This window comes from Calonectris borealis, chromosome 1 (genome assembly GCF_964195595.1).
Source record: "Calonectris borealis chromosome 1, bCalBor7.hap1.2, whole genome shotgun sequence".
In the NCBI taxonomy this organism is placed as follows: Eukaryota; Metazoa; Chordata; class Aves; order Procellariiformes; family Procellariidae; genus Calonectris; species Calonectris borealis.
The window spans coordinates 149,373,986-149,446,074 of NC_134312.1; the positions used below are offsets into that span (position 1 = coordinate 149,373,986).

General features: G+C 40.9%; 1 protein-coding gene across 1 annotated transcript; it reads left to right on the top strand.

Moving 5' to 3' along the window:
- The first annotated feature begins 683 nt into the window (after positions 1–683).
- Positions 684–25,510, top strand: TMEM182 (transmembrane protein 182). The gene is made up of 5 exons (XM_075137790.1): positions 684–1,006; positions 1,400–1,499; positions 2,900–2,998; positions 11,660–11,797; positions 23,992–25,510. Exons 1-5 carry the CDS (start codon positions 866–868, stop codon positions 24,213–24,215), a joined length of 702 nt encoding a protein of 233 aa, XP_074993891.1. The 5' UTR covers positions 684–865; the 3' UTR covers positions 24,216–25,510.
- The last annotated feature ends 46,579 nt before the right edge of the window (positions 25,511–72,089 follow it).

Below are 72,089 nucleotides of genomic sequence, written 5' to 3' on the forward strand. Positions count from 1 at the left end.
TTCCAAAATGGCCAAAGCACACATATGGAAAAGTGTCGTCTTTTTTAAAAAGATTGAAGTTTCTTTATCAGGTGCTGGGAGGAATTTCTAATTGCATGCATTTGTGATATACGCAAATAAGATGCATCTGAATAAATAAAGCAGCTAAATGCTTAGTTTAGTGTCATTAAAGCTATTACTTCAAGGGTAAGATGTAGATTTTTAAAGCTAACTGGATTTGTAACAAAAGTTAGGATTTTTCAAAGGCATCTCTGCAATGTGGCTACCGTGTTTTCAAAGTTCCATAAAAAAATCTCAGCCTTCATTTACTAACATGACTTACAGTAACTTCCAAAGTATTGCATGTGTTTCCTTCCCCGCTAGCAGCCAAGGAAACATTCACCACCAAGACTGAACTTTGGAAGTCCTTGCTACTACTACGTGCCCTGTAACGCAGTTCACGTGGATGGACAGAGCCATTGCATCTCCATCGCCATCTCCACTGATGTTGATGCACCAGCTGCAATAATATTTCAAGTCAATCCCTGATTAGTTAGGGGAAGGTCAGCTATTTCTGACTGGCCTCGCCCAGACGGAGAAACAGAATGAAGCTTGCCATCAGTGTCCTAAAATAGAAGGCCCTTTTCATCTGTCAGGCTTGAGTCAGTTACATGGAACACAAATTAGGACACACAAATCAACTCACAGGGCATTGGGAAACACAGGCAGAAAGTCAAGTGAAGAGAAACTTCTTCAGATATGAGCTATATTCTCCAAACAGCTTTTTAGTCATTTTCCCAAAAATTTTATCTATTTTACTGCTTCTTCTTAAAAAAAAAAAATCCCTTTATTTTTTTTTCTCTCCTTTGTGAAGATAACTTCGATAATGAAACTGAGTGTAGGGATATTTTTTGGAGGCTTCTTTGCGGCTCTGGGGGTTTTGCTTTTTTTGGTGGCATTTGGAACTGATTATTGGCTTCTTGCTACAGAAACAGGAAGGTGCTCAAAAGCACCTGAAGATGCTGGGGTTAGTATGGACATTTTTATTTATAATGAGAGTTATATATGTACGTTTCTTGGATGTGTTTATTTTGTAAGAATTTACTTCTGTATGAACTTTTAAATATGCTCATTTTGACCTTCTGGAGGCTTACAAGCCTGCTTCAAAACCTCTTGTAACCAGTTGTAATCAACTCTAAAATGAATTTGTTTTTGTGATACTACTTTTGCAATATGACATTCTTTCAAAGGAAGTATAACTGTTTAGATATGCTATAGCTAACCTATATTCACACAGGCTGTGTTTCATTATAATGGTGGTGTTTTTTACCTCAACATCTAATTTCGGTTGAACTTGATTCTTTCAGCCATTTAAAAATTGTGTGATAATGGCTTCTTTCTTTTTTTTTCCCCCCGGTAGGGAGAAAAGGCCACTTTCCATCATGAAGGTTTCTTCTGGAGGTGCTGGTTTAGTGGAAATGTAGGAGAGAATAATGCCAGCATGTGGAATTTCTGGTATAGTAAGTAACTTTTTCCTTTTACATTATCTACAGTAGTTTTACATTATCTACAGTAGTTTGTCCTCAAAATTTTTGTGTTTTTTTTTTTCCATCACTGGATTTCATATGGCTTCTTTGGTGATCAGGTTCTTCAGCTACCCTAAAATAAATTCTTGACAAACATTTTTGTAATCTGTACTAAAGGAAACCCCAGAACAAAATCATACGTGTTTAACTATCAGCTTATGCTGTGAGTGTTATGGCTGTCCTGTTAACCTGAGTCCATTCTTATCAGGACAGTCTCTTGACACTTATTGTTAAACAGACTGTTTATTTCTGTAACCTAGGGAAAAAGAGCTTAGTGATTAAGATGTTCCATGAATTTTTGCTTGGAGAGTTTCTCCAAATAGTTTTACGAGTGGGTTAAGGAGGGCATGGGCAATTCCATTGTGAAAGTTGTGTAGGACACATCATCTCCAGAAATCCCTCTACTAATTTCACAGATGACCCTTTGCTTTCTTTCACTACATGCCAGGATTCTGGAAGATCAGAGAGTATTTTACAACCAAAATGTCCCATGAAGAAGAGGTCAAGCAAAACTTCTTTTCCTGTCTTTGTCCCTACCTCTGAGGTACAGACCTCCCTCTCCTTATTGCAAGATTTCCACAGTCCTTGTGAAAAGCAGATGCCATCATACAAATTTGACTTCAATAACCCATATTGTGCTAAATATGTTGCTTGGTCTTAGGTGGCAAATGTAATATTCACTGTAGTTAATTTCCCCTTGTTATTTATCTGGAGAATTCTGTGGTCAGGAATCTGAAATTTAAATGTGGTTTAAGCTATCGTCAGCCTTTATCTTTCACAAGGAAGAAGGTGATGTTTTTATAAGCATTTAATATAAAGACTGAAATAACCCTTCTCTGGGGATATTGATTCCATACACTAAACTTGTATTTGTTGAGACAGTAAACTTTCTGAAGATGCTTGATATTTTTTGTTGTTCTTTCACAAGAGAAAAAGTAATTTCCTGTTTTTTTTTCTTTTTTTTTTTGGGGGGGGGCATGGGACATACAATAATGAGACAGATGTAATTAACTCTCACAACAGAAAGGTACATATGCATATAAAAGCATACTTATGCATTGCATATAAATTTCAGTGTGCCACATCCTTGCCTTCGGCAAGGCTGCTTTACTGTTCCCATAGTACAAATCTGTGTTGCCCTTTAAGGAATATCCTTGGCTGGATAACAAGGCTGGTATCTCTTACCAAAGCAAAATCCATTGTAAAGCAATTGCCTGGGAAAGGACCTGGAATCTTGACCTACAAAACTCAGTTTGCCCATTTGAAGAACAGGCTTAAAATATTTTCTTGTTAAGGCAGTGAAATATTAATCTTTAGCTTTCTTTCACTTTTAGCTAACCAGTCACCTTCTAAGAATTGTACACATGCTTACCTGTCTCCATTTCCTCTTATCCGAGATGAACAGAATTCAACCTCTTATGACTCTGCAATCAGTAAGTATTTTTTTGGCTGCAAATGGATACAATGCCTATAGTTTCAAGAAAACAATTTGGATGCTTCAGTATAAAACAGCCTTATCGCTCCACACAGTTTAATTAATAGAGTTTTGCTGTTTCATACTTCTCATAATTTTACAACATGAATATTTAAGCCACTGTTTAGCAAAGCACTTAAATGAATGCCTTAGCTTTAAGTGTGATGGCAGAATGGAAATAATTTCTAAAAAAAGAGACGTTTCCTTTTTCAGTGCTTTTTTATCCAACATAAAAAGTATCTTCCTTGGGCTGAATGCATTAAACAAGTACTTTTTCTCATGTACTCCAATAAAACTGTTTTTTTGTTAAATGAATAACCACATATGGAAATATATTGCATTTTTACTTTATGAGGAAGGAGGAGAGGGGCCTTGATACTGTCTAAGTTTATTCAACAAACTCAGATATAGTGCACCGACCGCTGGATGTGTCAACTTCTCTCCATTGATATTATAGGGAGCTAAGGCACTGAAATTACTCTGAACAGTGTGTGCCATACATGAATAATGTAGCCTAAGATTGTAGCAATGGGCAGTTTTGTTTTGTAAACTAAGCTCTTTTAAAATATATGTTCTCTATAATAGTTCAAAATACTTACTATGTTAAACTGAGATATTAACACCAAGAAACTCTAGTGCAGTAAGAGAGGTATGTATATATATGGAAGATACACAGTAATTGAAAAACTTATGTTTGAATAATGCCTGGAAAGCTGTTTTTACAACTCCACTTAAAAATATTGGTCACATTTCATCAGATCAAGGGCTTTATGCAAGCGTATTTGAAGTAAATCACTTCTGTTACCTATTTCATATGACATTTTAAATAACCTGTTATGTGTTGATGCTGCACGTCTCTGAGCCCGCTGACTCTGTGACTTAAGTGGTCCTTTCCTGTCCTGAAGCTGTAATTATGCCTTTGCTAACTTTGAAGTGTCTTCAGAATCCAATTTTTATGCTGCAGACATGAAAAAAAAAGTTGGACTGATAATGGTTCTGTTAATCTTTAGAAATTATGAACTGTTTGTCCAGGCAGAATTCAGACCTCACCATTCAGAGCTCTAATCTGTAACTTCACAGCACATCTAGAACAGTTTACCTTTCCATTTGAAAGCGACAGAGTCATCAGCTCCTAATAATCTAGACAGAGTTTGTATTCCACCATTCACTCATACGTTCACAAAGGATCCTCAAATTATATTGCATGATTACACAGAAGTGGACAAACAAAGAATAAGGAAAGGAGAAGGAATATCATCAAAAGTTTAATTAATTTTAGTTAATGTTTGCCAAAAGAACCACTGCTCAAATATAATTTTCCTATCTATATTTCATATTAGGAGATTAAAAATAGACAGAACTGTGCTATAGATGCTGTCCCAGGTAGAGTATATTCAGAGCCATTTCTGCTATATAAATAGATACAGTTGGATTGCTTTTGAGCTCATTAAAACTGAAGAGGGTTTTTTTTTATGCCTCCCGTTCACTTTCAGCATCCAAGCTGAGTTATTTACTAGAGCAGGTATGCTTGTTCAAGAATCTTTCACAACTTTTTATGAAGAAGGTTATGTCATCATCTCTTCTGTTAGTTCAAAACTTGTTTCTCCTTTAGTCTAGTTTGACAGTCCTGCCCAAGATATTTGGCAAACAAGTTTTTAAAACCTCGCTGCAGCTGCAGTTACTAAATTAAGAAATACTAGAAGGTTATCCTCTTCTTCTTGATTCACAGTAGAGGAAATGCTTCTCTGTAAAAGCCAGTGGCAAAAGCCCCCGATTTGATTTCATGAAGAACAAGATTTCATCAACTTTTGTACATCCAGTTGGCTGCATATAATACCTTACACCAACTAAACATAGAACAAAAGGGCACTACCAAAAGATTGAGGTTATTGTCCCCTTTTTTTGGTTCTGCTACTGTTTCTTGATACAATATTACCATTTTCATGGCTCATAGCTTTCTCACGATATTCACTTTTGGGGATAAAAAAAAGAAATCTTCCACACAGGTTTATGACTGTGTTTCTAGTGAGTCCCTCAAGTCCTATTTTAATTAAGAATGGATAAGAAGAAATATTCTGTCATCTGAAAAATACTTACTTTGCTCTTTCATAGAAAAATAAACAGCTGAAGAAAAAGCTTTAAACTTTATTAGAAAAATCAAACATGTATGTACAACACATTTTTCTAAAAATCTCTAACTTTCTGTTAACAGAACTGCTAGTTTCTGAGGAAGCAAAGGCACATGACTTCTTGTACAGACTGTTTGGCTTAAGAGACTTTGGGACCTTATCAGAGGAATAACTGCAGCCCCTAGTGGAAACACAAGCATGGTTTGTTGGTGGAGTGCCATGTTGCCATCCAGATAGAAGGGCTCAGGCAAAGATAGGTTTCCTGAGGAACATAAAATCTCTGATGATTTTTGAGTGCAGTGACTGGACCAATTTCTCTGTTGACATAACTCCTTTGGCTTTAGTATCAGTAGGAATTTGGCTCAGAGGTTTTCCAGGCCAGGATTCAAAAGAGGCTCAATCTATCCCCTCTTAGCTTATTTACATCTTTTTGTGTGTTGGTTTTACGGTGTTTGTGTGATAGTTCCCAAAAGACACAAACACTGAAGACCTTCAAGTTTAGCGTTTTAGTACACTTTACAAAGCTTTAGACCAAAGGCTTGGTTCATCCTGCTGTGCAAACCTAGACTGTGAGCTCTTGCTGTCAGGAATTATAGCCTTAGATGGAAATGCAAAGACAGAAGAGCCTACAGTGATGCTTATCTTGGGGATTTGAATGCATGTTTTAATGTCTCAGGTTTCTTTTCATCATTACTGTCAGATGCCTGATCAGCTTCGGAGGGTTAGATAGCACTGCTTTGAAATTGCAGCTTTCTGTATTTTTTAATCGCAGTTATAATGGTTTTGTTCATCCACTGGTTTTGTTAAATATCTTGGCGGAACTGCTAGGAGTTCACCTACCTGCAGTGTAAGGTGCGAACCACACCTGTGCTAACCATCATTTATGGTGGTTAACCATCATTATGGTGGCTAACCATCATTTACGCCTAAAGAAATTTGCAGGCCATGTCATTTATCTTAACCTGAAACAGGCATCTAAATGAACTCAGGGGAAGCCTGACTCTAGTGACTTTCTGTGATGGTACAGTGGTTTATAGTGACAGCTATTATAGTGTGCAGCTATTAAGTAGACTTAGACAGCACCTCACGGTGTTGCCAGCACATTCATTTATATGATGATTCACAAACATATGTGCAACAAACTACAAGCTAGGAATAAAAAAAATGAAATTAGCCCATACAATAGAAGTGCCAGAGTAGTGACCTCTATATTCTAAAATGAACATACATTTGTATAATCATAATCAGATTGGTTATCCCATCAAGCTATTTTGAAAACATAATAGTATAGTACTTAAATAATAATTCACTGCTAGCTAGATTCATGCACGGTATCATGTCATTAGATTACTTAACACTGACATTCAAGGACTATCACTCTTCTATAAAACTCTTTTACTATAGGACAATGCTAGGCCTGTTTTTGGAAAACGTATGAAGTCCTTACTCGTACAAGGAGTCCCGTTGACTATAGTGAAATTATTCCTAAGAAAAAGAAGTGCAAGATCTAGCACTTAGTCAAGTCATTAATTTTATTTTTGAGGGTTTTTTTCCAACTTGATTTGGAAATAAACAATAGTTCCTTAACTGTTGTAAATTGCCCCAGCGCCTTCTGAAGCCAAATTGGAAGGCATTTAATGGGGCTGCGCTGACACATTAGTTGTTTAATACTCTGATTTGTAGTTGCTAGTACTTTTTCTTGACCATTAGTATTTTGTTTTGTCCAATGTACTGGGCACATTGCCAGCATTTGAAGTAGTGCCTAATTTAATGTAGAATACAGAATGTTTATAGGACTGAAGCAAAATTCTCGTTCAGCAACTATTACTTCTAAAATGGTGTGATCAAATTTATTGGCAGGTTTGTTACTAGGTTGAAAATAACCTAAAGTAATCTAGAAAGTATTAGCAATGAAATCTGAAAATAAAAATTGTACTGTGAAATGTTAGCAATAGCCTATTTCTAGGGCAAAAAAATGCTGTTATGTAATACAGTCACATAATTGCCCATGAGAGATTGTAATACAGTACATTTACTAAGGGGGAACTCCCCAGGCACCAAGCAGTGATAAAGCAAGGAGTATTTTAAAAAGCAATGTATTCGTACTGTGAATATTGTATTTGTTTTACTGTTAAGGTTATTAAAAAAAAAAGATTATTACTACTGAGGGATAGTAAAGGGTACTGAGTGAAACTCAGAAAAGTTTTGCAAGGTTTACTGTGTTGCCAGGTGTGTCTCCTGCGCTGCTGCTGAGATGTGTGATCTCATTTACAGCTGTTTATCTGCAGAGAAGAAACTCCTGATTTAGAGCAGTTCAGGCACTTCACCTTTCATTGTAGTTTATATTGTGGGTGGCATTTTGATACCTCTTGTCAAAAGCATTTTGATATCTCTTGCATTAAATAGAGAGGTAAAAAAGACATATTCTAAAACACAATCCACAGCCAAATCACAGGAAAGGTTCACTGTAGGATGTGAGCTTGTGGGTGAAAATTCAAGGCAACTTTTCCAAGTCATTTTGCCTATCCTTAGTAATGTTTATGCAGCACTGTACTCACACATGCTTCAAAAAGTTTTTCAGCTTTGTAGAGCTTAATAATTTGTGTTTGATACTAAATTCAATATTACGTGGCTGGGTATTTTTTGATAGGCCCTAGAAAATGTATGGGCCGATAGCTGAGATTTTAAAACACTTGAAGTCAGCAAGGCCAATAAAATGTGTGGTATGGTTGGTGTTAACGTCTCCGGTTGTCAATGGGTGTCGCATTGTGTCATTAGCTAACCTGTTCTTGAATAACCTATTACAGAGCTTCTGATGTGTGCATGGCTACTACACAAGTGTGCATTGCAGGTGACACAGCTGTGTAACTTTGTCAAATATATTATTGCTCCTCTTTCATATCATGCACCAGTAACATCTTAAAATATGAACCTGTGGCTTCAGTTTATAATCAATGCTGGGATCTACTATACTAGAAAAGGGAGCTTTTGATAATTTTCAGCCATTTCTCCAAAATTCAGTCCCTTTCTCAAAACCAGATGCTTCTTCCAGTTTTCAAATGATGCAGAAGTCTCCAGAGGAATCTAAATTAGGATCTTCAGGGAGAAAAACAAGTAACAATGGAAAATTACAGGTCATGCAATTTTGGAGGAATATACTGCAACTGTAATGTTCACATAGTATACAGGCTGAATGGTGCAGAGCTCAAAGACAAGCATACTGTGTACTCCTGTTTTCCTCTAAGTCCTATTTTATTTTTAGGCCTGCCTGTCACTGCCAAGCCAAATGTTGTACCCCAACGAAGGGGCAGCTTACCAAGACAAGTTACAGAACCTTCTATTTAGCACTCTCGCAACACAGAGCAATGGTATCTGAGATTAACACTGCAGATAAGTTTACCTCGGACTCTGCGGTAGTGCTTGTACCTTATTTCTTGTACTGTAGGAAACACTTGGAATAATGCATGTACTTGAGGTAGCTAACTTAAACATATCTGTGAAGTACCTTGCAGAGGCAAGGGTATTCCTTGTCACGTGGACCAGAACACAGGCTATCTTATGAACTGTCTCACTGAGACTTTAGATGGCGCAAACTTCTCTTAACGCCTTGTATAGGTACACTGAACCATTTGAAACAGGTTGCTTGGATCACAGTGTCATCCCTTTTCATGGAGTATAAAGGAGCACAATTCAAAGCAGCATCTTCTGTTGTATTTTTTCTGTCATGGTTCACCTCAATCTCAGAGCAGCAAAGTCTTTGACTTGAAGAGTAAGTTCATTCTTAGGTGGTTTTAATTCCAGCCAGCTCTTTTGTGTTCATCTATAGATGCCAGCTAAGCTAAATGACAGCAGTAGGGCTGCATTGTAATTTTGAACGATTAGCCCTGCAGGAACTGATCTTGCCCATCTAGGCAGAGAAGATGGGAAATGTGGTCTGAGCAAAAATGATCTGAGTATGAAATAAGTGAAGCCTTCTTTGCAGAAAATTGGTTGCTTTTTAACTCCCTTACTAAAGAAAAAGTCTAAATACTCTTAGGATGTTTCCTCAGACCTGTGCCACAAATGACCCTCTACTCTATTTTCTAATTGACATTTAATGACAGAGTTAGCTGGCTAAACAAGTATTAGGATCATCAGAATTTATCCATGATTCTCTAGAGTAAATAATTATTTCCAGAGAAATAGAATGGAAGCTTACTTCACATGCTAGCTAGGTCAAATCGGTATTTCACGTATAATGCATAAAATAATTATGCTGTTGGAGCAGAGAAACAGCTTTTCTCTTGTGTAGTTACAGAGAGGTTTCAACAAATTTTCATCAGTTACATTTGTACTCCTTTTGTGTTCGGTTTCCAGGAATATTTGAACAAATCATGCTTTTCTGGTAGAATTTCATTAAAAGCAGACTTCAAAGCTTCCTGTATGAGGAGTAGATAATGAAACTGTATACTAATTTTGTAATGCTGGAGAAGCTTGTGTCCTCATCCATTCAGAAAATAGAAACACTGCTGTATGACTTGGGTGACTGACCATAATGATATCGAAGAAAGCTTTTTCAAGGTCCATTTTGGCCAATGTGTCCTATTATGTAGCATGACTTTGAAGTACCTTGGGCCATCCATGTAAAAGAGTTGGGTGGTTATAGACTGATTTAGCGGTATTAGGTTTTAAATGAGGAAGTAATGTCCCATGGACTTGGGGACTGCGATGAAGCTTAGCAAAGTAGCCCCATGGGTAAAATAATATGAAATTGCTTCAGAGACCCAAGACTGAAGGACTTGAGAGATTTACCTTTCTAGGTCTCCATTCACTGCCCATTTGCATTAAGTGAATCATTTAACTATGTGTTTAACTTTAAACAGGTGCCTAAATCCCGTAAGAGGTAGAGTACTTAAAGCAGAACACACACTTAACTGCTTTGCTGAACCACAACCTTATTTCTTACTTACTGTTTCCATGTTTTTTTGTTTATGTGGCAAGAAGTCTTGTATTGGATATGAACCAAAACACAATTTTAACCCTTCTGCCAGCTACTTTCAGGCACATTTATCCTTCCTATGCCCAAATCTGCTGTCAGTGTGGTAGAAAATTATGTCTCTGAATGTCTGCCTGGATTAAAAAGGATGTTATTTAAAAAGTGTGGCTAATGTGATGTGGTGAACGTGATCTAGCTAATACATTTACAAGGCTGATAGAAGCAAGATGGTGTATACTTTAACATGAGTTAAGCTGGTCAAATTAAAAACTATCGATTTTTGGAACACATTAGTGGGAAGCACAAGCTGATAAAGTCTAGTGCACCTTCAGATTTCAGATGAGAGCAAACCCGAATTATTCCAGAATAGCTGGTTCTAACAAGCTGTATGAATTTGAAACTTTCAGGATATGAACCAGTACAATAGTTGCTTGGTTGTGTTTTGCCATAACAGTAAGTAGGTGCTGTCAAATGATAAGTGGCAGTTTCTTTTGTGACTCACTTTTCCTGACTTGCCAGCTGGCTTATACGCTTTCCCTCAGTTGGGTGGAAATGTTTTTCACTGACTGAATTGTCAGTGCTTCAAGATTTTCAGATCTGACGATGGAGATCTTTGCAACTCATAATTTTACTAATGGGTTGTGTTAATGTACCAATTTTTAAATTCATGGGAGAAATTTATGTCACTCTTGTAGCATTTATAAAATGATGACTTTGTTAAATGGATGTGCAATTAACCAGCTAAAAAATAATTGTTAGAAAGACTCTTTTGGCCAGAGAATGTCACAAAACTCTCGGCTCATTTATCACCAGCTGCATCCATTAATTCAGCACTGCTTGGCACTGTCTAACAAAGGCTTCTGAAACATCACATTTTAAATTTAATAAAATACAAAGAGCTTTGGAGCAGGAATAGGCTGGTTTAAAATACTTAACTGTTTTTCAGAAACCCAGGTTACATTTTTTTTAGTTTCTCCCCCCTCCTGCTTTAGATTTCCTTCTATTGAATACGACTGTAACTCAATAGGAGAGTTATCCAGTTGTAAATTGTAGAGAACTTACAGATTGCTATTGGTGATATGGTCTGCGCACTAAGAATGCCAAGATGTTACAGCTCTCTGCTTCTCCCAGACAATTTTGGTAAAACAATTGTATCCTGTCAATCCAATCATTTATCCTAAAAAATCGTTGCTACAGCTTTGATGTACCATTTTCTAAAGAGCATAAATTTGGTCAAGTTGCTATCCTACAAGTCACTGCTAAATATTAAGCAGACGGATTTCATTCATGGTAACTTACAACCTATTTTCCACGACCATCAGATGAGGATTGGCATTCAAACCTAATTTGGTCCACATGATATATAATGTATATGCACAATAGAATGAATGTTTCATTTGTTAATAAGGCAAGTGAAAAGAGAAGGGGAAAAGAAAAATCTTTGTTAGCAAAATATGTCAGTTGTTTAAGTTCTAAAAAGTGTTGTATTCTTTTTTTCCTTCTTCCCTTTCTCCAGTTTATCGAGGTTTCTGGACAGTTCTTATGCTCCTGGGAGTGCTCACTATTGTGATGGCTAGTTTTTTCATCATCTGTGCAGCTCCTTTTGCCAGCCACATTCTGTATAAAGCAGGAGGAGGCTTTTTCATCATTGCTGGTGGGTATACTGTTTGCTCAGTCAATTAAAGAATAGAAAGGATGAGGTATTTCTTCCATTTTCCTTGACCAAAAATTATATTAATCATGGTTAAAAGAAAGAAAAAGCATATGTTTCTATCCTTTGGCGTGGGGAGTGCCTGCCTTGGAGACAATTCTTTCCACAGTTATTTAGTCATGAAGCTATTCTAAAAGCTACTTTTAGGTTAAGATAAAAAAATCCAGGGCAAATCATGGAATGACACTGCAATTTCAATCTACTTTTTTAACAAGAAAAAGAATGCATATTTAGGGATGCTGACTTATAAGATTCTCAAGAGCTTTAGCTAAGGAGAGGGTTTTTTGAATCAGTGACACAAAAGATGATTACAGTGGGCTCTAAAGCAGTTGGAAGACACAGCACATTCACATGACCAATATAGGAGAAATGTTTTGGATATGATTGGATTACACGGAATAGTTGTCATATATGAGTAAGTGGGAGCTCTAAACCTCTGTGAATGAAAGATAACAAATAACTGAATTCCCTCCTTCCTCATAACCCACACGTGCTATGGAGGATACACCCTCCCAGAATTCAGCTGATACGGGCAGCTCTCTGGGACGCTGTTCTGTTAACCTTGAAAAGTCTGGGAAGGTGCCACACTGGCGTGTAGTATACAGTTGTGTAGGACGTAAATGATAGTATGTGCTCAATCACTGTTCTCCTTTGCGTAACGCCTGGCGAGGGGCAGTCCTGTGAGAGCAGGATTGTGTTACGGGGTAGAGCCACTCGTGTCGGGACCAAAAGGCCTGGGCTCTCTTTCTGCTTCTGCTACTGACCTGCCGACCTTCACCTCGCAGCTCTGCATACGCAGCTAGTGATCATTATTCCCTTTTAAAGGACCCTCAGTGAAGTGTGGGAAGTATTTTATAATATTTTTGCTGAAAAAACTCCTGCATACTTGCATTTGATCCCTTGAGAATTACTCGTCCACTCTTTTAAAAAACATACCAAAAATATTCATAGTCTGATGGAAATCCTAAGATACTTCAATGCGTTTTGTCACTAATTTGCAGGGTAAGAGCCCATGTGAGTCCTACTCTTTTCCTGCATTTGTAATCTGTAAAAAACCTCAGTTGTCACTAGAAAGTAGCAGAGGCTGTTGGAGGGGAAGGGGGCACTCGGAAGGCACCAGGAGCCGATGGGCAGAGGTCCGAAGCGAGGTGTGTGTTCTCCACTCTGGGTCAGTTCATCTGCCCTCATTTAAGCAGGGGAAAGTTAGATCTCCAAGTCTGTGCTAGTCTCCCTTGGCTTCCCTAGGAGGCCTGGCAGAAGGCAATAACATTCATTGGCAGTCAAAACAGTAGGTGTGTAAGAAGTTCCCTCAGCTGGGGATTCATTTCATCCTGAAAGAGGGGTCTAATACAGATCAGATGAATGTGTTGTAGAGGAACTCTATACCTCTCTTTCCTTTACTGAGGGGATCTAGAGAGACTATTTTTTTAGGTGTGTGAAGTTAAGTGAGCTTTATTATCCCTGTGTGTGACTTTGGGCCTGTCTCTTTGCCCCTCTCACCCTTTGTCCCTGTAGAGCAGATGTTCTTCAAGGGAAATCCTGACTTTTTATTCTCTACACACGTAGTATCTTTCAACTTCAGGACTGTACTCAATCAGGGCTTCAGAGAAGAGCTGTGTTATTTTTACTACTACCGTTGTTGTTGAAAAGCAAAGACATTTAGCAAAATCCTGCTATGATCTGCCAAAAGGTAGTGGTGGCAGCAGATATAGCACCCTGGAGCCGTTCAGCTTGCATAAGTCATTTTGGCTTGGGTAAGGGGACACAGTTCCTGACTAAGCTCTTCTGCATCTACTCCCAGTCACACCAGTAGGGCAGGGCTGCTTGGGGAAGGTACTTACTGTAAATATCATTCTCCTATCCAACACTTCAGATCACCCACAAAAACATATAAAAAAAGTTTGTTGCTCTCAGCTTTTCTCATAAGTCAGTATACTCCCATAGCCAAGGTGGGGGTTTAATTATATCATGAATTAAAATCATTCTGGAGGGAGTCACCATACTGACATAAGAAGAGCTTATAAATACTTTGCATTGTCAGTAGTTAAAGCTATGTCCTGTGGGATGTCTTGGACAACAACTCAGTTTCCTGTGGTGTTACTGATCAATGGCCCATCGTGTTAAATGGAGAATAGGAAGGATTCTCAAACCCAAAGGTATGACAGCATGAAATTGCTCTCTCTCTTTCTCTCCCAATAGGAATTCCTCACAATAGTTAATATCTTAAATCTGGGATAACGGGGGGCAGAGCAAGATAAGGTAGAACCTGATGCAGAAAAGGAGTGTTTTAGTCTGCCTTTAGAAGGCAGGGTGGTGTGCTCTACTGTGTTCCCTGCTGCCCTGACCCCTTCCTCTATCCATCTCCTTCAGGCCTAGAGAGCCTGTTCGTTTACTGCCTCCTAAAGGAAAACAGGGCATGGAAGGGGAGAGTGATGAGAAGTGGTGCATATTTACCACTCATACCAACGTATGATCCGATTGCAGCCAGGGTGTGCATCTATTTACGCACAGACCAAATGGGAAAATGAAAAGATGTAATGTGACCTGGATCATAGGTGAAGTTAGAGTTCTTGTAAGACAGAAACCAGCATATTGATTTGAAGAAAAAAAGGAATTATATACATTGTTTTGAAAGGGCCTGGATGCTGTATTACCACAAAGTTCAAGTAGCTGTTATACTGGAGAGAATAGTAAACTTCTGAGAAAGAAGTTAGGCAAGGTGGTTGTTCTGTGGAAGTTTGGAAGAAGATAGGAAGATCAGTCATTTTCCTACTTACATATATCTTTAAAAAAATATTCAATGAAGCGGTTTTAATACCTGTTATTGGACTGAAGTATCTGTATCCTTTTGCAACCTTAACTGACAAATTACGCTCTGCCTCAACTGAAGAGAACAGCTTATGCCATCTTAGGGTTCGGAAAGCAGCTGAAGAAATTGTTGGGAATGGGATTCATGCCAGCTATTTACCATCCAAAAGCTAAGTGTTTTGTATGAACCAACTGCTTAAATTTCTAGTGTCAATAGTAAGAAACACACTGTCAGAGGGACAATTCACCTTTTCAGTGCTAAGACAGATAGAGTTGCCTTCTGGAGGGACCTATAGAAGGAGTCTAAACAGAGATCCTGAGTGACATAGATTAAGTTTAGGTTGGAAAGGACCTCTTGTGGCAATCAAGTCTGACCTCCCTTTCAAAGCAGGGCTGGCTTCAAAGTTAGATCAGGCAGCTCAGAGCCTTATCCAGTCAAGTTTTAAAAATCTCCAATAATTGATATTCCACAGCATATTTGGGCACTTGTCCCAGTTTGACAAACTTTATTGTGAAAATTTTTTTTTTTAACTTATATCCATCTGAAATTGTCCTTGCTGCAGCTTGTGACCACTGTGTCTCATTCTTCCAGTGAGGATGTCTCTGAAGAGTCTATCCCTATCTTCTCTGTAACTCCATTTAGAAAGATGAAGACTGTTTTCTTCTCCAGACTAAAACTCCCCAGCTCACTCAGCCTCTTCTTGTCCTCCCATCCCCCTAACCATCTTGGTGGTCATCACCTCAGTTTATCGGTATCTCTCTTTCACCAGGGAGCCTCAAACTGGACACGGTATTCCAGATATGATGTCACAAGTGCTGAGTAAAGGGAAATAATATTATTTTCAAAACTGCTGACTGTGTTCTTGCTGATGCAGCTCTTCATGAAGTTAATTTTCATTTCTGCAGACCTGCTTGAATTCTTGCACACATTCTTGTGCTTTAAGGAAGTGGCCTGTGAGGAACAAACAGTTCTTCTGGGCCCCTTTGCCCTTCAAGGCATCCTTTGTCCTTTAGGACAGCCTTTGCCCTTCAAGGCAGCCTTGCTTGGGATCCTGCCTACCATTTCTCTGAACAGGCTGAAGTCTGTTCTCCTGAACTTCTGTGTCTTTAGTCTCCTACTCACCTTCCATATTCTTCCTAGGATTCTAAACTATAAAGTATAGTAAACTATATTTCGTGCCCATTATAACCACAACTAACACATCTATCATATTCCTGACCAGTTTTTCTTTATTTGTGAGTAGCAGGTCCAGCAAAGCACTTCCATTAGTTGGTCTGTTTCACACCTGTTTCAGAAAGTTATCCTTGATGCAGTCCAGCTACCTACCTCCTGAATTGCTTGCTCTCTGCAATGTTGCCCTTCTAGAAGATATTGGAATGGCTGAGTCCCTCATGAGAACCAGAAATCATAACTATTTTTCCAGTCCACTTCCTCTTCTTGATTGGGCCTGTAACAGATGCCCACCATGATCACACTCTTTTTGTCCACCTTGTTGATCTTAACCCATAAGCTCCTGTTACTTAGAAAATCTCTGCCCGTTCAAGATATTTCTTTGTGCAGACTGCAGCCATCCCACTGCATCTTAACTGCCTGTTCTTAAAGAGTCTGAATCCATCCAGCAAAGCATTCCAATCAAGCAAGCTGTCTCACCATGTCTGCAGCTGCAGTGGCATCATCCATCATCCAGTGACTGCATGAACTTGAATTCCTCCTGTGTTATTCCAACACTGAGTTCATTTATGTACATGCATTTGAGATGGGCTTTCAGTTGTGCTGCTTTCTTGTGCTGTGCAAGCCTCCCTCATTGCTCTGTCCCATGCATATGCTCTCCATTCCCTTCCCCCTGCTTATCTGGAGGCTTTGATGTCCATTGCTTGCATCTCTTCTCACAAGGTTTCTGAGCTTGTTGCTCTTTCCCCACCTTGTGTGATGGATCTCACCTCTCCCCAGCAGTTCTCATATCTCAAAGAGGGTCCTGTTGTAACAGAAGCCAAAGCCCTGCTTGTGACACTAGCTACAAAGCTAGGAGCTGATGCACAGTGTATGCCAACTTTTGTACAGCTTTTATCCTTTGGGCAGCAGGTTTGAGACCATCATCACCTGGGCCCCCATGCCCTTATCTCTCACCCTCAGAGCCCTGTAATTACCCACTCAAGGACTCAAGGTCTCTCTGCCAGCACCACTGGTGCCCATGTGGATGAACTCCAAAGGGTCTCCAAGGGCCAAAAGAGCCTCAGAAGCCTCTCTCAGAAGCCCAACATAGCAGCAAACCTACCTACAGAGCAATTCTGATGTGTGATCTGTGGCAGAGTCACACACCTGCCTTTTCTTCATCCTGGTCTTAAGAAAGGCTGCCTACTTCTCTTATGGAGTGGTGCAGCTGAACTACCACTAACTAACAGGCTGGATCGATGGGCCGAGGCCAACTGTATGAGATTCAACAAGGCCAAGTGCCGGGTCCTGCACTTCGGCCACAATAACCCCAGGCAACGCTACAGGCTTGGGGAAGAGTGGCTGGAAAGCTGCCCAGAGGAAAAGGACCTGGGGGTGCTGGTTGACAGCCGGCTGAACATGAGCCGGCAGTGTGCTCAGGTGGCCAAGAAGGCCAATGGCATCCTGGCCTGTATCAGAAATAGTGTGGCCAGCAGGAGCAGGGAGGTGATCGTGCCCCTGTACTCAGCACTAGTGAGGCCGCACCTCGAATATTGTGTTCAGTTTTGGGCCCCTCACTACAAGAAGGACATGGAGGTGCTGGAGCGTGTCCAGGGGAGGGCAACGAAGCTGGTGAAGGGCCTGGAGCACAAGTCTTATGAGGAGCGGCTGAGGGAACTGGGGTTGTTTAGCCTGGAGAAGAGGAGGCTGAGGGGAGACCTCATCGCGCTCTACAACTACCTGAAAGGAGGTTGTAGCGAGGTGGGTGTTGGTCTCTTCTGCCAAGTAACTAGCGATAGGACAAGAGGAAATGGCCTCAAGTTGCACCAAGGGAGGTTTAGATTGAACATTAGGAGAAATTTCTTTACTGAAAGAGTGGTCAGGCCTTGGAACAGGCTGCCCAGGGAAGTGGTGGAGTCACCATCCCTGGAGGTATTTAAAAGACGTGTAGATGAGGCCCTTAGGGACATGGTGTAGTGGGCATGGTGGTGTTGGGTTGACGGTTGGACACGATGATCTTAGAGGTCTTTTCCAACCTGTATGATTCTATGATTCTATGATTCTACCACAAATGAAGAGGCATACCCAATTATTAGTATTGGTGGCAGCTTATTGACTAGCAGCTTTCCCTATTAGCTTTGTAACCACATTAACTATCTGAGGCTGCAGGTGAAACTACGGATGTTACACCTGTGGAGAAAAAGTGTGTATCAGTTCAACGATACCACAGTCAGTGACTTGAGTGCTGTCTTTGCAGCCTCATGTCCATGTCTACAATATCAGAGGATGCACCAAGAGCAGCTACAGTAGTGCAAACTGTAAGAAGCCTTCTAGTTGCTTCAAAGGGCATAGGAAAATAAGGAAGGGAAAACTGCTAGAAAATAATCACTTAGAGCAGCCTTCAATAAAGTCCATAATTACCTTGGTCCTGTTTCTGCCTGGGTGGTGGTGAAAACTGTCCTCTTGTACTGATGTCAAACAACCAAGCCTCCAGGGTGTGCACAGAGCATTACAGAATCACACGCTTGTGAAGAACCCAAGATCTGAAGTACAAGTATGACCTCTGCTTCCTGCCAAAGGAGTGAAAAAAGCTGATATTTTAATTCTAGCTCCTAGATGAGGACAAAAATCTGTCTTCAGAGCTATGTGCCAACTCCCATAACTCTTAAGTGGCATCCTCTGCACATATTTCAAATTGGAATGTCAACCATACTTTTAAAATAAAGGTCACAAGAGGCCAAGGTAGGTGGTAGAATCTGTAATAAGGACAAGGATAGAAAAATGCGATTGGGAAAAAAAAAACATATACACACACATACAAGTTTTCCACAAGTGAGATAAAGAGTTCTAAACTTCTAGGCACAAGTAAAAAGCTCCTATCATTCTTTCCAGCACCTGTTGTCTTCGTGTCTGCATAGTAAAAGATTCATGCCATAAACAGCCATTCACCATTGACAAGTGAAAGGCACTTCTACGTGGGAAGAATAAGTACTAAAGGCCAGCAAACTGCTTCTTGAATTCATAGACATTTCTAAAGGTTCTGTATTCTTTCTCCTCTGCAATATGCACAAGTATTTGTTTGAAAGTCATTCAAAAGAATAAATGCAAAAGACAGAAAAGAGTGACCTCAGAGAAGTCCACATCTTATCACACTGCACAGGGCTGTGTATCAAACATGTGTGTTCTTAAAAAAATGCAAAATGGAAAAAAAAGAAAGAAAAAGGAGGGGGAGGGAAGCATTTATTTGTCTTAATCTCTCTCAGACATATTTCATGTTCTAGGAATAATTTCCCCCGTCATTCCTGATTCATGCAACTGCTGTTTTATTTTATATTCACTAAAAGGCAAGGGCAAATGGACACTCACACACTATGCAAAAGGTCTAAATGCCGAAAATGTAGAAATACATCATAGCACACATTGTTCCTAAAAATATTTGCTTCATGAAATTGTGGAGGTTTTTTTCAGTCTCAGTAATTTTGCCTTGGAGCTTGGTTATAAGAGTTCATGACATTCACAATAGATAGTCAGTGAAAGACTGCAGGAACAGATTTCCCAGAATAAATATATATTATTCGGTTTAGTATATTCTCTTCCATAATGAACAGGCATTCCTATTACACTTGTAAGGAATGCTTTCTCAACTCTTACTGGCATGACTAATATTCTGAAGGAAAGAGACAAGCTAGTGAGGCAAACTTGTGGATACAGAAGTAGGATGGAATAGCAGTAGTGTAGTTATATAAATAGAGAAATTCTCCCCATTATCTTCCGCAAGCAGCATAAAATTTATCTAAGAAAATACTCTGCAGCCATTAAAGACTCTAATTCTGACCTCTCTTCAGTTTTGCACGGGCTCTGCCGATGGTTCTGAGTTACTAGTATTCCAGTGACTGTACTAGATTCTTCAAGTCTAGAATCAAGTCAAAATCTTGTGATTGGGGGTGATGTAAAGAAACAGGCTAATTTTAAGCTTTTTGCAATATATTATTTTTCTTCAAAAATACTGTATTCCCTACATATAAATTGAGGCAGTGAGATTTTGCAGTGATGGGAGCTAGTTTAAAACACTTAAGCAGACCAAGATAGACAATTGCTTAGTAAGATTTTGTATTGCCTTCTGTCCAATGCCTTTCCTTTTGTTTAAGCACACTCCAGTGAATGGTACTTCACTGGCTGGTATAAATAACCAAAACAGAATGTTGCAAAAATAGCGTAGATGTATGCACAAAGTAGAAGGATGGAGAGGCAGAAAACATTTATTTATTAGCAACTCTGTTATGGTATGTGTTATGTGTAAAGCAAATCTGCCTTGGCTTTGAGGAGCAAAACTTCTTTGAAAGCCAGAGTCAAGAGCAAAGCTTGAATACTTAGAACCTCTGGTTATAAGTTTAGTTGTTTCTGTTCTTTCTACAAAATGGAGATAACCCCAGCTTTTGATCTATATTTTTCTAAACACCATATAAAGTGCTGGCTGTTTTTTGACATGACTATTACAGTTCATAATGCATAGACCAAATTGATATCCTGTGGCCTCTAAAAAATACTTCACACATTTATGTCATCTGAATTTTTACCTGCGACTTAGACCGCTGAACAAATTGTACTCTGTTCTTGATACTGCTTTTTCTTCAAACCTTTCTTGAACCTTTAACATTCCTCCAATTTGTTAAAATAAGACAATGCAAACAGACATGAAATCCTATCATCTGAAAAGAAACAGTATTCTTTTGGAATCTAACAACCAGATAAATATTTAAGCGCTAGTAACAATTCATTAGGCTCATAACTTGCCTTTGAATCAGGTATTTTGATGCAATCAGTGTGGATGCCAGGAGGAAAAACCCTTTAAGTCAAAGAGACTTGCACATGTGCTTAAATTTAAGCGCAACCTGAAATGCTTAATGCATAGGAAGGAACTAATGCCTCTGGCCCTAAACATCAAACATTTTAAGTAGATGCATTAGTGATAATAGAAGTACAAGATCTGCTTCCCTGCTCTCACCACTGCTTCTAATGTACTCTAACATCTTAGGAAACAAGACCAAATGGACAAAACAGAGGGTCTGCCTGTTAAGAAATGCTTCTGTTTTCCTTTTTCTCTGTCACCGTTTGTAACATACAGGAGCCTCTGTAAACTCCTGTGAAAGTCCTTAACTCCCATGAAATCATAACTCTGAAAATTAGACAAAAGGAGCACTAATGAATGAAATGCCGTTGGAGGCAACAGGATATGGTCCATTTTTACTTAGCCTGATTCTCCTGTTCAAGACATTTCTTGAACACACTAAGCAATATACCTACTAATTAGCCGCCATTAGCAGATAGTGAGAACCCTTAAATACTCCTCTAGTGCCTTAATTAAGAGGTTTTACATATTCTCCCTTTCTTTTTCTTTCTTTTAAAGAAGGACATTTATCTCTGCTTGACATACATTTCTTCAGCAAATTTCCATACCCAACAATTTGCCACACACAGGTATTAGCAGCTTGCTGTGAAATCACCGGATGGATTTCAGCTTCCTTGAAGTTGTTTTACCACTGGCAGCACTGGCTTCTATTTTGCACCTACATGGAGTCGGCTCTAGTTTAAGAGCACCTAGAAGGTGTTGCTTCAGACTGACTGAAGAGCAAGGGGTGCCCATTTCAAGATTAAAGCACCTCTGAATGAATTTTGTTTTAATGGCAGATGCTTCTGACTAACTGGGCTGTGTAGCTTTGTGTCAGCCCAGGGTGCCGGAGGTCAAAAGCATTCCAGATGTGCAAGGCCTGGTTACACTTACCTGCTGCTACAGTACTTTCTCTAATTATTATTGTTTTGGACTAAGTTTGCCCTGATGTAGAGAAGAAATAGAAGACTACAGACATTTGAAAATGCACAGGCACAGCCATCTGAAGAGGTAAATTCCAATGTTCGTATGGATTGTGCCATATTATCAATATATCTTTCCAAATCTTTGGGCTATAATTTTTTTTTGGTTGAATTTTTGAAACCTTGAACAAACTTCGTGTCTCTTATAACTCCATTTATGAATTTGCCCCTGAATCTTTTTACTTTTTACATCAAAAGTTACTGCCTCTGTTTGGTTCTAATTTTCCTGTGTTGCTACATTATCTGTTATGATTAGATGTTCTATTATAGGAATCTTCTGCTCAATTTGACTTACATTTGGAGAGTCTTCAATTTAATTTCTCATTCTTTACATCTGGCCCTAAGGTGATCCCTCTCTCTGATTGTTTCACCAGTTGTATGTTTTATACAATCACAGCACTAAATTCCATCAAAATTGAGTTTTACTTAGGTAAAGTACTTTCAAAATTGAATTTATGCCTTTTAGAGTTGAGTGTTGTTTTTTTTAAAAACTTTGTTAGTAATTTGAGCCCTAGCAAAAAATGTAATTCTGGAAGTATATTTCATAGACAGGAAATGTGTCTGCTTCCTTCTTTATTTAGTTTTTCTCCTTTCTTTCAGCCTCATAAAAATTGCAGATCCTTTGGGATTTTCAGTCACGTTTTGATTATGCCTCAGGTTAACTACTTCAGCTCATTTTTTGGTGGGCTTCAAAAGGTAGTGTTCACAAACATTGAGTTTTGAGCTCTCACCTGTCAGATGTTCAGGATGTCCAGAATGTAAAGGTATTACATTTTGACAATAAAGCACCGACAAGAGTGTCACCAGATCACTAATTTAAACTGCTGCAGCTAACCTGTCTGATTTTGCCTAAAGCAAATGAGGGAGTGATGACAGGAGTTGCTCCCTGGTAAGTGGGTAGGAAAGGCAGGCAAAGGAGGTGGTGAGGCAGCACCTCAGGGTGGGGATGGGGAAATGTAACCGTGAAAGGTTACCAGGACTGGTGGGCCTGGAAGCAAATGTCTGTCCGTGACCGCTTACAAAGTGCATTTGTAGGTTTTGCCACAAGTGTCACATTTGTCCAAGGTTGCATTGCAAGTATTTAGGAGGATGGGGAAGAGACCACAAATACCTTTGACTTACACTCTGCTGCTCTACAGCCTGTAGAGCAATAAGTGTTCCCAGGAGTATGCACTGGCTTGTGGTTTTGACGAGGCATCTAAACATCCTGGGATAAAACCATGATGGGGTGGTGTCCTCCAAATATTTTAATGTTGGAATAGATAGTCCTGCTGCTGTAACTGTGCTGTGACAGCTGGAGCCCCAGGAGCAAGTGGGTACAGGCTGGAGCACGGAAAAAATTCAGACTTGTGCCCTCAGTTTTCCAGCAGATCTGCTAGAGCATCTGTGCTGCAGGCTTGCATTTCTCAAGTGTCCACATTCCTCTCAAGTGAAATGAAATATTAGGCATGCAACTGATACTTTGGAAAACACTTTCTTCTTATATCTCCTTCTGGTGCAGAGTAACAAAGAGATTAACAAAGTTTGTAAGGACATGTGCTCCTATTACTATCATGTGTAAACAATCCAAAGGCCTTTCAGAGGAGTGGTTGGGAAAAGGCTGTGAATTATGTGGTGGATTAATTCCAGGAAACCATTGTACCCAATCTGAGGTTAATACTAATAGCCTGCTTCATAGCTATTATTTAATTATTGTTGAGTTTTGTTCCTATACCAGAAACTTCTTTTCTAAAGTGGAGGATTTTGAATGAAATACATCTGAATTTGTCTGCAAAATGTTTGAGTAGAATACTCTGAAGGTAGTATGTTCCAAACAAAGCCTTTTCATAGGAAAAAAGAAGCAAAATATAGAGAGGTGAAGATGATAGAAAGATTTCCCACCCCTTTCCCCTTTTCATATCTCATCCAAAACACTGTGATAGAAACAATGTCAGAGTTTGGGAAGCAAAAGTAGGTATTTTTTTCCAGGTCGTCCTGTCCCATCCCTCTCCTTCCCCTTCCCTCGGCTCCTGAATTCAAAACGGTAAATACCTGCCTGAATTTTGTCCCTAAACACACCTCTGTTTTGGTCTGCCCACCAAAACCAGCTACATCCTTTGTCATGGGAGTACGCCTTTCAGTGCAAATCAGAAGCAAGATGGAGATAGTGCATGTTAGAGGAAGCCAAAGGCAAAAAATATCCAGCGGTGGCTGACTGTGCCTTGCAGACGAGGTCTCAAGCATTGATGGGTTTCTAGGTATTACAGTAAACACACCTAGTGTTTGACTCACACTCTGTTGTTAAAACCTGGTGTTTCTTTTCCAGGTGTCTTGTTTTCGCTGGTAGTCGTGATGTATGTCATCTGGGTTCAGGCGGTGGCTGATCTGGAAAACTACACAAACGTGAAAAAAATGGATTGCCCAGACTTTGCTGTTTATGTACGCTATGGCTGGTCTTTTATGCTGGCTCCTATAGGAGTATTTTTCGCTTTATTAGCAGGAATGCTGTTCTTGTTGGTAGGACGTGCCATTTATTTACACTCAGACTAGTCATACACTGCTGAAGGGAATACAGGAATTCTAGTGAAACTTCATGACTGTTGTAAACATTTTATACATTATTACTATTACGGCAATCCTAAGTATGCAGGCAGACTTCTGGAAGTTCTTCTGTTACTTGTTTAAGGGTAAAGGACACAAAACTCAATACAGGAAGAAACCACCTTTAGTCTCAACTAGTTGGTTTTAATTCTTTAGAAAGTACCCACGTGGTTCTCCATATTGTACTATTAGCAGCATTTTTGCAGTTTTGCAAACAGAGGAAGGCAGAAGTTTTCTGCAACCAAAAGCCCAACATGAAGTGAGCCAAATAAACATTTTATACCTTTGTCTTTTAACATTTACTTTGTGCTTCTGCTTGTGGAGAATGGTACAAGGTGGAGGAGAAAACACACATTCAAACACAGCAATTCAATCTACCTCCTCTCCTGTTTTCCACTACTTGCCTTAGCTTTAATACAAGCAAACATGTCTGCACTTTATAAAAATAGGGTGCAGTTGTTCATGCAGCATCCATGGGAAGAGGCCGAGAGAGAAGACAATTACCGTGAACAGCGACCTGGTGCTACTCTGTACATGTAAAAGCTTAACTGCTTCCTTTACACGTTTCTCTTTTCTGTATGCATTTGAAAGCTGTATACTTCTGTATTCTGAAATCCATGTTTGTTGCATGATTCTATAAGCCCATATGCCATAGTTAAATCACTAGCTGAAGTTATGCCAAAATTGTACTTTGAATTATAGCATTAATATTTTAATCACGTTTTAAACCTTTTATTTTTGAATGGAATAATTGGCTCCTCCAACAAACATTTTCCTGGTTATGTAAAATGACTTTTTTATTTTAAAAGGTTTATTAAGAAGACAATATCGAGGACATGAAAATGTATGTTTTATATAGCCTTCATTTTCTCAAATATTAAAAATCGGCATTATAGACCAAATCCAACTTGCCTACTACCCATCCCAGGGAAAGCAATGAGACCAGCTAAGCCAGCAGGGGAGATGGATTTGGTTCTGTATTGTAGAAGTGACTGGTCTTCTGTGTATGTGTGTGTGTGTGTGTGTGTGTGCGCGCATGCACATATGTTTGGAAGATGGGTGAGGACGGGGCTGTATGCATGGTATGGAAAAGATGGGGTGGAGTTTTAACAATGGGGAAACTTTGTCTGGCATTGGGCCCAAGTTGAAATTAAATCCATCTGAAAGTGTGTTGGTTTTCACTTTGTAACTCAATGCAGAGTAGTTTGGGACTGCTGGGGAAAAATAAAGACTGCATGTTGGTTTCTTCTTGTTCATAATGCTTAATTCCACAGCTGTTATGAATACTGAAAGCATCACTAAAAGGCAGGAAAGGAGTGCCCACCTAGAAGATGTGGTGGGCCAGATTGGATGTTGCTTCCATTTCAGGAGCTTTTGTGACGGGAAGCTTTCCAGCCTTCCCTGCTACTTATTTATTTTTCCATCATCAAGATTAGCTCTATACATTATAGAACAGGAAGACAACAAGAGCGGGGGGTAGGGGAGCTGGGACTATGAGGTTTGGAATAATTACCAAATCACAAAAATATTTTTATTGGCAGCTAACATGGTGTTTTTAATTACTGTGTCAGAGAGTATGATGGGTGAATTTTAACCAAATATTCATAAGCATATATATGAACTCCATATAAATGATAGCCATCCGGAGAACATTAGCGTTACACCAATGCCCTTGGTTAGTCAGGAAATGCTGAAATTAACCCTGCCCCTTGTGCATATGGTATTATATTCCTGCCCTTAATTACACAATCACATACTGTTTCTCAAATAATACAATCTGTTGGTATTTACCCCCTTTACAGTCTAAGATACTCACTGGTAATTGTGGAGGTAAATTCAATAATCAAGAGTTATTTGACTAGGTACGCCTCTCAAAGCCTGTCTACTTCTCTGCAGGGGAGAGTCCTTCTTCACAAGAGCTTAGAGGGGGCAATATGCTTGAGCCACGTTCTTGCAACTTTTAGAAGCTGAAGGAATTGAGAGGTGCCTCAGAGCTGGACTTCTTCCAGCAAGCCTAACCATGTGTGCAGCAGCAACTAATAAACTCTGCAAGGAATGAGCCAAAGGCTCCCGTGGAGCCCTTAATTCAGCCCATGTGCATCTTCAGAACTCTCTCCATTATGCAGCTAAATTAGCTACACTCTTGTGTGCGAGGCGGCCTCTCTTGGAGGCAACCCTTCGGGTCAGACTGCGGGCATAATGGCCGTTGAAGATCCAAGGTGTTTCTGAGGGTTTCCTTAGAAACTTCAGGAAGCTCTTCTGGCGTCAGTAGAAATTGCTTGAGTACTCCTGAATTTTTCACTCAAACTCATGCTTTTGGCAATAGTCTGTAGCTCTATCCATTTGCTTTAATTGGATGGCAGAACTGAGAGTCAGGTTCCTTCTGAAACGGTGTGGACAGGTTGCTTGCTCCCTCCAAAACATGTTTGTAGCTGAGCGTATGATGTGTAATAACTAGCTGCTGCAGACAGGGAATGGTGTTGAGGATGGTGGGGAGGCATTTCTGTACAGATATTATCTAAAAGCACAGTCTAACTCTTGTTCTTCTGATTTCATTAGAGAACTATGGGTTCTTTAATGGGGGGGAATGGATCTGTAAGAACTCGGGGAAGACAGGCAGGCTAAGGAGACTCGCTCTGTGGCATTCTTCCAGATACGCTTTTGTCTAGAAAATCCTTGGCGGCAATGCAGGGATTTTCATGATTAGAGCTGAGTAAAAGATTGTAAAGGGGATTAAATACTGTAATCAAAATATTCGGTGAAATTGGTCAAAGAAAGAACTGTTCCTCACAAACCTATAGGGTTTTTTGGGGTTTTTATTTTTAATTGCCTGGCTTAATAGCCTATGGTCATATTGGAAGAAAAGAGATTTTTTTTTTTAAGTAATGTGTTTTGAAAAGTGGTGGTAAAAGGACAGGTAGATGAGAAGCATTTTCTGATTACTTTCAATCTGACAATCATCCGCTTGTCCAGTGTAAACATGGCAAGGACCGTGACAGCCCAGGCAGGAGGCAGTGAGAAAACGAGGGGATGGAGGTAAGGAAGGAGGGAGAGAAAGGAGGGTGAGCGTCCTTCTGCGATGCCCTCTGCCAGCCCGCTGTGCAGCTGTTGTGGATTCCTGAGGGACGCGCTGACACAACGTGGCAAAGGCAGCTGCGGACAAAAACAGTCAGAAAAGGATTTGCCCTGGGTTTATCCTTGTTACTCATTGGGGTGACTGCTGCAAGTTTCATTGGAGCTGACCTTCATGAAATATGTGGCTGTTTATTGACATTTATGTTAGTGAGGAAATACAAAATAAAGCCTGCTCTCTTTCTCTGCAGGGTGCCTACCTGCTGCAACGGAGTCTGTGCTCTATAGTGTGCTAGTAAACTGCTAGTAGGACGATTATAAGTAGTGTCGGTATTGCTGTGTCCCCATTCTTGCAAAAGCCTAACTGGCTGCAAGGTATGTTGTGCTTATTATCTTTTAGGAAGTCATATTTTACCTCTTAAATGATCTATTTACCTCCTGCTGCAGCAGCTGGGTTTCACTCTGGCTCTCCTGTTCCTATCTGTACTTCCGGCAATGTCATTTCCAGGCCGTGAAGACTAGATAAAGTATGTTCACATGAAATTCTGCTGTGTTAACTGGAGTAAATCTGGACTGATGCTGCTGAAGTCAGTGGAGATATTGAAATTGAAAACAGAAGTCGGTCATCTATAATCAAAAGTGACAGAAGGGATGAAGAATCACAAGTATTTACAGTGCCACTTTTCCCTCCATGTCTCTTACTCGCATTACCAGTTTAAATTGGTCGATCTTTCCAGTCCACAATGTGGCTCATCTACCCAGGAGACACACTGACAATAGGGATCAGGAGAGCCATTTGACATGAAGGTAGGAAGGAATGGAGGGCTGGCAGCATCTCCTATGTCAGACACCTCCGAACGCTGCACCTGCCTTTTCCCTACATCCCAAAGAGCCCAGAGGGGCCTCACGGAGTGCTGCAAGGCTCTACATTTTACTGTGAGGATAAGGGGAGGGCCTGGAGCAGAAGTCACCCCATGTTACTTGCCGTAGATCTGTTCCTTATCTGTTCCTAAAAACTGCCAAGGATGCATTTAGTAAAACTAGGGGGAGCCCCTACACGCGGAAGGTGACTTTCACACCGGGAGGCAGCCGCTCTCAACTGGGTTGCAGCGAGGGGATGGTCTCAGCGGTGGTACTTCACATTTGGCACACCGTTCCCCCCACCATGTGCCCCGGGTGCCCAAGGAAATGTTCTCTGAAATGACTGGCACGTGATTCAGGTTTTAAACAGTTTAAGAAAAAGATCTTAAATTAATGCATCTTTAAGATAGAAACACGTTTAAAACAGAAAGAAACCCAGAAAGATAATGAAAAACGTTCCCCCCTCCTTTTCTATACCACATCAGATTGACTTATCCTCTGTTATGTGGCTTTACTTTGAAACAGATCACTCTCATTGCAACACGTTTAATGCTGCCAGCCACCACATGGTTATTTGGCAGCTATTTAAAGCTCAGATCATATTACTCTGTCGCTGTGCTAGGCACCCGTGTTCCAACTGGTATACAACTGATCTAAAGAGAAATCAGCTTCAGGTTTTGTTCTCTGAAATTAAATGTGACGGCATGATCTCTATGATCCTTTTTTTTCCCCTTTTCTCCTTTTTTTTCTTTTTTTTTGTATGCATTATTACTTTTTGGAACAGCATTTTCTAGCACCACAAGGGAAATTCAGTTAGGTTGTCAGCCTGATGTAGTGTATTATCAGACACGTTAGCTTTTCCTACCTCTTACATTTGCTTAAGAGCTTATAAACCACAGAGAATAAAAAGTGCTAAATAGAATGAAATGACCTGTCAAAGGTAGATATAGTATTTGTGAATGACTTAAAAAAATTCCACCAGCTTCAAGCACTCCAGTCTCACTGTCTGCACTATCTTGAAATTTGGCCTCTTTCTTTTTTACCCCAAGTAAAGTGCTTTGATGGTCATTGATCTTTGATGATTGTTTCTTGAAAAGGACTAATTTTGTCTTCCCATATTCAGTCCAGGACAAGATTTTGCAGCAGGAGAGGATGCCATTATGAGATTCGAAATAGATTTGAATCCTGCTCTTAATATAACGACCCTAATCTTGAATTTTACAAAACATTGAACAATGTCAAGACAAGAGACTCCCAAGAAGAATTAACCAATAAATACTTTACACTGCAGGGAATTTAATTATTTTATTAATGGAGAATAAGAGAATTTTCCATAGGAAATAAAGTGACTGATCTCATACCTAGGTCATTGTTAACCCTGATAGATGTATTAAATTGAGGAGGTGGGGTGATCAGCTGGCATTTAACCTCTCTCAGGAAATACGGGATAGCGCTTACCCAGAAGCTCCAGTGGGTATTGATTAGGAAACTGAAGTTTCGTATGTAATCCTTCTTTCACTCCTTTTTTCTAAAGTCCTGTCCGTGTCATTCGTCATCGTCCCCCTACCCCCCCCCCGCCCCCAGCAATTACGTCAAAACCTTGTCAGGGTTTAAAGCTTTGCCCTGAACCTTAAATAGCAGCTTGCTAGTCAAAGCAATATGAACAGCATATTCCTATATGTTCCAGGACTAGTGCTAAGGTTATAATGTAACTTGTTTTTTTGGCATGTACATCACGTAATCTGGTACAAGAGCACAGCCTTCAGCCTTCCCCGAGGAGCAGGCTTTAGGGGGGGAAGTGCTAAGGCTCCCTGGGAGCACCGCATGCTTCGAGGCACTGGTGTGCCGCTGCCACGCACACAACGCTCTCGGCCACGTCTGGTGCTGAGACGAGCCTGCACAGCTACGTGAGCTGCTCCAGGACGCGCACCGGGGTCCGGACATAGGAGGATACAGCTTAAAACGCAGTCTCCAGAGATGTCTATTTAGCAACGTACCGTGGACGTACCACCTAGCTCCAAAAAGTTAGCTTGAGTACTGGACTCTGCCGGCTGATGGTGACTATGCTGTGGCGTGCAAGACAGAGTTGGTCAAAGAGAGAGGAGGAACTATAACCTGGACTGTGCTCTCTGCCTTACCCACAGAAAAAAGGCCCAGTGTGCCAGTACGGTGTTCCCATCGCTGTAGCTCCACCTTTGCCTATAGCAAATGCTTGGTTTGTTCTTGAAGTTGCACAACCCACACCATTAATTTGTGGGTTTTCCAAATGTGTCTGTTTTCAGCGGTGTCTGAGAAAATGAGCCTGGTGGGATTCAGAACAGAACGTGGTATGTGTAGGTTGTGACTCTTCAGCTGGATTGATACAGTATTGTATAGAAGCTGTGTGCATCTTCCTGTTTCCTTGCAAGACATTTCTGATAGACTACTAACTCTCTGTTTCTACAGAGAATGCAGTCCACAGGAGGTACTTGCTTCTAGTCGCTATCAGAAAAAAAAGGTCTAACCCGATAAAAAACCCCTCAACTCCTATCAGCTTAGTTTTTCCAGCCCAAATGAAAACCTAGTAGTACCTCATTGTATGAATAGTCCCATAGAAATCAGTGTCACAAGGCAATAACGTACATGCTCAAAGACAGGATGGTGGCAGCTGGTTCTACTACATGTGACCGTCTTATAAGTCTAACCTGTGATTCACCCAATAGGAAAATATTTGGATAACATTTCTGCAGTAAAAAGCATTACTTCGTAATGCAGACGTATGGGAATATTAAGTAATTATATTCCAATTATTAATTGCTATAAAAAGGCATGTCTGACATTTTTTCTCTGCAGAAAAAGAACCCCCAGAAAGACTATGCATATTTCGATGACTGTGAAATACCCTTCAGATTGCCCTCGGTAATCTGTGCCTGTAGTTCCGCTGCTCCAGTGAAATGAGCACATCCCTTGAAGACTCTGCATGAATCAGCTATGGGCTCTTTAATTTAATAAGGAGCTTCTGCACTCAGAGAGGGAGGAAATTCATCAACTAGAGAGACCAAAGTAGAAGCCCCAGTTAGAAGCTAATGTCCTACATCTTGGTATTTGAAACTCTTTGTTCAGTCGTACGCTTGGGTTATTTGCTCAGATCCAAACACGCTGCCTGTTCAGTTATCGCCTATATGTCTAGACATAGGGATACCTTTAGATGCAAGAGTGTTCAAAACCTACTTAATAATAGAAAAAGACAGTGAGAGAGCGATTTAACAAAAAGCATTTGGCCCATGCCAGCTTTTCAGTGCACCCGGGTTCCGCTAATGAAGAATGCCGAAGGCATGGCTTTAAGTGGGAACAGGACACGTGTACTACATGAGCTTCTGAACTACCTGTTCTTCCAGCGTAAGACAGACGGTTGGCAAAAACAAACTCTCCCCTCACAGGACAAGGATGCCCGCCAACTGCTTTCTCTGTGAAAGAAGAACTGCAACCTGCATTGTGTTGGTAGAGATTTGTATTTGCTGTTTAGCTTAAGAGGGAACACAGGTAAGATCCACGTCACCCCTGTGCAAGCCATGACCCATGTATTGTACGCAGGATGGAAATCCCGTCAGCTGATGCCTACATCTGTCAGCCCGCCGCTGTTTACTGTCACTCAGCGACTCATAAAAGCGGGCTGGAGGAAGATGACGACGATATTTTTTGGAGAGGGGGGTGCGTGGGCCAAGGGTGTGTTGCTGTGGCGAGGTCTGCCCCGCGCCAAGGGGCGGGCCGGGCTGCGGCAAAACCTCCAGCAGAGCCGTGGGGCAGCGGGGCCGAAGCGGAGGAGCCCGGGAGCGGGGCGGGAGCGGTGCGGTGCGGGAGCGGTGTGGGCTGCGGGCGGGCGGTCGGGGGCTGCAGGCGGGCGGTCGAGGGCTGCAAGGCGGCCGGTGGCCACCGGGGGGCTTCATTTCACCTCGAAAGGAGCTCGGGCGGGAGCTGCTTCCAGAGAAAGCGGCTTGTTAGCGCTAATGAGAGCCTGGCTTTCCTCCTCCCGTCGCGGAGCATTTGCTGTCAGCTCAGGTTTTATCCCTTTAAAGGTATCTCGGCCTCCCTGTTTATTTTGGGGGCTTCAAGTCTGTCGGCCTCCACGGAGTTGAGGCTAGTACACTTAAGCACGTTTTACCCTTCGCAGGAGTCCTGTGTTACCTTAATAACAACAAAGGCCGTTTCTGGGGCAGGACAGCCCCAAATGTTATGCTAAAAGCTTTTTACAGCCTACCAGACTCCTGTTCCCGCAGTGCTGCTCTATTTTTTGCTATAAACGGGTGCTTCAATAATTTCTTGCTTAAATAATTAGCCGTGAGAGTAATACATATTAATAACTATAATACATGGGTTTTTTTTAAACACTTATATTCATTCATAAGATCTCAAAGTGCTTTTTAAATGAGGTCAGCACAATTAACCCTATCGAACCACTGCTGTGAAGAATTTCCAGATGTGCTCGTAACTGGTGCTGTCACTGTGCATCAGCCGGGCAAATGGTCCCATTTCTAACACTTTTAAGCCAAGGCTGGAATCAAAACCAAAACAGCGGGAAGCCTCCGTATTAGATAAGGTTTTTGGTCACAGAAGCTGCTGCTGCCTTGAAGGGAGGAAGAAAACAGTCTGGAAGAATTTGGAAACTGCCCTGCTGTGGTTAAAATGGTTGGGGATCACTGAAGAGCTGAAATGAGGAGAAGCAGCAAAACTGGAAGAGGTAGCAGCGAGAAGGAGAGTGAAGTTTCTTAAGTAACATGTAGCTTAGAGAGCTGTCAGAGATTTTGAGACAGGCTCCTGCCCTTCCTTGGAGAAAAACGTTCCCAGTGATCTGGAAGAGTGAGGGGGCTAAAGCCCTAAAAGGAAGCCTCCAATTTTAGAAATGTCTCTCCTCTCCGTAATCCCTCCGCTTTTACAACATTTTCTAGGTACGACACTATACAAACTGTGTACCTGACAAATCCTCCATTTGCATTAGATTTAAGTGGCTTCCCTCCCATCACTCCTCACTGTTAAAAATACATTACAGAAATTACTATCCTGCCTAGGAAAAAGTATGACGACTCTGGTGTCTGTCGTTTATTTCTAAAACATTTTGGCACTTTTCCTGCCGGGTTGTCTTTTCCCTTCAGCTTCGAGTGGGGGAAGGGAAAGTGCAGGGTTAGGGCAGGATTTTTTCAATTTCCCTGGTTATTGCGTGCATGCATTGCAGCCCACGTGCCAGGTATGATGGGATCTAAATGCTGAGCAGGAGCAGTGAAATCCTCAGGCGGAAAGGAGAATAGAAAGCACAGAGAAGCCACAGTTCGGGCTGCCGTAAGAATGGCCGTATTGAATCGGACCAAAGGTGGTGGCCCAGGATCCTGTCTTCCTACAGTGGCCAGTATTTACAGAAAGACTGTCCGCAAGCAGCCAGTGTAACATGACCTTTCCTCTCGAGTGACCTTTCAGCTTCTGCAAAGGGGACAAATTCACCCCTGCTTTCACATCCTTGCCACAGAGGCTAAATTTGGCCCTCCGCATCCAAATGACCCTTAGATCTCCTTTGCTCCTTTCTCTCGCAGGCCTCCAACAGATGCTCCAGCGCCGCTTCTGAGGGGCTGCTCATGCAGGGTGTTTCTGAGCATTAATCACGCTGCAGAGATCTGATTTCCCTCTGATAAGAGCCCAGCTCAATTTGCAAGGAAAGGAGGAGAATCAATCTGCCTGATTGCCATAGACCCTTCATTTTGCACTCCGCAGCCCCTTGCCAAGCGGAGCAGCAGGGGAGTCTCCGCTCAGTTGCTCCCAGCAGGTGTCACTATGGAATGGGAAAATGCAATTCCAGGGCCGGGAAAGGAGCCTGGCTGCAGGCAGAGCATCCTCTGACACTGCCGCCGAGGTAACATGCTGCTACGTCCGGGAAGCTTTCATAATTAGATCTGAAAGATGCGCTGCCAACCCCTGCTTCCCCCCTTTTTTCCCCTCCATCGCAGCGACCCTAATAGCGGCTCAGAGGAGTTTTCCGATTTTTTAAAACATTGCTTAGCAATGAATGAAGAGACTCCCGTCTTCATGGATCACTACCCTGTATAGTAACACAGCACAATAACGTGTAAAGTTTCCAGAACTGTTGGTAATTACTGATAAGCCCAGTTCAGCTCTCAGTTACATACAAAGCTGGGTAAACAATGGGAGGCAAAAATTAATTAGAGCGTGTGTTTGCTAAAGCTGGCTAGTGATTCCATCTGATCACGTTCCTGCTCCTTTTATTCCCTTTGCACAAACATTTGGGTGGTCAGGTTTTGCTGGCACCTACGTGTGCAGGAGGAGCTTTTGTCTGTGCAAATAGTACATCTCTCCCAGGGCATGGGCCCTTCTGGTGAGCGCTCACCCATGCTCTGCCCTTGTGTTTGCGGCTGGGAAGGTGTTTGGAGGCCTGGGGAGGCGGAGGTTAAATGGTCACCTCTGCCAAGTAATACTGGAACTCCCCACATCAGCAAGAGCAACAAGGGAAGAGGGAAGAGAGGAAAACTGGGAATGGGAGACAGTGGGAAGGATGCTCATCTGGAGACGTTTCGCATGTGTTTTGACCCCAGAGTACTGCGCGGTATGTCTTCTGTGAGAGTAAGCACAGCCTATGTGAAGACGCAGAGGGGAATCCAGCATCTCACAGAAAGTTTCTCTTAGGCATGCCCTGGACACACTGGTGACGCAAACATTGGACTTGGCTTGGATTGCCTCGCTTTCTGCGAAAACTGGGGTGGGCCAGTTCTTAGAGTTTTGTCCCAGCCAAATGGTAAGGCTTGATGAGTGCTACACAGCAGCTTGAATACTGCATGGGCCGCTTGTCCCTCCCTGGTTCCTCACCAGGGACTTGGGCAACTTCTGTCAGTTCCAGGGGACTGAGGGTGTCAGAAGGTGTTGCTCAGGCTCTAAAAGGCGTGTTCTCCTCACTGCGGTGGGTCTGATTTATTAATGTCAAAGCTAGCCCAGTCTTGAGAAGGTGGTCAGACCAGATGACCTCCAAATGTCCCTTCCAACTAAAATAACTCCATAATTCTATGAATGTGGGGTCACATTTACTCAGCCATATCCTTGAGCAGAGCCCTTATGTTTTCTGCATGCCATTTACCAGTTTTATGCAGCGGCAATACCTGTTCTTCCGCTCTGCCATTCTCAGAGATCAGGAAGGCTGAATGTAACATCTCCTCAACGGATTATAAATCTTTCCCTCTCCTTCATCCTGGGAGGAACTCAGATAAGTCTACAGGTGAGGACCGTCATTGGTCAAGGGTGAACAGGGAAAGGACTTCAGTGCCCTCAGCATCATCTCCTGCCATGCTCCATTCCCTGAAGTCCTCCCTCAGAGTCAGAGCCTCAGTGATTTCTTCAGGTTCAGCTCCAAAGTGTAGAAACAAGGTCATCATGGAGATGGCTTGATGTTTTGCTGGCAGAAAAAAGTTTGGTGAGACCTGGCATCTGCTTAGACTCATGATGTGTTTCTCCTCTTGTGAAGAAATGCTTGGCAGATGGATCAGTAAAATCCTGCCCTTAAGTGCACCACTTTTATTGGTGTTGTTCGTGCCCTGGTACGCAAAGCTGTGTTTTATGGGGTGCTGGGAAAGGCTCAGATCAAAGCTAATGTGATTTACCCATGGTACTTTCAGCAAGAAGAGGAGTTCAAAAGATAGGAAATCATCTATGAAGACAACCAGGCTTCACATATCCTTTCCTGTACTTTATGCAGAGGTGGGATTACAAAAAGAAGGGTTCTGGGCAGAGGCCTAATATCGGTCCCTCCCTTTTCCCACTAGCACGTTGGACAACATGCACCGCATCTAACTTAGCCTGCGGGTCTCCCCTTGGCCTCCAACCACAAGCATCTGCCCTGGCAGTGTGCTTCTAAACCAAACTCGGACTGTGTGGGTGTAATTAAATTCTCCCCTCTCCCTATTTGAGGTACAGTTAGGAAAAAAATCGTCCCTGTGCTCTAATTTTTGTTTATTCTGAACACAGTTGCTGGATGTAAGCCATTCTAATTAAACTGCAAACTTCTTTTGTAGAGAGCTCAGATGTTGCTGAAATCGATGTCAAGCGTTACACAAGTCTGTATCATTTGCACTGATCTTTCTAAATTCTGCTGGCATAGAGAAGGAGTAGCAAAAAAACCCAACCCCAAAAACCACAACCAAGCCCCCAAACCTATTTACTGTGCACTTCGGCTGTCCCCGGGGTCTCCATGGAATTTACAAAACCAGGAGCAGAGCCTGATGCAGGGCGTCAGCTGGCAAATGTGGGTGGTACTTGGTTGTCAGATAAAAATTCATTTAGAAATGCAGCCAAGAAGAAGAAAGCCTCTTTCCATACCCAGCACAGCCCTTGCAAATCAGGGCTCAAATTTGGTATCATGCAGTGAGCACGTGCTCTGCAAGTTATTCCCCACACGTAGGTTACAGAGATGATGCTACTTTAACCTACATAGTTGCACTGGCTGTCCAGCAGAAGACCCCGAGACACTTCGCTAGTGGTGCGGAGGGGTCTGGGACACGAGCCAGCTGAGCTGCATACACTTGCTCATACTCAATTAGCAGGTTCAGGCTGCGTATGTAATCCACACTGCCTACAGTGCCAAGCCGCCAGTTGCCCTCAGCAGCTAATAATATAGAACTGCAAAGTACAGTTAATTAAGTAGGTACAATTTATTCCATACTATATTCCCTACATACAAAATGGTGTGTAGTTTTCTGTAGCGATGTAGGATGTTGCTCCCAGAGTTGTCCCTCATGGTCCTGGTCTCAGACACTGATTCCTTCTCACATGCTCTGTGTGGGACCGTGGCCTGCACCCGGGGCTCTGGAGGCTGTGACTGGCACCAAAAATGTTAAGTCTTCTTTTGGACTGAAGTCTTACTAGTCTTGGGGTCTGGACTTGTGATGGTCTTTCTTTGGCTACCTTTGCCATCGCTTGCCTTTTAAACTAGGATCCAAAGAAGATCTACCACCGTAGTTCTTTGTTGTTGGAAAATAACAGTGTGGAGGGCAGTGGACAGGACGAGAAAGGTCACTTTTCTAGGCTAGCATCAGGATTTCTGTGGAAGTTTCATGCCAATTGCTCATGGTCTTCCACACCAGCGTTCATTCAATGCACTGAAACACCACGCAGTAGTCTAATGCAGGGATTCTGCGTCAGCTTTGGTCGTGCACGGAGGCAGAGAGCTATGACTTATAGGTACAGAGGATGTATGGGAAATGCTTTGCAGATAGAAAGGGGCTTGTTTTATAAGCTGCCAGTGAGTCCCCTTTGAGAGAGAAACAGGTTTTTCAGGCTGCGTATCGTATTGTTTGAAGGCAGATTTATGACAACTGCGTTGTTAGTTATGGGGTGAAGAGGGATGCAGTGAAACTTTATAAGGATGCTAAAAATCCTTAAAGAAAAACCAAACCCAAAATGACACCAGAGTTATTGATGAATGATTGAGAGCAATCTGGAGGCTATTGTGTATGAATGAAACCTTGCTTTCTCCTCTGTCCCTGCTTGCTACAGTAAGATTTTGGCAGAATCTGCCATTTGTCTGGGTCAAGGTGAAATATCTGTTTGGTTTTGAGAAGGAATCAAACATTTTTACAGCACATCTCATCTTATTTAAAGTGTTATTCTTGGGATGCAAAGAAAGCTTTGCTACCACAATGTAAATGAGGTGCAAGTCCGCTGAAATAGACTCAGACCAGTGTAAGCAGAGACCAGAAAACAGTACCACGTTTCTTTTAAAAAAGAAAGAAAGAAAAAAACAACAAACAAACCAAACAACAAAAAAGCTGGAAGAGAGAGTGAAAGATAAAGATGTATTTGAATGATCTGGTAATTATATGTACACCAAGAGCCATTCATTCGTTTATCTATTCTTCCTTTGCCAACATTGGCGAGCAGGCAGAAACAAAACTCTTCCAACCTTCTCTGTCATTTGCTGCTTCTTTCATCTGCTTTCCAGTTTCGAAATCAAACACTTAGCTCTCCCTCTGCTATGGAGATTTGTAAGGTTTCTGTGTGTTTCCTTCTTTGAGTTGGCTTCCGTCACACGGCAGTGGACGGGCCCAATACGAAAGGTTAAATGATTAGTCCGCAAAACTGAATTATTACTTTCAGGAGAAAATAGAAGGTCATGAATCCTGCATGCTGGGAATGTCACTCGCAGTGACGAGGAAGGCGTCGAGATGTTAGGGCGGGCTGACGGACACATAGTGGACACAGCAATATGCCACTCCTCTACCACTGGTATAGGGATAATTGGCCTACACACACATTTCAGACGTACGGGAAGGCAAAGCGTCTGCCTATAACAGTCTACGGTTTGACTTAGAACAAAATACAACAACAATTAGGAGGGGAAAGAGCAAGAATTAGGAGAGTAGTAATAAGATCACACAGTAAGTAACTGCCTACATGCACAATTAGACAGTTCCTAGCCATTTTATAAAGGAGTTGTGTGAATAATTGATTTTTCAGTTCACTGGTCAAACCGGAGAAAAAAAACATTCATTTTGGATTGACCTGAAACATAAAATTTTATTGGCTTTCTTTGCAAAATGAAAAAAAAGGTAAAAAAATTGATTTGGCATTGAAGTCAAAATTAATGGTTCTTTTAGTTGGAGGAATTGAAATGTTAAGTGCATTTTTAAATTAGAGAAGTTTAGAAATAATAACTTTGGAACAAAAGGTTGAAATATTGTGAAAATATGGAAATAATTTCTCTTTTTTGAAATAATCTTATTTTCAGTCAAAATTATTAGTCAAATCAAGCGAAATCAGGAAGAATTTTGACCTAATGTGTTTGCCTAGTACCTAATGACACTGGTTCCCTCTGCCCTTCCACCTTGCTTTCACAGGATAGTGCATTCTTTGGAAGAAAGGTTGCAAACAACTTCTGAGGGAAAAGACGATTTGATTGTTAAATGAGGATTTTTAACTCACTTCTGTTGGAGACGAAGGACATGATTATAAACCCATTCCTCTGTTATAAAGCTAAGATTACAGAGAAAATATTCAAGTGAAGTGATTCTGTAGGGTTTTTTTAGGGTACTGTGTAAGTACGTAAATAAGGCTTGACAAGTAAAGAAAATAGTGATTCTTAAGCAGTCCATCCAAACTGCCACTGATAAAATTACTAATTACCAGTCCTGAGAAATAAACTAGAATAAAATAATGTGTGGTGTCAGAGTATTCAGATAAGCATCACGGATTTGCACTGGAGTTACAAAGTCATCATTCCTGCAGTAAACCGCTGGCGACTGTAGGTGCAGAGGGCCACTCGGGGGTCCCGTGTGGAGCCAAAGACAGGGGAGATCAGTGTCTGGCCATGCTGGCTGCCTGGGTGTGAGCTCCCAAGGCTGAATCTCTCCTTTTCGCTCACTAGGGAAAAGCTGGCGTGCCTCCTGTGGGCTGTGCTTTCAAGGTCGCTCTTCTTCCTGCAGCAGTTCAAAGATCAAAGAAGGAGCAGAAGCTATTTCCCAGGATCCCGAAGGGCGCCCATCGCACGGGCCCTGCGGAAGGTGCCTGGCAGAGGGACAGGATTTAGTGATCGATTTGGTTAGTAGCAGGTTCCTTCCTCCCAACCCCTTAATCTTCCTTATATTGAAAGTATTTTCTCATAAATACCATCCACTCTTTATTGGTTCTTCCCTCTCTCAAAAGTGTGCTTTATTTTTGCATGCCATACTTTATATGCACTTTAAAATTACTGAATGGGCTACTTCTACTTGCATTAGCTGTGTAATTTTGAGCAAGAAAAGGAAAGAAATTGTCTAACTGGCCACCCTTCCCACATCCCTCTCTCAGCATCACCGACCTGGTGTATTTGGTGCACGGGGCCTCTGCCTGGGTCGGGGAGGAGAGATCTTCGCTTGGAGGGGACTGTATCGACCTCTCCTCATGTGGGCTCAGCACAAGAGTACAGGCAGTTATTTATGGCTCTGAAGCCTAAGCAGTTATTCGAAATGAAGACACCTTGATCCAGTTAGGTTACGGAAAATAATGGGCACTATACATGCACTTTGATATGTTTGCTTTTCTTTTGATTTGGCTGAAAGCCTCCAGCTCTCTGTCTTTCCTCTCCTTGCTGTCATTTCTCTTTTTTCTCTTTCCACCCCTGTTTAAAACCTGACTTAAAGAGTTTATGAAGGAGAACCAGGCCCCATTGATCTTAAGGCAAGCAGGTTTCTGCTGGTATCAGTCTGTCCTTTGGGTGCTGCTGAAACAATCAGACAGTTTGTTTATTTTATATTAAAACTTTATTAGGGACAACCAATCATGTTTTTCTTTATGTGTTTCTCTATTTTCTTCTCCAGAAAAATAGAAAGAAGCTGTCACACCAGGATGTATTCATAAAGCAATTAATAAAGATAAAAATACCTTCATCACTGTCATTAACGACCATACTCTGATACTCTTTTTCAGGTGATAGATCACCTTATCATGACTTCTGTGGGTCTCTGTGCAAAAGGAAAAAAAAAAGCTTCTCATAGTGTATAAAGAAATTGAAACCTGTTTATTTATGACTGGATAAGAATGAACTGCCTCATTAATGTGGTATAAAATGGGTATAATTCAGCATTCCATACAGTCCTCTGTGACGTGTTGACAGGTGCTGTCATGCACTATCACTTTTAGGTTATTGCACTCTAATAGACTACAATTATAGCTCATTTAATATGATATGACAGTGGGAAAGCATGTGTGAGGTTACAAGCAGTTACACTTACAAAACAAGCTGGTGGCAATGGGTACAGCTACAGATGAATATTGCAGGGGCAAATCCCCTTTCCACCATCACAGGGCCCAAATCTCTGTGGCTACAGGTCTTATACATACAGTTCTTGCAATGAAACATTTGTGTCTAGCCACTTCCTCGCTTTTTCTCTTGTTTTCCCCACAAATGCCAATATTACTACTTTCAGTTGTGCCTCCTAATGTTGCTCCAACAGTCGAAAACACAGCAGGGGGTGGAGTAGGCTTGAAGAAAAGCCGAAGCTGTAAGTAGCACAAGATTTATAACAGTTGGCAGGCCAACATCTCATCTCATACAAACAACTTGGTTTTGTTTTGGCGGCCTGCTGTGCCACTAACAAGGCAGGCTACAAAATTCACCCACTGGGTGACGGGGGAAGGCAGCGCAAAGCACACACCAGCATCGTTTTCGTATGGTAGGAAAGTGGCAGAAAAGTTGGACCCCGTGCTTTGGTTTCACTCATTAAAGGGAAAAACTGCAGAACTGATGCTGGATAGAAACATGTTTAACCAGTTAAAAAAAAAGTCCCCTTGGGGAGGTTAAAGATTTCTCAACACTGTTTGTACCCAAGCATTGCAGGGTTTTGTCAGGGCAAGTTTCACACCGTGGCCATGTACGTGGTATTATAAGCCAAAAAGATGCCAGCTAGTCTGTATTTTTGTCTAAGCTGTATACTGAAATGAGTGGCTTTGCTACTTTCTTGCTTAAAATGTATTTCAGATATTGTTTTAAATGCTGAGGTCGTAGCTGTGCTTGCACACCGAGCAACTGTAGGATATACTCCTTCTGGGACTTGCCCTGCGCTTAAATTCAAGGGTTTAAATATAAAAGCCTAGAAGCTGACTCTCTGCGATGTTTTCAGAAAACCAGCTTTCAGGTCCATGCAGCCGTGGTGCCTCGACAGCTGGGTCATGCCATATGGGTCAGGATGCCGCCTCTCCGTTTCACGCATCCACGGAGCCAGAGTAACGCTCCTCAACCGGTTCATAATGAAATATCTTCTTTGCATTACAAAGAACGTGCTTGTTCGCTGAAACTCTTTCCTCATCAGCAGCAATCATATGCTTGGCATACCTACTGGAAGAGTACGCATGCAGCCTCCCCTGCTCCTCCTCAGCAACACAGAAGGCTCAGCCCGGTGAGCCGTCGCCTTCCTTCCTCCCTCCCTTCCTGAGCAGCCACCTCTCTCCTTCATAATTCAGTTTTCCCTGCCACTCATCACACCTTTCCGAACCTCCAGCTCCCGCCATGTCCTCTGTGTGCCTGCTCCGGCTCCTGGCACAGGCAGTGAAGGGGAAGGGAGGTAATTTTCAGGTCAGATCCATGACCGGGCTGCTGCTCCGCTACCAGAGGGAAACGATTTTCAGCCAGTCCTGTGTGCCTGACAAATCGGGGTATTCTGACCACAGCTAATTTTCAGGGGAGACACCTATGCACACTTCAGTTTGATAATCCCAACTGGTTGCTATGTCCCGTGGACTTGCCCAAAGGATCTATACTGGAGCCATTGTCACATACAAACCCTGTTAAACTAACTGTGCCCTCTGGTTCTTAAGGAGATTGCAGTGCTATAGAAAACATTACAAATAAGCCCCCCTGCTAAAAATGGTAGCATGCTATTTTGCATCTTTTTATGCTATTTTATGTCTCGATCCCAAGGGAAGAATTGAATTAATACAGCATACTGGGGTGCTGGAGAGAAAATATGAGAAGTACTGATATAATTATGCAACACTTGCCTTTTATATTATTGCTAATTTGGGGCAGGACTCTGAAAAGTTCCTGTTACTCTTTGGGGAAGAACTTCCTCTGCAGAGCAGTGACACTTGGGGTCCCGATCCCTTGGTTCCTTCTGACAATCTCCCATTTAATGTCACTGTTATTTTTAAATTCTCCTACAATAAAGACAAAATTGTGAATATTAAGGTAAACAGAAATTCTTTGTTTAGTAGCTCCTTGGCATTTGGAAATGATTTAAACCAAATAATATCTAAATATTCAGACTACATTCATCAGTAATGGATGCTTTTTAAAAAAGTTGATCTCATGTCACAGCTATCAGCCCTTTTCTTCATTGTTGTGACCAATCTCAAATTTGGTAGCCTTTTTTATTTATAAAAGTACTGAAATTTAAAAGCTTGCTTTAGTATACCAGTAGCATCACATGGTTAAGGTCTACTAAGAAAGTGTGAGTGCTAACATTGTCACAACAAAGTAAATTCTGCTATCCTGCAGGCTGAATGCCACAAACAGCAGCATCTATATGCACCAAGCAATGCTTATTGCTACAAAAAAATCCCCACACCAAAAGGAAACAAGATTGAGGCTGGAGGAGCACAAAGCAGAAACCTTCACTTCTGAATTTTCTAGTTTTTTCCTGTTTGGCATGGAAAGCTGTCTCTGTAAATTGAAGGACAGCTGGACCCAAAGCTTCTGCCCCTGATCAGTGTTTGAGTGGCAGGAACTGTGTTCTCCTTCGTTTTGGTTGTTATTTTTTTGTCCATACCTGAATAAAGACTTCATCCCTGGGTGGGGAGGTTAGGAAGGGGAATGAGAGTTAATGCTGCTTGAAATAAAAATCCAAATGAATTTCTGTGAGGATCTTCTGGGAGCTCCCTAGGGATGCCGCAGATGGCATGTGGGCCTCCTGCTTTGGACTGCACCCAGCAGGCACCTGTACTTGGGTCTGGGGGGCAAAAGGAGCAGTGCCAGGGAGAGCATTAGACACAGAGGTTTTCTTTTCCTGCAAACGGGCTGTGAAAGCGCCAGCAACAGAGTAAAACCTTCCCTGTTATGAACTTTGGTGATTTTATCACATGTCTTTTAATACTTCATGCTTGTAAGAAGCTCCCTTCATCCCTCTTCTCATCCTCACTTCCATAGTCCTGGGAAAGCAATTTATTTAGCCCACTTTGCTATGTACGGAAACTTCAGTTGTGGCTGTGTGGTTTTAGTCAAGTATTCAGGAGCAAATGTGTTTCACCCTGCTACTATAGAGTGATTTCTAACACATTTCATAAATTTCATTCTGAAAGAAAATGTCAAGTAGAGAATTCAAAGTCCTCTTTTTAGTGCCTGTCTTCATGAACTGCTCACAGTGGATAATGCCATAACCTCTGCTGGTAACATGGAGTATTATTAAAGCCAGGCATTCACAAGTCAGCAGGGAGGTAGAGACCTGAAAGACTTTTTGTTTTGTTTTTAGTTTTAAATAAGGATGGTCAGATCTTTGCAGGTATCTCTTGGTTTTAGTCTCTGTACTGGTTTTGGCTTGACAAAAACCATGCTGAAGTGGTGAGCATTATCTTTTCCCTCTTTATTCCCAAGAGTTGTGACCTGTAGGTTTTTCATGAATCAAATATTCAGACCTCTGCATGTGTGAAAAAAAGAGAGAAAGTCTGGTATATTAAGGGTTTTTTTAAACTACATGCAGGATTCTTTTATTTTGTCCTCACATAGGGAATACTTTGGTGGTAACAAAGTACTGAATAGAGGCAATGCATTTTTAAAAAGAGTTTAAGATTATTGAACACTTTTGAAATCTGATTCCCTGTGAAATAAATATTTGTATTTTTATTCCCTCACATACTCACACTGAGAAACTGGGGGTCACATTAGAATTTGCCCAGCAGGACACATTTCTCCTTTCTCTTTCTCTCTCTCTTCATTCTTTCAATTTAACTTTCTTTCCCCCCTCACTTTTCTTCCTTCCTTCCTTCCTTTTCCTCCCTCCCTCCCTTTCTTCTTTCTTTCCTTCCTCCCTCCATCTTATAACTCTCCTCCCTTTCCCTTTCCCTTTCCCTTTCCCTTTCCCTTTCCCTTTCCCTTTCCCTTTCCCTTTCCCTTTCCCTTTCCCTTTCCCTTTCTCTTTCTCTTTCCCTTTCCCTTTCCCTTTCCCTTCTTTCCCTTTCCCTTTCCCTTCTTTCCGTTTCCCTTTCCCTTTCCCTTTCCCTTTCTTTCCCTTTCCTTTTCCCTTTCCTTTTCCCTTTCCTTTTCCCTTTCCCTTTCCCTTTCCCTTTCCCTTTCCCTTTCCCTTTCCCTTTCCCTTTCCCTTTCCCTTTCCCTTTCCCTTTCCCTTTCCCTCTCCCTCTCCCTCTCCCTTTTCCCTCTCCCTTTCCCTTTTCTTTTCCCTCTCCCTTTTCGCTCTCCCTTTTCCCTTTCCCTTTTCTCTTCCCCTTCCCATTCCCATTCCTCTTCCCCTTTCTCTCTCCCTCTCCCTCTCCCTCTCCCTCTCCCTCTCCCTCTCCCTCTCTCTGCTTCAGCTATTTTCGAGATAAATCCTACCCTTGCCAATTCATAACTGACAGGGCTGATGACTAGAATATTTACTGGAAAAACAAGAATGCACAGCAAGACTTCATGATTTTCTCTCTCATATGTATTTCTTTATAGGGTGCATTCTGCAGTATTTGGTGCATGTGTCAGTGGAGATGAAAAGATACTTTACAGGGAAACTGAAATCTATTTCCAATGACATTACTATAGCACAAAATGGAATACTATGAATGACAGCCACTCAGATTTCCATAAATGTGGCTCCTCTATAAGCGAAATTCTGAAGTGATTTTTATTTCTAATGTCACCCTTGGAGGCTCTGCAATGTCATCCTCATTTTCGTCAGAATAATTATATTTAATTTTGGGGCTCGGTCTATCAGAGGTCTACAAATCTGTTGCATCAGTTAACACTACTCGTTTGTCAAAATCAGGCAGGAAGCAATGATTTCCCTCTTTCAGTTCTGTACTGTATGGGCATTCTTTAATGGTTAAAATGTTATCAGTAGGGGAGGAAAAGAGAAAACATCTTTTATAAGTCTTTCCCAGTGAACACAACAGTCTTTGTCTGCATAGCGTAGCAGGCCAGTTGAACCTCGCATTGCATGAAGACCTGAATACCTCCCAGTCAAAAAAGAGCAGCTTCCCCAGTGAGAGTGCAGTAGTCTTGTAAATTTGAAGTGTATGCGGGAAGGTAGATGTAGGGAGTTTTCTTTAGCAGCAAGTTATGTGGAGTTTCAAAATGGAATCAGTGAAGTCAAATCAACCTTCCAAGTCCATTTCAGGCTTTCTTCTTTATTATTTTTTTTCTCTTTGGACATAAAACACTTCAAATAAAAGTTCTATTAATAAAGCTCTAACCACAAATTAAATATTTCTGCTGACATTATTTGACTGATAATATCAATTTCAAAGTTCAAATTTTAATAAGGTATTACAAAGCATAGGAAGAAACAAGCTAATCAAGCCAAGTTTCATATTTCCCCTCTTTGTATAAAATGATAAGTGAATTTAAAGCTATGCTTTGTCTCTTTAATATCTGCTAAATATGGATGAATTACTGAATATATATTTATTCTTAGCCTCATTTGAAGGCAAATATTTACAAGGCTTTTCTCTTGTAATCTGATTTTAATATCTCAACCGAAAATGATTCATAACATGTGGCTTCAAATACCCTGTAGTTAAAGAGGCCAAAAATTAATTAGCCGATTCTAGCAAGGGTTTCTTGGAACTAACCTTGAAAGAAAAAAAAAGTGGTACTGTTTATCAGATCATTGTACATTGTTGTTGCTTGTGCAAAGAATTCCAGGAGTAAGTAACAGGGACTGGCAATAACTTGTGTCTGATCCTTGGTGCTGATGTACGTGTACATCCTTTGGTTTTCTGTGGCTCTTCTAGTAGGGCTTCAGGGGCCAAGTATCTTCTGTCCTCTTGGCGTGGAAATTGTTCAGACGGGCATTGGTATGTGAAGCAGGTTAGCGACTGTTATGCAAGCAATGGGAAGCACCTCCCTTTAATCCCTTGTCCGGATTAAAATGCAGTGAGTGCGGAAGTACTCGCAGGTCCTTTTTTTGCATCTTATAAATATAGTCAGGAAGCCATCTGGGAACAGAAATACTCCCTAAGTACCGCTGACCTGAAACGCAATGTCTTTGTGAAGTCAGTCTCTCTCCTTCCTTTGAAAGACAATCTTGCTGATGCTGACTGCTAAAAATAAGGACGCAAAATCTTTTCCAGCATCTGGAGTTTTCTGTGCTTTAATCCGTTCATTTCCTTATGTATTGTTATATAGGTATTTCTGTGCACACTCTGATTAATGTACAAATATATATTTTACTCAGTAGGATTAGAGTCAAGTGGACCTGATTCTCCACTTCCTTGCATCTTGCATCTTAGCTATAAATGTAGGTACAGCCCTTTTAAGAACTGTCATTTTAAAAGGAGCTTTAGGGAATTAGATTAACTCTTGCTTTGCCACTTTACAAAGAGTATCCATCTATTGTGAGCTGAAAACAAATCTTTCCTCTGTCATTTTTTTTTTTGGCTACGTGCTTCTCGAGAAACCTGAGCTGTGGGTTATCTTCTGTCCCATTAAAGCAGCTGTTTCCAAAGGGTACCACGTGGTTCAAAACTTCCTTGGGGCAAGAGTATTCCTGTAAGTGTGTAGTGGTATGTATGCGGGTATCAGATAGGTATTTACACTGTCTAATTGCCAGCCATAAAGGTGCAAATAAGCAGTTTAACAGCCCTTCCACAAACCACCTCAGAAACTTCCTCTTCAGTTCCTGTTGTGGGTGGTTTGCACTGTATTTGAGGAGGTCTCCAAATTAAGAGGGTATGCTGACTGTCTGTGGTTTTTGCATGTGTGTGCTCTGGGCAATGGTTCATTCAGTTTTGCAATGAATCACAAATTTGCTTTGCCTATGTCCATTCTCCTGCCCTCCTATGAAACTGGGTATCATGGTAGGTGTGGTGTCCTTGGTTGCTACAGCCACATTATCTCAATAATGTGTCAATGGCAAATGCTGTGATAGTAGGTGCTCTCATATAATCCTGTGTAAGGGCTTAAATCTGTATAATCTGCATATTTCTGATACTACCACTTGCATACTAGTTGGCACTAATCATCCTTAAAAGAATCAAACAGTAAAAAATATTTGACACAATTTCTCCAGCAACGATGAACCTTGGTTTGCTGTGAAAAAAGGTCTTCATTATCATCTGAGTATGGCAGAAATCTGGTACCAGAATACTGATTCAGCTATAATTTCATAAATGCGAACCAGGTCAGGAAGCCTTTCAGGATTCCAGTTTTTCACAGAAAGGAAAACGGAACAAGATTTGTATACTTAACCAAACAGGAGTGTAGCCTCAGCGCCAGGGTTTGGGTTTTCTCAGTAACTTAGCGTCTGCTTTGGTTCTGCTGACATGAATTCATTTGAAAAAAGCTAGTGGCATTTACTCAAGAATAAAGCACGAGAATTACGTATGTACATACGTACTCTGTGGGATTTTGTCTTTCCACATGGGTGTGTATGTGCCCGCATGTGTGTTGTGTGCCTCATAAACAGCCCTGAGTGCCCCACCTGCAGGCTGGGAAGAGAGTGTGCCAAGGATGCAATGCTACTGATGAAGCTGAGGTGATGTGCACACTCCTGGTATCTGTCCTGGTGTGTCGTGCATCCCTCATGCTTCCTACTATAAAAATCTTGATTTGTCCATGAGCAGCCTTTCGTACAAGGCTTGAAAGCTTAGGTGTACTTGTGGGACTTTGCCAGTTCAGTGTTGTCCAGTGTTGCACTGTTATTCCCTGAATTAATGCATTTAACAGCAGTTCTCCCAGCAAGGATGGAAAAAGTTAACAACTTGCTGGTGCCCCTGACTTATTGAAGGTTTTGTATTTCAAGAAACATGAGGGATTGTAAACCCACACTTAGCACTTTGGATCAAGTTGCATCTAACAGGAGTAATTGCGTTTTTGTCAATGAATGGGTTCACTTTAAATAGTTTTTCCTCCTTCCACAAGGTTAGCTTTTTCTTGGTATAATTGGTAACTTTTCATCTTCTCTTAATCAAAACAATTTCTGGAAATGCAAGATACATTTTGCTTGAGAATGAAGTTGAAGCAAGTTTTAGGCAATCTCATATGGTTAGTTAAAGGTGGTACAGTTTGCTGTTTAAAAGCTTCTACTGTATACAGCTCCATATCTTGCATTTTATCAGTGTGATGTGATCTAACAGCCACAGGAAAGACAGAATATCCTGAGTAACCAGCAACTGCTACAGGGCAGTATGATTTGGCAGAATCCTACTTGTAATTGCCGATCTTGAGCTGAGGAAATACGGATGGAAAAAAATAAAATAAATACAAAATTATTTGTGCCTTGCTTTTTTTGTAAAAATGTCAGGCATTGCTTGAGAAGTCTGGATTCCTGATTTTTCACTTCTGCTGCTTTTACAAAAACAAACGAAGTAATGTTTTGAGTGACCCTTTCTGTGTACATACTATCTGTGGTTTTGATATAGTCTCCTCATTATAGTAGCCACATCCTTCCCTTCTCATAATAGCTCTTTTGCTCTCATCTGTAGCGCCACTGCTTATTTCCTCCCTCTTCATTATCTTGTATAGTGGACTTATAAAGATCCCTTCTTTACCATACAGCTAGATGACCCAGTCTAGGCTTGCAATAAAAAGCATGTGCTATGGGAGCTTGCTGTGATCTTTGACCAATGTTTTGCTGGTGTTTGCTGCTGTATAGTTCCTTTTTCCATAACACCCTCCTGCCTACTACCATTACCACCATCATAAAAAAAAAAAAGAAAGTATTTAATTGCAATGCTTTGAAAATCAAGTTTAGAAGCTAAGGATGTAGACACTGGCTGGTTAAGATGTTTTGACAAACATAGCTCCAGGGAGCTAGCTAAATACACTACTGAATTACAAAATCAATCCGAAGAACTTGGAAAAAGTCTTCTGGTTTATGATTTCTTGAATGCTCCTAGTCATCAGGTATTAGCACGTTATGCTACAGAGTTTACAGCATAGCATATACACTCCACGGCCTGTTATAGCCATAATCCATATTTTAATGCTTTATGTCAGGCATCCCTGCTGCCCTCTAACCATTCTTTAATAATAAGACAAAAGTGATATTTTAGGGTAACAGTTAATAAATAACGTGACTTATCCAATCACACCTTTCACTAAAATATTATTATCTTTTGACAGGTTCATTACTGTAGAGACATCGGGGACTGATGAAACATTGTCTAATTCTACCACTAGTACATTTTCTGTAGTTGTCTTTCTTTTAATTTAATTCTCCTACTCTGAAAGCATACTGTCCATTGCAATTATCGAATGAGCATTTAATCTAGCATAACTAAGGCATTTTAATCTTTTCTTATGGAAAAACGATTAAATGGTCATAACATTGCTATGATGTGCACTCATCTACTTCTGACTTAGAGAATCAAAGTTTTCTCCTTTCTGATAACCAAACCTCAAGTAAGATTTTAGCTTGAGTGCAGCACATTGGCTGCCTGAGCAAGAAGAGGACTGCTATTTATTTCATTGCAGAGTCAGAAAAACAATTTGTGGTTATCAGTCACTTCTGGTAGGATTGTTTCTGGGCAAATTCTGCATATGCCGGTGCCTTTTTCTGGGTAACCTTTTTTAAAAATGATTATATCTTAAATCGGAGATGTATGAATAGTACAAACTGAAAATATAACAGATTGAAACAAAGGAAAAAGCAAAAGAAATGTGCCAAAACCACTTCCTGCATACTGTTGTGATCACATTTCAAGAAATCCATTTCTTGCAGTCTGGGGTGTCCTTTTTGTCTGACATTACCTGTACAAATTTAATGGGAAGTGAATTTGAAATACAAAAACATGCAAGCAGAAAATAAAATACTGGTTTTCAAGTTTGCCTGCAAAATTTGGCTAGAAGCAGAGCCCATCCCTACCAAAAAGGTGACTGAATAAGAAGCTCAAATTAACCAACCCAGAACAAACCAGCAGCTCTCAACCTTTTTTCTTACTGAGATCTGGCTGCTATCTCTCCGGGACAGCAGTTCCTATTGACAACACAGAAAGGGGCAGTAAGTTCATTGCTCTTTCAGAACATGCTGCAATCTCCAAATTCCCCTGGAGAGAGTGTATCAGATATCCACAGAGCTCTGCTTCGAATCAATTCATAAACTTTAAAAGAGATTTTAATAATGGGTAGAATTGTGAAAAAGAAAGCTAAATTTATCAGATAGATTTATTGCTCACTCCAGTCCCCCAGCCAGCTGTTTTTAATGGCTCATTATTTTGCTCTTAAATAACTAAATCTGTACACATTATAATAAAGGATGATATGTAGTTCCTATCCTTCTACCCACATAATAAACAAAAACTTAGGTAATGAGTCACTGTCTTTGCAGAGAGCCATAAGTAAAGTCATACTTCTAAATTCAAGGAGAAAGTGCTGGTACGTATGTGTACCCTGCACCATGCGTTAGGACATACTAAAAGTATGACTTGACCAGGTTGACATTCAGGTCGTCACCATTCAATAACTCTCCATTCCAAACAAGGATGAAAAACGCCTTAGTCCACCCCGACAGGAAAATACAACTGTCTACAGAAAATGTCTAATATTAAGGCTTTTTTTCCAGTTACTGTAAAGTTTTCATTTGGAAATGTCAGTGCAGGGCCTCATAAACTCCCATATCCGTGGGAGCTGGGTACCTTATAGCCCTAGGGTCTTCTAAAGATCCCTTGGCTAACTCCCCTTCTTCCTTCCTCACCGTCTTCATACCTCTCATGGCAGCTGACTCTGACACGAGCGCATCACTAAAGATAATGATGCTCCAAAATCCAGCAGAGGCAGTAATGACCAAATTGCATCAGCTCCTACCTCACAGAAGTGTCTTTTAATTTCTCCCCTAAATTCTTAGCTTATGGTTTTGGAGGACAAAAGTCTTTTTTTCTCGAGTACATTTCCTACCATACTAGGCAGAAAAAGGGGGTCAATTCCTGTTTACCATTGAAGGATTCATCTAACATTTCTCTTCCCAGACAAATACTGACAAGAACGGTTGGTCCTGAACACAGTAGCTTTCTGTGAGGGCAGCCGCAAGGTGAAACTGGCTAAAATTTAGCTTTAGCAGCAGCTGTAGAAAAGCTCTTCTTCAATTTAAAGGTAAATAATCATGGACATCTTCTTCCATGCTGACAGCGTAAGGTGTGGAAGACTCCTCTATTCCTACTAGCAATGAATGGAAAAGACTACTTTTGTTCAGTTTTGAACCTGCTCAGTCATTAGGGGTTTGCAAGTTCAATTCAGACTTAAAGGTTATAGTGCCTGCACGCTACTTGAAAAAGATCAAAGCAAGGGAAGGAACAAACACCTAAGTCATGTCACAGAGGAGGGACACTTTGCAGGCGTGGACATTTGCTATGGTATTAGTTCATACTTTTGATCTTTTAAAGAAAAAAATGGATGACCTTTAGAAATATCAGGGAAAACATGCATTAACTTTGCATTAACTGAGTTCTTAAAACATAAAATGATTATGAAATATGCAATAACTGCCTATATCTTTGCTCTCACTAATAATCACAGAGAATGCATCTGCTTTTAGATCAATGTTGCAGGTTTAAAGAGGATGAGGTCTTTTTTTCTGAGGACACTTCAGGAATGGGAAGACTTTTGCTAAAACAAGCTCAGGCTTGTCCCTGAGCTGTGGTAAGGTGAACGTCCCAGGCGTCTTCTTTCTTAACATGGAATAACCTTGTTTTGGAATATGTGACTGGGAAAAGTGTTCACAGTGTTGGGTCATGTAGCTGGGGAATGAGCTTCCTAACCATGGGCACTGGAGGGCAGGACTGCTTGCTGCATTCTGCCCTGAAATGTGGCAGGGAACCAGCATCTTTGCCTTGCAATGTAGTGGGAATCATTTCCCCTTTTTTTTTCCTGTCCTCACTCTCCCGGTTGTCAGTGGTCTTGGTCTTTCCTTCATGCCTGTGACAAAGGGAAAGATGAAGGATCACTTATATTTTCTTATTGTAATGTGAGCTGGACATTGGAGGGAAAATGCTAAAAGGCGGCTGTTACTCATCCACATAGCTCTCCACTGTTTCTCCCTCCAGATAGGAAGCCATTTCAAAGGGAGGATGCTCTGACTGGCTCTATCCTTCTGTACAAAGCTAGCCAAGGATTTGGTACATTAACATTTTTTTTCCAGCTCAGGAGTATGCTGTTGAAGCAAATCTGCCCTTGGCTCTTACCAGTTTGGTTCACATCATGAGGTAGTTCCAGGTTGTGTGAAACTGATCCTTTTGACTGAAACTAAACCAGGAGATGACACACTTCAGGAATGCACCTTATGTGCTGTATGTGGTAACGGGTGTTGAAACCACAGGCTCAGTTCTCTCATGACCATAGGGTTTTATCAGCCCTTCTTGACTCAAATACCAAAAAAGGGCAGCAATCTGCTTAAGTCATAGCTAGGTTCATGGCAAAGTGAAGACTTCACATTTTCTCTCTTTGCCACAGGTGAAATCACAGTCCTTACCAAAGTTCTACCTTATATCTTTTGTGTTCTGTACTTTGCCATTCCCCATTTATTTGCTCATTTTCTTTGCTTCTTTCTGCCCATTCCATGCCTGATTTGAAACCTCTGATCCTCTACAAAACCTACCTCTGTCTGCCTTCCCTCTCCCACTTTCACATTTCCCTAAGTCACTTCCTGCACTAAAACAAAGATTATTGGCTTCCCTTCAACTCACAAAGCATGCATTATATTTATTTGGAGATGACTGGAAAAAATGTTCAACTTAAATAGAATTTATTTGCTAAATATGCTGATTCATTCAAACTCAAACTTTTCAAAATCCTGATAAATTACCATACTGTTCTTACCTTCTCTGTATAAAGATCCCTATTTCCAGCTCAAAATAACTGATTGCTTTGTATCCTAGACTAATTATACTAGAAACTTTTGTAGAAGTCTGAGATATAAAGGAAATATTTTAACTGCTTTGATACAATTTTTCCCCCTGATTCTTAATGTGGGAAAAATTTCAAAATGCTGACATTTGTCCCAGCTTGAGGATGAAAAAAATAGAAATCTAGAAATATTTGCTTAGCAATAAAGCCATATGGTTAAGAGGAGCAAAACGCACATATGGCAACAAGATCATCTCCTGTAATTCAACCCATTAATGCAAGAAATTTGTTCAGACAGGTATGGAGTTTGATTCTCATTTATGTTACTGCCACCTCATTCTTATTTGGCTATAAAAAAGGCCCTGAAATGCTAACGGTAAATATAGCATATGCTCCCACTAAAAGGTGTCAAAATCTTCTCGCTTCTTTACACCAAATTAGTTATAGTGTGTATATGTAACGTATGTGTATTTGGTCAAAAGCTGAGTCTCTTTTTTTTTTTTTATTTTCCTTGGTCTGAAATTAAACAACCGGAAAAAAGCCACACGAGGATTGCAATATTTTTACAGCAAAACAGAATGAAAATCAATGTGTTCAACTTATGCATACTCCCCTTTTCCTACTGGGCAATCCCTGTTTTGACAATTCCTTATTGTGCAAAGAGTTGATCCCACTGTCTGTGGAGAGACTTCTTCGTGATGAAGCATAAATGCAACTGCAGATAAATATCCTTAGTTTCAAAGGGTTTTTTGGTAAGAGTGCTCAGTGGTCAGTAAAACAAGCAAAAAATATGTAATTATCCTGTATATCTAACTCCCACTGCTGGCTCTGAGGACATTTCAGTAGCTTCATCATCATTTCTATGCATGTTTATCTCGGTTTCCTGGAATACTTCTGACAATTTACTTGGACAAGGCTGAAAGCCTTGCTAGTTCAACTGTCAGGCTGCTGAATACTGTGCGTAGGGAAGTTGTGTGGCTGAAGAGATAGGAAAGAGTATCCCTCTGGTCCGATGAGGGGGGCGTCTCAGGTAAGTCCCTTCACCTCTCTGTGCTTCAGATCCTGTGATACTGTCTGCCTCCCTAAAGTACTTGCAAAGCTGGGTAATATTAATGGAGAACATTAAGCAGACCTGATGTAAAGTCATGGTCACTGGAGATGGCAACAGCACACTTTAACACAGCAGTATTGTTTCCCAAAGGGTATTTTCAAACAAAGTTGTACTACTTCTGTTTTGATTTAAATGCTGCTTGCTTACATCGGGAAATATTTACCTCCAGGGAAATTCCCATAGATTGTAGCTTCTACATACTCTGTCTCCCAGCTTCTGCAAAGCGCTGTCTTCTAACCTCTGTGCAGCCAAGTTAAATCGAGCTTTTACTGTTATAAGTGTAATACTAGCATGTGTCACCTAACCTTATTGCAGAGAAGCCAAATGGGAGAAGATAGAGCACTTGACAGAGTCAGAGATGGAGAGCACAAGTAGTACATGGTGCTACCAACCCCCTCAATATTTATTATTGTCATGCAGAAAATATTCAAATTTATAAATTATGCTAAAATTCAATAGCAGTTATAATACTCTAATATTGTGAAGCAGAATGGAGTGGCAATTGAACTGGTGGTTAGTTCTAGTGACTGTGAATCTTTGTGTATTTAAATCCAAAGACTAACCCTGCTTCTGGCTTTATATTCTCTATAATAAACTTCCTGGCCACTGCAAAATTAAAGGCTGAGCTGAAAATAATACGGCTTCCTAAGCTCTCATTGAGAAAATTCTCTATCTAACATAGTCATTTTATTAAAAAAGTAGCTGTGAAAATCAAAACAAAGGCATTTAAACACACTGCCGAATTGTTCCATAGATATATCTCATTTCCTTTTGTTTGTTATTTATTTTCATGTTCAACAGCTTACTATCACTCAGTCTTTGCCCTCAGGTTTGTTTAGGAACATGGATTAAGGAGACTGTCCCAGGAGTAGATTTCACTGTCAAAACCATCAGGATCTGTATAAATCCATCGCATATGTTTTAGGGGAAAAATTAACAATACTATCTAAGCCTTTTGATAATGCAATAGCTAGCAGGTATGCATAAAGATGAATAAAAGCAGTATCTGACATTAGTCACTGTCAGCAAATAGCTGTTTAAACACAAGGAAATGATCCCAACGTTTGGCTGATTTTAAACACCTAAGTCCACAGGACAACTGAGAGAATAAGTGAAATTTTTCACAGGATGAAAAGAATTTTCTGGACAAGAGGTTAGAATGACAAAATACATATATTTTCTGTGGTGGTAGAAGATTTTAACTGGAAGAGATGATGTATATTACTTCTACCTTACATATGTTTCTATTTCTATTTTTGCCCTAATGCAGTGTTTGGGTTGCTATATGCCTTAAGATGTCAGAAGGTTGTCCACAAAAATGCTTGTGAAAAGACTCCCCACCAAACATGTTCACCACATGCAATCAAGCAAACGAGAAAAAATGACCATAAGAACATTCAATATTTAGCCTAATTTTGATTTTTCTGTAAACTAAAACCCTTCTGACTAAGGATGTCAAGAAATATTGCCCTTGGTCCTATGATAAGTCACTCTGAAGGTATTTATATAACACAGGTCTCTGACTCCTGCTCTAGCCTCTGGACCATGCCAATTCAATGTTGCTCTGCTTTCTCCTGTTGTTTTCAGAGAGCATCAACTATGGTTTGGCTTGCTTCCCAGACAATGTTGTTCCAGAGCAGAGATTTTGACCCTCACTAGAGACAAAGACACATGAATTAAAAATAAAAAAAGAGGTAACAAATAAAACACTGGAGCTGCAGACATGTGAAGAAAATCATAGGCAGTTCGAATGGTAGACCTTACCATTAGTGTGACCTCTAAATTTGGGTCAGACTTGCACATTTCCAAACTTGTATTTGCTTTTTATGGCCTGTACTTACCCTTGGGATGTCTTGGCTTTGAATACCAAATATTCTTGTAAGACAAAAATCTTTTCCAGCTTCCCAGGAATGGTCCCTTGGGTTAATGGCAAAAGCACCTATAGTAGTAGATTAGAGGCCCTGTGATGGGTCTACTGAGCCCAGCCTAGCTAGACCTAACTTAACTGCAAATGTGTCTATGTTTTCAAGTGCCTGTCTTTGGAAAGACATTTTGTCAGGCGCTTGGGGAACTCTTCAGTTCAAGCTTGGATTTACCTTCCTGGAAACCTAAGACAGTCTGGGACTGAGGTGGCAGTTAAGTGCCTTCCACCTACAATTTATGGTCTAAATTGTATGGTTTTCTAAAGGGTTAAATGTGTCCCATTTATATCATGAAACAACAGAGAACAACCTAGTCCAATGGAAAATGCTGACTAAGTAGCCCCTTAGACAAGAAGGGTCAACATAATTGATGTGAGAGATGGCCTTCCAATGACTTTTAATGGAAGCAATAGCTGATCCCTGTACTCAGAGCAACAAAGCACAGCATGAAACATTTTGTTTAACCTATGAAGGTACTGTATGTATATATCTCTATTAATTTCCATCTCCATTAAAAGATGCCTGCTGGTACTGCCAACATTTTGAAGCACGCAAATAGAGATCAGAGACTTCCAGGCCTTTGCCCTTCGGTTGTGTGTCACTGGCGTTAGTATTAGCAGTATGAAAGAAGGGATTGGTGTGGAACAGTACAGTATATGGGCAACTCAAGCACGCACTCTGGCTCTTAACATGTGCATTGGTGCAGGAAGATTGGAGTCAGACCAGGATTTCTAAATTTCTAATTGCTGGATACCAGTGTGGCATGGAAAGGCATTCAGTGTCCTGTCATTGTTTCTTCATTAGGGATAGCCTTTTGTCTTGAAATGGATATCAGCAGGAGACTGAATGCTGTGAAATTGGTCCCTTTTATAGGGTAGGCAAAGGCCTTTGGTTAAAAGAGAACAACCACAGACTGGAGAACAGACTGGCCAAAGAGTGTGATAGCCTGCAAGGCACGGTGCTGTTGATTCTCTTTTTCACAAGCCGTGCTGTCAGCTCTTCGTTTTCCACCTCTCCCTTTTTGTTCATTCCAGTTGTCTAATTTTTCCCTTCCTCAGTGTCTTGAGTCAAGCACATCAGTTCCCTTTTGCAGCGTTTTGTGTTCATTGTTCAGATGCTGTCTTCTCCTTGACTATTCTTATCTGCAGCTGAACCCTCCAAACCTGCACCTCTCTGCCCTCCTGCTCCATGAACCCCTCACTACCCCTTACCCTGGGCTGTCGGCATAATGGAGGCTTGATTTCAATACTTCCCCTCATTTCTCTGTTCACTGCTCTGCAGGTTAATGCAGATTCCAAACTTCAACAAGCAGCTGTTAAACATGTCATTAACACTGCTTCGGCTGCAAATGAAACTCTGCTATTGGGATTATTCTGGGAGCTATAGTTTTGTGATGAGCTTTGTCAATCACAGCTGACCTGCTGTGTACAGAATGAAACTCAGATTATCTTCTTTCTTCCTCAGACTCTTGTCATTTTTTCACAAAGAATTACTATTCTACTCCCTGAAAGATTGATTACTTGCACAAATAAGAGAGTCAGAGACATTAATACAAAATTCACAGGCTTTTCTTTATCTCAAACCTGCAACTCCCTCTACATTTCCTCCTGGTAATTATATTAGAATTGTGTACACTAGGAATTGCCATCTGATTATTATGAAACTAGTTTTGTCATGACAAAAATGAGCTTAAGTCTTGTTTTTTTGGAAAATGATCAGTACAGTGCACTGGATGAGAGAGAAGGAGATTAAATCCAACTTGCTTTCATCCATGAATGCTTTCATCTCTTTTTCAAACACAGGAAATGATTACCACTGCTATAAGCTGCAGTTCATATGAGTGAAAAAGGATAAGAAAATATTGAAAATTCTGTAACCAACAGTAGGACATAATATAGGTCCCTGGCACCCACTGAGAGACATGTACTTTATTTTTCTATGTTGGCAATGTCAAGGGTTTCACATTTTAAGAGTTTCCTTTTACTGAGGTATTGTTAAGTACTGGAGAATATGTTAATTAATTTGCCATTTCTCCAGGTTAAGATTTTCTTTTATTGTAAGAAAGCAAAATATGCTAAAAAATTTTCACTCAAATAGCCTGTCCACATCAGTCACTTAATGAACCTTACTCTTGTTTCTTCCAGTAATTCTGGAATTACTGAATAGCCCAAAACTGAGCCCAATCTGTCCTTTATTCATAATACTTTGAGTATATTTGGAATAAAGTAGGAAACATTAAACATTGGGCTGGCAGGCTGACTTCAGTTCTTTCGTGTCCTATTTTAATACATTGATCTAAACATTGGTTTGACTTGGTTTTAATTCTAAAGTTGAGGAAATTGCTTGACCTCTTGCAGAGCACTTTTTCTTTTACTGAAGCATCACTCCCAGTGAGCTCTGCCTCCCATGGTATAAAACTCAATATTGGGAATCAGAGGCACCTTTGGGCAGGGCATATATTTAAATTTGAGCTGACTTCCTCTAATACTGCAATCCAGTAAATAAAACCATTTCAAGTTTCGTTGTCCTTGCCCAACAGATTTTTCCTTCACAAGGCCTGTTGAGCTTGTGTTGAAAAGTAAGTCCTGGCATCATTTCCTCCAAATCACCATTCAAAGCATTTGGGTTTGTTAAATGGTGTGCCCAAGTCAGTAAGAAATTCAAACTCTCCCAGGCACCTAAGCCAACAGAGCTGCTAAATGTAAGGTCATGTTCAAAGCCAGATCATCACCTCGTGAATCATGATCACACTCTGAACGAGCGAAAAAGAAAGACTGAGAGGAGAGAGAGCGTGTTTCAGGGAGAGAGGGAAGGAGCAAGCAAGCAAGCAGCAAGCATAAGGTCCGAATCAAAAGGAGAGACCAGGATGACAAAGAGCGAAGGGTTGGGGAAACGTGGGTGCTGCTTCACCCCTGGAGCTGAGCTGCTAATTTTCTTCTCTTTTAACCCTTCTGTCTAGCAGAGAAAGAAGAGGGGAGGATGTGAAGTGTGGAGTGAGTGACAAAACGTTCACCAAACAAAACCTCGCAATTATTAGTAATTGAATATTTCATATTTTGAGTCATTCAAGCTCTGTGAGCCCCAAATAGCACTTTTAAGTATTCAATTTTTTTCTCCATTGACTTTAATTAAGCTTGCCCCAGGCTGGCAATCCTGATGAACGTGGAAAAGGTTTTTTATAAAGGAGTAAGCTTTCTACCAGTGTAGATTTTTTTTTCTTCCTGAAATCATCCAGCTGTTATTTAAACTCAAACTCTTATTATGTCATCAGGTACAATCTTAGAAATATAAAATACAGATATATTAAACTGCTGCACCATCAATATTTTCCACTTGCTGACTGTGAAAATTACCATATTATTTCCTGATTCAGGTATGCCCAATGAAACCTAGTATTAGTGATAAGTGACTGTACATATAGTAACTTCTGCATAGGGACTGGCCTGAAACACTTTAATGGTAGGATTCACATACATACCTGCATTAATGCACCCAGTCTTGTATTTTCTGCTTTTCTGTCATTTAACCAATACTACAACCTTAACAGCAAAATGTCCAAAACGGCCATAGGGTAAGACCATTTGGAAGCAACTTTTCCCCATTATCACAGTGACACTCTTTTGCTGGCATACAGTGAATTTATTGTGTCCTCAAATTGTTGAACTCACTGACTAAACTGCTCTTGATGGCAATGCACTGGTGTCATAGAAGCCATACAAATCCATGCTGACTGCATTTATCCCCCTGTCTGTCACAGAAATACAACTGGTTTGGTAACTGTGGTCTTTTCCCTGAGATCTTAGATATTCCGGTGTTAAAGCATGGCCTTTGCTTAGAGCACATAGGAGTCTTATAGAAGCAGTGACACAGATATATTGAAAAAGCCCTTTCTTCATGTCAGTGAGTTGGATTTACTGTCTGGATACTCTGTCAATATTATTTGCTGTAACTGTTGACTTCAGTCTAGCTATACTGATTTATACTAGTGATGAGTTAAGATTTAAAAAGCAAAGTGATCTGGAGTGGTAACAAAACTACAATTATGACAGAGTGAGACATCAAGGAGGAAATAATCCCTGCAGTCATGCAAAGCTCAGTGCAGAGACGAAGGGCAGGCTGCCATGCAGTTGCTGAGACAGTGCCGAGCCCAGTGCTTGTTAAGTAAATAGGTGGACTGTCTTTGGGGCTCCTAGAAACCCCGTGAGATCAATAGTAGTGATGTTAAAGTATATGTTAGAAACCGAGTCTTTGGGTGCTTGAGAAATTCCAGGGACAGTGCAATATGCTGAGGGCTTCAAAGGTAGTGGTGACAGCTTATTTTGATGGCTGTTCTGTAATGGGCTCTCCAGGTAAGCCTCAGCATTTTGCAACACAGAGGGCTTGCTATGAAGAACTGATTTCCCTCATAGCCTCCAAAATTATTCTTGCTTTAACTAGATTTATGTTGAGGTAGCTCCTATAGTATCACAGCAAACAAGAGAATACTCTAGCCTCCTCCTGAGATGCTTGAACATTACATTAAAGCTAATCTGAATAACCCTGCCCCTCTACTCATTCCTATCTCAGTCCATCTGCTGCAGACTTTCAGCTCTTTCCAGTTAAATGGCACAACATGTTCCTCTGGAGACCAACCTCAAACCAAACTCACTTCATTTGTGACCATATTGAATAGCTTCCTTGTGGGCTTCTGAGACTATGGCTGTTTTCTAGCCCTGTATTTACAAAACTGGACTTGCCTTTGCTATCTTTCAGTGAAACTCTTTTGGCCAGATTTATGCCTGACTATGTCTAGGCACTAACCTAAAAGGGGAAATGCGTATTTGCACATAACCGAGCAGGCCTATCTGCGATAGTGCAACTCACTAAGAGGATCCTGAATCACTGACTCCTCCAGCAATTACCAAAGATTTTGCAGCCAGAGCTTTGTTACGATGGGCCAGGCAGCCAGTGATAGGGCACTGAGCTTCTGAAATGTGGGCTACATAGGCTGAGCTAGCAAAAACTGCTTTGTGCACAACCTTACATGAGTGCTTCTCATGCTCGTGTGGGAGTAATAAGGGTATAGAGGCTGTGCGGGGGGCTTCTGCTACAAGTATAGCTTGGTGCTGATGCTGCATTAGTAGGATACAGCATTATTAGTAGTCGAATGCAGAATAAGCTTTCAGTGGGTGGCTGTGCAGCTTATCTGTATGAACTAAATTTCATCTGTATATCAATCTGAGCCAATATCCATATTGTAGCTAATGCTAATAATAGCAGGCAAAGTGGTTACATCAAGCCTGATTTTGGGCTGCCTTGTTTTGTGGTTGTCTATGCAAGTCTATGGGTGTTTTGCTCAGACTCAGAGTCCTTGAGCATAAAGTGCTAAAGGTGACTGTGAAAGGTATGAAAGTCTCACCTACTATATGTTTCTGAATGTTTTATTCATGGAAATGGGGCTAGTTTCTTTCCCGCAGCCAAAATAGGAAGAGTGGGTGTCATGGTTTAACCCCATCTGGCAACTAAGCCCCACCCAGCCACTCACTCACTCCCCCCTGGTGGGATGGGGGAGAGAATCCAAACAGTAAAAGTGAGAAAACTCGTGGGTTGAGATAAAAGCAGTTTAATAGGTAAAGCAAAAGCCGCTCACGCAAGCAAAGCAAAACAAGGAATTCATTCCCTACTTCCCATCGGCAGGCAGGTGTTCAGCCATCTCCAGGAAAGCAGGGCTCCATCACGCGTAACGGTTACTTGGGAAGACAAACACCATCACTCCGAACATCCTCCCCTTCCTCCTTCTTCCCCCAGCTTTATATGCTGAGCATGATGTCATATGGTATGGGATACCCCTTTGGTCAGTTGGGGTCAGCTGTCCCGGCTGTGTCCCCTCCCAACTTCTTGTGCACCCCCAGCCCACTCGCTGGTGGGGTGGGGTGAGAGGCAGAAAAGGCCTTGGCTCTGTGTAAGCACCGCTCAGCGATAACTAAAACATCCCTGTGTTATCAACTGTTTCCAGCACAAATCCAAAACAAAGCCCCGTACTAGCTACTGTGAAGAAAATTAACTCTATCTCAGCCAAAACCAGCACAGTGGGTGATCCCCCAACCCTTCTTACCCATTTTCTGAAGCATTCAGGATCCTGAACTCTCAATTTCTCATCTTTGCCAGCCTGTAAACTTTTTAGGTTGAGTGGCATAGTCAGCAGTAACAGAACTCATCTCCTGTATACTAGGGGGGAGGCCAACATGAGGGTCTGGATTTCTGTTGGGCAAGCAGAATTTAAATGGTCCTGCCCAGGCTGCAGGCAAAAATAGATACAAATACATCCAGCGTGCGAAAAGGCAGGGTTTTTTTGCTGTAGCCCCTGTGCTAGTTTTGGAATGTTTGGGGTTACCCACACTTACAGATCTCATCATACCAAAATTATCAAATACCAAATTATTTGACTATTTTCTATGTCAAAAGGACAAGGTATTAGAAACAAGTCACAGACAATTCTTTTCCTGTAAAGGTTAGGGATTCTCAATGTACATTCAGAGCCATACACACAAGTGCAAATAAGTCAACTACCACAGCTATTTAATCAGGAGCGTTTGTTGATTTGAGCAGAGCCCCTATGCTGTGAAATGAAAAAAGAAAACCAAATTTTCTTGAGCAATCTTGCTGTTCCTGCTTCAGGTGCTAGGCCATTTCACTAAAGCAGCTCAGACGAGAATGTCATTAGTTCTTAAGCCCCAGGTGAATTTGCCACTGTTCCACATGATTAAGCCAGATAATTGTGTGTTGATAGCGAATGTGGTTGGTGAAATACAATTTCTAGGACCTTCCTAAACAAACACAATGTAGAAGTGAGTCAAAGTGCTGTCATTTCAGTCCTTTGTCACAGGCTTTGCACTTGCAGACATCTCTGGTGAGGACTGGCGAATAATTCTGCGGCGTGTCACTGTGCTCTTAAAGGTGACCCAGCTCACAAAGTGGATCATACATCTTTTGGCATGCAGTTTAGGGGAGGAGGGGGGCAAGAGGCCTAGTTAATGTGCCCGTGAACGATGCAGACTTCTGCGTTAGCCCGTTTTAAACTACGCATGCTGGAGACTGCTTTGTCTTCAAATAACTTTACAATTCCAGACAGTACTTTCAGAAGTCATTAAAATGCCACAAGTAATGTGCAATTATATATCCTGAGAAGCAAGTCACTGAAAACTTTTTAAGAGCTATTTTAAACAGGGTTTCTCTATCAGGGCAATGCAGACCCAGTAAGCAGACTTCTGGGACCGTATCTTGTCTCTGCTGACTTTCTCTGTGACCTTGAGTGGGTAACTAAAGATTTGGTTTTTGATCCTGATCCAGGAAGAGGCAGGACCCTAGATCTAAATTTTTTTTTAGATTACAGGTAGATATTAATGGCAGCGATGGCTTCAGCAGGCACGGTACTGCCCTTCTGCTCTCCTGGCCACTTGTTTCCACCCTGGTGCTGTACTGGCACAAACATGTATTTGGTGAGTCACAGCTGGGGGCTGACTTGGCTGATACATAGGCTCCTCTGCCCCCAAAGAAAGGTATTTTTTCGGCATATTTAGTTCTCTGATCCTGTCTACCACATGGGCCACCAACATTTCTGCTGGACCAGTGCAAGATGTAGCAGTGTGAACAAACGAACGTGTTTAGGACCTTGAAAAGGAAGAAGGGGAAAGCAAGGGGGTTGATTATATTGGCCCTGCTGCCAAAAACCAGTTGTGATTTTACTCGTAAAAAAGAGCTGCTAATACTCAGGCTGGCATTGTGGAGATTATTGTAGTAACATCCTCTGAGATCTTTTGATGAAAGTCACAGTGGAAATGGAGGGCATTAGTGGACTGATTCTACTCACTTAACGTTGGCCGCGAGATGTGCAAAGTGATTAATCCTTAATGAAGGAATCCATTTTTACAAAAGCAAACAAATGGAAAGAGACATAAGAGAAGCTGTTTTTCCTATTTACCTACATTACACCCTCTGCATCCAGCAGTGCCTAGAATATCTGTCCTTTGATTTTTAAGCTGCATTTTGTTTTTCCTAGTTACCCTATTTATTGGAAGCTGGAAAAGGAGGAATTGTTTCTGGGACAAAGTAGTGCCTCCAAAACACACAGTGAGTGTGTCTGTATCCTGGCGATGCATGTTATGGGTCCACCAGACTTTGCACAGCAGCCTTTATAACAAATGTCAAGTTAAAACCTGTGTGCGTGCGTGCATGCACATGTGTGTGTGTTTGTGTGTGCACGCTCACGTGTGTCTGTATCTCACCTACAAAGCTGTGTTTGTCAACCAAAAGAAGGAGAATATGAGCAGGCAGGGAAAGGACTGGAGGTGCAGGAAAAGAAGAAACCTCCTTGCCTTTTTGAACACTTTAGAAATATTTATCAGATTATTATTTTGAACTCTCTCATTTCATTCAATAAGAAGGCATATATTATGTACAATCAGTATCCTGTAGTGTTATCTGGCAGTCCTTGTGCTGGACGAGGAGAGGAGTTTTGTCTTGTCATTTACGATGCCATTAGATGTTGGTTGTTTATCTGTGCAAGCTAAACATTTCCAGTGTGGTTTCTTCATTCCTGCATATGTCTCCCCTGTCCCTTTTCCTACAGACTTGCTTTCTTAAATCACACTGATCATGTATCTCCCAAGATACTGAACAAAGAGTCCCTTGAAAGATCATTTTAGCTTCGTTTCATGGCCTGGCTGGGGTCTCTGGGTAGTACGGCTACTGTTTTAACTTCTGAAAGCATTCTTCACCAAAAGCCAAAGTATTGCCTGAGAAAACTCGTCGCACCTGCCTTCTGGGTAGTTTATTAATATTCAAAGATGAGTGAAGAAGCCAAAACGTGTGTACCTTTAGCAAGCAGGTATGGCTTTATCTAGAATAAGACAAACTGATTACATTGACAGTATGGCAAGCTGGCTTAAAACATGTACCTTCAATTAATTTTAATTAGATTGGAGTAAAAGGAAATTTTAATTTTGATGGCCGTTGCAGGGATGAATCACAGAGGAGTAATGGAAACTTTGTTCTTTGTATGTTTAACTATGTTGCCTGATTCAGAACACACAAGATTTGGGGGAAAACATTATTATATAGGTTTCTTTCAGTGAAGGTGCTCAGAACTGCCACAGGGACTGATAAGCCCTATAAAACATGGACAAATTATATTATGTAGCAAACTGAGTATATGTTTAATTAATTTGGGAAAAAAAAAAAAGAAAAAGAAGTTGTAGTTTTTACTATGATCTAAACTTTGTGATCATCCCTCCTGCTGAGGAGAAAAGAATTCTTGCTAACACCAAGTCTTCTTAAAGACTGCTTTTTGATTGGTAAGAGTTTGGAGTGTAAGTATAGTCATCAGTGTCAAAAGACAAATAATTTTCTGATTCTTCATAAATTAGTACTAATAATATCTGTTTCTCAAGGGAACAATACAGCTGTGGATCCAAATGGCCAGAGTAGAGTCCTTAAAGCAACTTCCAAAAAATGTCAAAAAAAAAAAAGGGGGAGGGGGAAATCCATTGTCTACACTCCTGTCAGGGCTGCTCTAATGGCATCACAATGTGCATTTTAGAAAAAGCAGAGGCAGTTTTTAACAATTTCAAATAATTGTGTGAAAATAGCCTTGATCTCTCCTTAAACTGCTAAATCTTTTTAATGCTTCTCAAAAAAAAGGCTCCAAATGGGTTTAAACAGCTTTGATGAATGTGAAACTTATCTCTCTGCTTGTAATATTTCCAGAAATAGTGCTATTAAGTTGATTTGTGCGTGGACACAAATCATTAGCAAATTGGACCCTTTATGTTAAAAAGGTTTTAGTCAGTGTTTAACTCTTTGGGTGAAAACCGTATTCTAAACAGGATTTTAGAGTATAAACCTTGAGTTCTGTAAAATGAGGCATTGATGTCTCTTACCCTTAATATTCAGTGTCATGGGCATTGAATGTCAGAAACTGTGTTGGTCACTGACACAAACTTGCCTTTTGCTCATGCCTGAAGGCAGTTAGCATCCGCGCGCTGAATGGTCTTCTGACACCTCCTGCGGCAAAAAGGATTTTTCTGTCTATCACTGACAGTCTTTTCCGCTTATTGGAGGTGATCGTGTTCCTTGAATTCACATGGGAGCCAACCATAGGACCATCCACAGCTCTAATACGCAAGCCCACAGATCCGGTCCCCAGACACAATTCAGAGCCGCCATCTATGCCCCTTCCCTCTTACCTTTATTTTAGTGAGACGGTTTTAACTTTGGGCACTCAGAAACCTACTTTTCCCCATCTGTGCCTCTTTTTGAATTCCCAGAATACAGGCTATTTCAATGCCTATCCCTATCTAGGACTAGAGAATAACACAGTCCACAGCTGCCATGTCGTTCCTTTTTATTCCCGTTCAATTAGTCACTGTTTTTTTTTTTTTGCCCTGTTAAAGAAAAACAATCATTTGGCTTTCATAATATTTCAACAGTGTTCCGTACTGAAGACTAATGTCACAGTTTCTTGAATATAAACTAAATGAGCTAGAGCCACAGATCTAGTCCACTACCCTTTTGTCTAGCAGATTCAGACAGATGGTATCAACCAGTTGGAACACTCTTAGTTATAAGCCATTAAGATGAGCAGCGGGTCAGAGCCTTAAAAAATAGGTAAGTACGTATTTGCTTATAAAATGAGTTTCTAACTACTGAACAGTATAATTTAGTAAAATAGAGGCAAACCAATTTCTGTTATGAAACTGTTGGAATACCAATTTCTGACTCTGGTGATCAGAACTATTCTCATTTTCAGTTAGCTTTATTGTAAGAGTGAGTGAATTAACAGAGAAAGCCTTCCTTTCATTTACAGTAGGATATTCCTCAGACGTCTGGGTAACTGGATTTCAATTTTTAAGATCATGCTCCAAAACTTCCACAGATTTCAAGAGGCTTTGATTGCGCCTTTAAATGCCCATCCCTGCTGCAGGTTTTCTTGGCTTTGAGTGAAAAGCTGAAAGAAGAGACTCTTACAAGCAAAAAGCAATTTTATTAAGCCGTGCTTTCCTCTGGATCTACATTATTTTAATTCAAGCTCTTCAGGACAAAGACTATCTTTTCTTATCTGTCTGCAATGTGCATACAAACAATGAAGTCCCGTGCTTGACTGGCTCTCCAGCTTCTGTTATAAGGCAAATAATGAATCCTACTTGTTTTAGATTTCTAACACATCTTGACTTTCTTGTTCTTGCCTTTTAAACTGCAGGACCCTTGAGGCACGGGCTGACTTTATTTATGACAGACAATATGATGTATACTGTTGGAGATTAATTATGAAAAGAAACCGAAAATGTAACAAAACCCTCCATAGTAAGAAGGAGACAATTCTAAGGGAAATTTTGCAACAGTTTTAAATGCTGTATGGTATTATCAGTATTAACAGCTTTATTAGAGCCTTGTATTAACAAGTCTTAGTACAGTATATTAGTAGCAGCTGGCTCTGCATTAATTATCTACTAGTTTAAATGTGACAGCAATATGTATTTATAGTGGTCAGAAAATTTGTCATTATCTTAGCTAACTTTATCTCCGTAAAGTAACTCAAAGTATTGTAAACTATAATGATAAAGTGGCATAGGTCGTCAGTACAACTACTCAGTAATGCATTTTATTTTACCCCAATGAAGTCCAGAGTATCTTTAAGAATGACCACTGTACAGATACATGTCATTCAGTGTAACATTGAACAATTACATCACCAGCCTTTAGAAATCTGGAAAAGAGTGTCTCGCTTGGGATTGGATCAACACAATTCAAAACCCTTAACTTCTTGAACTAAACTAAATATTTTGTTTCAGATCTGTTCAACATTTACTGGTGTTGCCCTGCAGTGGTGTTGTGCCTAACATTCCATGACCAAGATCTATACAGAAACATCTCCTTAGCTGGATTACATTTCACAAGATGTAACTGGATGTCTTTTTGGGGGCGAACCTGGGGATTTGTATGGTGATGTACCTTGTGGCACACTCAGAAAACCTGTCCGTAGCAAAAAATTAATAATACAAGGCATCTAAACTCCAGCTCTTGTGAGGTATCAAGATCATTTCAGGGGGACTTACATTGGTATTGAACTGAGCTAAAATGAAATGCTTTGGTTTCATTCAAAAAATGTTATTCAGTGTTGCAGTTTTGTAATATTCAGCATTTCCTTTAGATCAGAAATACTAAAGTGGCATGTTTTGACATTTCTGAACTTTGTGATTTTCAGAAGTTTCAGTAGTCAGTGTTTGACTTTCTGTTCCAAATCGGGATAAAAGCAAATATGAAGACAGTGAAATTTTCAGTGGGACTGAAAACACATGTTCTTTCAGCCCTAGCTGTATCCTCGTTCCACATAAAAAGAGTTTCAGATATTTACCAGGGATACTGAATTTTCACTAGTTTCACTTTATTTCCTGAAAATATAAAACAGTGGGGAAGCAACATTTGTATAACTGTAATAGGTGACTTTGTTTATTAGCCGGCCTTCTCAGAAGTGGAAATTTTAGCATGAGAAAATGAAAATTCAGCATATGTATGAACTCGAGCCTTTCTTCTTGCAATGATTCTGTCTCATTTTCCCCAGGGGATTCAGTGTTTCTGCCTGATGTGCCCCTATCCCTGCGCGCTTCTTAAGCAGAAAAAAAGGAAGTGGAGATGACACTTCTGCTGGGAATACCTGCTCCGTGTGGGGATATACCAGGCCTCTTTCTTGACAACATCCTCGGGAAAGGTTCATACAGAGACTCAGGCAATTGAAAATCACTTTCTGATGTGTCTTTAGGATCTCTGTCATGTTCAAGTGCAGCGTATAATCTGGTCTTCAGTGTCTTCTACCATTGTAGAAACATGTATACTGGGAAAGAGTGGAGGTTAAATATCTGTCCTCTGTCTTAAGTGAACAGCAAAGGAAATTAACCCATTGCAGCCTGCCTGCTGTGTCCCATCCATGTATACAAAGAGGCATGTTTGCAAAGAGTCAAGGTGGTGTTAGATGAGAATGAATTTCTTCCCATGCCTACTCAAAAGGTTTATCTTGCTCCTGTGGAAAGAAGGGTGAGTACAATACATTTCATTCCAGTAAGCTGTTATCTGTAACGTCCTCCATATCCTGACACCATGACACTGAAAAACAGTATCACCTCTCTAACAACCCCCACCCCCTTCATAAGATTTCAAGATACACCAAGTTATTCTTCATCTCACACAGAGTACAGAGTCTCAAAGTGCCAAGGGATGTACAACAATGCACACGTTTCACAGTGTGCTGGAGAAACCTGTGTGGTTTGCTGTACAGGGTTTAAACACCTCATTTTCCCCTGGGGCTTTGCTATTTAAGAACAATTCAAACTCCACTGCAGCGGGCAGGGAGATCTCCCCTCTCCAATGGGGATGCTCCCTCGCCCATCTTGGTCTTGGTCACATTTTAGTCATCTCTCCAGCATGACAGGTAGAATTCTATGTACAGACAGCTCTCAAGCTCCAGTAATTAGGGGCAAGCGAGACAGTCCAAAGGATAAGCCAGATAAAGCAAAATACGGAGCGTATATAAATGAGGCTGCTCAGACGATGAGATGCCTTTACCTTTGAAAGGCTGGAAGACTGCTTTCTGAGGAGAACACGGGCAGCTTCAAACAGCCTTGGGCTGTGTTGGCTCTGATGTGAGTAGCGTCCTTTCTGTATCACTCACCTTTTATCTCTGTGGTGACACTGAGGATGCTAAGGGAAAGCCCTGCAATGCAGACAACCCATACAAGCATAGCTGAGAATGTACTTTAGTCACCCAGTGCTTTTTGTGTTGGTTGTTTCTTTCTTTTTTTTTTTTTTTTTTAATACACAGGTATATTCAGGACCAACAACTTACAGATAACAATAGGATTCTGACCAACTCAGGGACCAGTCAGCTGTGTTCCCAGCTGCTCTGGGTGGGAGCTTCCCACACAAGCCATCCCACATGCACATCTCCTAAATCTGTGTTCAGCGAAAAGTGCTGGTGGCCTGAACACCTTAATGAATTTGTTGATGGTGATATATTGGGCTGCTGTGATCCTCCTAGCACACACCTCACATTTCCCATAAACCAGGTGCTAAATCTGTGCTAAGGCCATGTCCTCCCTACAGAAGTTGAACATGCAAGAGTTGCAGTTGCAGAAATTCCCCTGTTATGACCCCTCCTGTAGGACCTGAGCAGCTTGCTTTGCTCTGTGAATACCTGAGAGGTTCACCACGCAAGCCAGTGGCATGTGGTATTGCAGGCTGCCCATTTTTATTTTATTTTATATTATTTTATTGGGATTTTAAGTATCAGAAGGGCTCTCCCTGGGTGTAGAGCACGGGTTTAGCCAAACCTCATTCTTGTTTGGAAAGTAGTTTTTAATACCCATCTAGAGTGTGGGTGAAGGTGAAAGTTGTCAGGCTGTGAAAAATGGAATTGGTGTTGGCTGACCTGAAATAGGCCGTAAAGTTCTATTCCTCACAAAGGCAAGATATATTATTGCTGTAACGCCATTATTCCGCTCCATCACTTTTAAACCTTGTTCCCATTATCTGCAAGTTAAATATAACCCTATGTAAAAACAGGAAGGACAGCGCTAAGTTGTCCAGCTTAACAGCACACACTTAAAACATAATAGAGCACTTGTTACTGTATTTTATGGAACGGAAACTCCAAATGTAAAGATGTATTAAGGAAATATCTCAAAGTTATTAGGGAAGGATATTTACAATTACAGATTGCTTTATATTATGCTTTTATGAACATCTCAGGAAATGAAATAGCCCTCAGCTGTAGAGAGTGAAGAGGGAGGTAATTTTCCTTAATACGGGTGATAAAATTAATCTGATTGAAATCGCTAGCGATTATTTCGCAGAATACTGAGTGGCAGTACAATCACTTACACTCTTTTATATTTTTTTAGTCAAAGCTCGTGTAGATGAAAGCTAATTACAAAGTAGTGATGTGAAGCGCTAAGGAAATAGTTTGTATAGCATAGAACAGGCACAGCTAATTGGGGTTTGTGATTACACAGATTGTTGTTAGGGAGAATTAACTACCAGCAGTCTCTCCTGCAAAGCTTCTCATCAAGGGAAAGTAAAAATAGACACTGGATCTGTTATTTATCTAATTATGCTATGAATATTTTCACAAGCATGTTACACACTCTCAAATGGTTTGTTGTTCAAAAACTTTCAGTCTCATGTTGCCTCTGATCAAAGTATCAATATGAAGTTTCTGACATTTGATTTTTTTCATTTAATATTACACACCTAGTCCTTCCGCTCCACAAAACTATGCCTGGGAACTGAATGGTATGAATTTAGGCATCTATACATAACACTGCAGCAGTGGGAATACATCAAAATGA

Coding starts and splice junctions, on each gene's coding strand:
- TMEM182 (XM_075137790.1), top strand. CDS start 866: ATGAAACTGAGTGTAGGGATATTTTTTGGAGGCTTCTTTGCGGCTCTG. Junction 1,500..2,899: donor CATGTGGAATTTCTGGTATA/GTAAGTAACTTT, acceptor TTTCACTTTTAG/CTAACCAGTCACCTTCTAAG. Junction 11,798..23,991: donor AGGCTTTTTCATCATTGCTG/GTGGGTATACTG, acceptor TTTCTTTTCCAG/GTGTCTTGTTTTCGCTGGTA.